The following is a 72,089-nucleotide window of genomic DNA, read 5'->3' as shown; positions in this document are numbered from 1 at the left end:
GTCTACATTTGATAAATTCTGGCATTTATGGGGCACTCAGAAATAAAAATTGTTTCAATATAGAGTAACATGTGATAAAATAGGATGATAGGCACAAATACTGACTGTTAGAAGGATCACAGAAAATTTCACAAGAGCAACAGCACTTGAGTTAAATAGATAAGCAAAAATCGGGTTAGTGGATACAAAAATTCTTGTGTACATGGTTTTGTGTATTTGAGGATATACAATGAGTTCCATGAAACCAGCCTTAAGATTCTCAGTAAGGGAAAATTGTGTGCCCGTGGACATTTGCCAGTGCCTGGGAACATTATTAATTCTTATGACTTATGGGAAAGTGGTTTTGAAATCTAGTGAGTAGGGGCCAGGCAAGCTGCTAAACACTGTGTAATACACAGAGAAGTTTCCCATCAAACGTTAAAAATTATTCAGCCTAAATGTCAGTAGTGATTTAAAGGAAGTCGGTGAAGAACTGATAGAAAAAAGAGATCAGAAATGAAGGCAATGATTTAAATATGGCATTTTTATGTTTTATTATGGGTAATGAGGGGAAATACAATTTTCATAGGATAATTACATTTTTATATTTATTTTAAAAGAAAACTATACAAGTCAAAGTGTGGAAGATAAATTTGTTGGCAATGAAATTGAATGCTGTGATATCAGTAGTTAGAACCACAGTAATTCATGTGTTAATTCTGGTAAGTAATTATAAGAGTATGAAATAAGACCACAGAAATAGAGCAAGTTACAGAATAGTAAATGGAAAGAAAGCACATATAAAAGCACTTAGTTGGAAGGAGGTGGGGGGCCGGGGAGTCCAAGAGAGCTCACTAGTTCACTCCATGCAACCTGTATGAGAAGATTTATATTTGAAGCAAGATGTAAAGAAATATGTGTGCTTAGAGGAGTAACAGTAACTCAGCTTGAATTCCTCTATCTGGTATTTTCTGTCCTTCTTATTCTTTTAAAATAGTATATATTTTGAAAACTTTAAATCCTTGGCAATTTGTTGAACCATATCATCACTGATAGTACTAGAATTTAATAATATTTGTTCACATTACTGACTATGAACTAGGCTTTTAGTATAATGTTATTAAAGAAATTGTCACACAAATCAATGCCTACTGTTCAGAATGTAATATATTCAAGCAGACACTTAAATCTTACAGAGACAAAAATATGTGTATCGGCTTGTCCTGTCAATTTTTAGTATTTTGTGTTTTTAAAAATTGCTTTTGGTATGAAAATTTTGAAACCCTCCCTGACTCTTTCATGTGCTTAAGCAAAGCAAGTGTCTATGATTCCTTTGGAAGATGCTTTACAGATGGACAGGGCCTCTGTTTTTTGCATTAAATAGAACCAAATGCCGTGCTACATTTGTACAGCAATGAACATTTATGCAAATCCAAAGAGTAGGCAGGTGCAAGAGCAAATTTCTTAATGCCATTTGCTCTGAAAATTATATAAAGCTTCTAAATCTATGCTTTTTATAGTAGCTAAAGGAATTTTGTTTGGTATTTTTAAACAATAACACCTGCTCTGGGCAGAAAAGTAAGTTCCCATACAGCAGGAAGTGGGCTGCTCTTGGTGGGGAGAGGACTTCCAGAGTTTGTCTCCAATAAGTAATGAGACAATAAAATAAAATGTATTTTGAAAAGGCTGGGGTGGGCGTTGGAAGAAGAAGTGTGTGTGTGTGTGGGGGGGAGATTGTGCCTTTTGCACTGACAGATGCAGACAAATGGCAGAAATTTAGCCCAGCCAAGGAGATGGCAGAAGTCCATAGGACTCCATCTGGGGCCCGTTTCTTTGGCCTCTGAAACCTGGCAGGTCTAAATTTCCCTTTCTCTTTCCACAGTAGCTTAAAATGAGAAGACCTTTGTGTTAAATTCTCTGATTGACTATCATAGGCTAGTGGCTGCCATTTCTCTTTTGCTTGATGAATGTGCCTCCATTATTTCCAACCCAATGCCACAGAATCAATATTGATTAATTAAGGTCAATGATTTGTTCATTCAAATCCCTTTTACCCTGATGATATATTTTGATAACATCCTTATTTCCAAAAAGATGCAGACTATCTGTTTTTCTTCTTTTAACATAATTTCAATACATAATTTGTTAATTTATTTGTCTGCTTTCAAGGGTGCTAGTAATTCACTGATATGTTCATCATTCCTTTAAAGAGGTCTTATCTTGTGTTGGCAAGAAATAGTGGTGCTAAAACTGAGGAAACTCCTATTTCATCCTAGCTGTGCCATTAACTTCCTTCACTCACTCAGTCACTTAATATAGTTTCATTGATTTTCCTGGGTATAATGACATTATGGCTATGACAGCATCAGCCCATTCATGTCAAGATTTGTCAGCTCTTGCAACCTTCTGGACTGATGTCCCATTCTTGTTAACACTTCCCTGTACATCCCCCAGGAAACTACAATGCCTAATCTTTAGAAGGAGGTAGGTTAGTTACTCTTTAGTAAAGGATAAGCAAGGGATAAAGAGGTTATCAAACAAAGGATAAGCAAGGAATAAGAAACTTGCTCCATGCCCAACATCACAGTAGGTGTCAGAAATTCTGAAGAGTTAACACTTAACCTGAAATCTTAAGAAGCTGAAATCTTTCTCAGATATGAATATGGGAATATATCACAATAATAAAATAGAACATACCTATTTATTATATCAAATGAAGGAATGAGCATTCTTGGTGGTGATTCTGTAATAGCAGCATAATTTACTAACTCCGTGGCCTTAAGCAAGGTACCTACACCCCTAGGCATTATCATTTCTTCCATTTGCCTGTCCAGATCCACCCATGCCTTAATCTCAGCCTTGATATATTTGCTTTTTCAGATCCTTCTATGCAGGGTACATTTAAACCAACTGTTTCCCTCAACTAACAGTCCCAACCATTTTGAAGTATCAAAGGAAAAGGGGGAGATATTAAAAAGTGTTTTATCATAAAAAGTCCAGCTAGTAGAAATAACTGATTATAATTAGTAGTAAGGTATTTACCCTATCAGGGACTCATTTGACCATAAAACCCAATATCTGGCAACATATCTGAGATTTTTTTAGAATTTTAACTTTTTTCATTGTATCTAGTTTTTAGTCTCATGTATGTCAACATGAAAATAAGAATTACAAGATCAAGTATGTGCATATCCACTGGTATGCTTAAATAAGCCCTATATTAACCTCCCTGTTCTAAAGAAAACAAGAGGTAAATGGCTTTTACTAAATTCCTACCCAGGCCAGTCACCGTGGTATTTCCCAGCCTGCTTACATATGTTGTGCTTTTATATTGGAGTCTTTTGTATTATCATTACACATGTGTATTTGGCTCTGCTGTCAAGATAAAACTATTGATTTTTAGGGGGCACCTGGGTGGCTCAGTGGTTAAATCCTCTGCCTTCGGCCAGGTCATGATCCCCGGGTCCTGGGGGCTTTCTGCTCAGCAGGGAGCTTGCTTCCTCCTCTCTCTCTCTGCCTACCTCTCTGCCTACTTGTGATCTCTGTCTGTCAAATAAATAAATAAAATCTTAAAAAAAAAACTATTGATTTTTTTTTAGAAAGATTGACATGGGTTAAGATTCCTATTCTACTACTTAGTTGTTATGGGACCTCTGACTGATTCATTAAGTTAACCTCAGTTTCCTTATATGCAAAATAAATTCTCTCAAATTCTATAATGTATATAAATGCCCTGCAGAGTGCATGAAAGATAAAAAGTACTCAATATTGTATGTTACCTCTCCCCTCTCTTGACGCATATTTTCATCTTTCAGTTACTTTTATGCTTCCCTCTTCTCTGGTTTTCTCCTTTTTTCTCTGGTGTGCTTCTTGAGAACAGAATATATGCATAGCACATCTTATTTTTACAGTGGTTAAAATAATGTATTATGTTTAACAGTGTTTCTCTAACTGCAATCTTTGGGCCACCAATAACAGAGTCACCAGTGTTCCAAGCTCAAACAACCTGATTCAGAATACTAGAGGTTATACCTATGGGTTTTATCAGCATTCCTAAGTTAGTTTTATATACCTATCTTCTAAAAACTATAAAAAACTAATGAGAGAAATTGAAAAAATTCCATGTTCATGTAATGGAAGAACAAATACTGTTACAATGTCTATACTTCCCAAAGTATTCTACACATTTAATCCAATCCCTATCAAATACCAATAGCATTTTTTATTTAGAACAAGCAAGCCTAAAAAATCGATCCCAAAATTTGTATGGAACCACAAAAGACCTCTAATAAACAAGGCAACATTGAAAAAGAAATCAAAGCTAGAAGTATCACAATTCTGAACATCAAGTTACATTACAAAATTGTGGTGATCAAACATATGGTACTGGCATGAAAATAGACACAGAGATCAAAAGACCAGAAGACAAACCCCAGAAAAGAGCCCACCATTATATGGTCAATTAATCTTTGACAAAGCAGGAGAGAATATCCAATGGGGAAAAGACTGTCTCTTCAACATTGTTGGCAAAATCAGACAGCAATATGCAAAAACTAGACCGCCATACACAAAATAAATTCAAAATGGTTGAGAAACTTTAATGTGAGACAGGAAACCATTAAAATTCTAAAAGAAAACAGAGGCAGTTATCTCTTTGACTTCGGCCACACTAACTTCCTACTAGACATATCTCAGGAGGCAAGGGAAACAAAAGCAAACATGAACTATTGGGACTTCAAGATTAAAAGCTTCTGTACATCAAAGAAAGCAATCAACAAAACTAAAAGGCAACTTACAGAAGGGGAGAAGATATTTGCAAATGATGTATCAGATGAAGTGTTAGTATCCAACATCTATAAAGAACTTATCAACTTCAACACCCCAAAAACAAATAACCTAGTTAAGAAGTGGACAGAAGATATGAAAGACATTTTTTCAAAGAAGACATCCAGATGGTTCACAGACATGTGACATGATGCTCAATGCCACCCATCATTAGGGAAATACAAATAAAAACTACAATGAGGTATTACCTCACACCTGTCATAAATGGCTAAAATTATCAACATAGGAAGAAACACAGGTTGGCAAGGATGTAGAGAAAGGGAGACCCTCTTACACTGTTGGTGGAAATGCAAACTGGAACAGCCACTCTAGAAAACAGTATGGAAGTTCCTATGACCCAGCAATTTCACTACTGGTATTTATCCAAAAGATGCAAAAATACTGTTTTGAAAGGATACATGCATACTAATGTGTATTGTAGCATTATCAACGATAGCCAAAATATGGGAAGAGCCCAATGTCCATGGACTGATGAATGGATAAAGAACATGTGGTATAGTTATGTAATGAATAAATCACAGGAATAAAAGGCACAACATAGAAATTACAGTCTTAATATTTTAATAGCATTGTATGGGGACACATGGTAGCTACACTTGTGGGGAGTATAGCATAACATATAGAGACGTTGAGACACTTTGTTGTAAACCTGAAACTAATGGAACATTGTGTATCAACTATACTCAAATAAAATTTAAAAAAAAGGGAATGTGGTATATATATGCAATGGAATATTAATCATAAAAAAGAATGGGATCTTGCCATTTGTTAGGACATGGATGGAGTTAGACAGTACTATGCTAAGTGAAATAAGTCAGAGAAATGAAAATACTATAAGAGGGGCACCTGGGTGGCTCAGTGGGTTAAAGCCTCTGCCTTCGGCTCAGGTCATGATCCCAGTGTCCTGGGATCGAGCCCCGCATCGGGCTCTCTGCTCCGCGGGGAGCCTGCTTCCTCCTCTCTCTCTCTCTGCCTGCCTCTCTGCCTACTTGTGATCTTTGTCTGTCAAATAAATAAATAAAATCTTTTTAAAAAAAAAGAAAAGAAAATACTATAAGATTTCACTCGTAAGTGTAATTTAAGAAAGAAATGAGCAAAGAGAAAGGGAAAGAGGGAGGCAAACCAAGAAACAGACTCTTAAAAATAGAGAACAAACTGATGGTTACCAGAGGAAAACTGGGAGGAGGGTGGGCTGAATAGGTGATGGGGATTAAGGAGTACAATTGTGTGGAGCACCAGTTATTGTATGGAAATGTTGAATAACTATATTGTACACCTGAAACTAATATTACACTCCCTGTTCACTAGTAGGAATTTAAACAAAACTTTAAAAAAAGACAAAGTTACTATTATATATGTGAAAACTTGAGGAATGCCATCCCAGGTATTCATGATAAATATTTGCATAAATATGTGTGCTATGGTATCAAAGTTCTTCTCTAAGGAAATGTTGGTAGTTAGTAATAAAAAGAAAGATAAACTTGACTCTTTTAATATGCTGGCCCTTTCGTATAAGTGCTATGAAAATGAAATGATGAGTAGGGATGTTCATGCTAGATTTGGTTAACTATGTCCTATGATATTTATTTATTTATTTATTTAAAGATTTTATTTTTTTATTTAACAGAGAGAGATTACAAGTAGGCAGAGAGGCAGGCAGAGAGAGAGAGGAGGAAGCAGGCTCCCTGCTGAGCAGAGAGCTCGATGAGAGGCTCGATGCCAGGACCCTGAGATCATGACCTGAGCTGAAGGCAGAGGCTTTAACCCACTGAGCCACCCAGGTGCCCCGTGTCCTATGATATTTAAACCAGAAGGATGCTGGATCAAATTAGAATGCCCACACAACACCTTATCCAGATAATTTGATCCACTGAACTCTTCTCAAAATTTTCTTATTTAAGAAATGAGAACTAAAACTTCCTAGTGTTTTTGGTACTATCCTAGATCATTTAAGTTCTTCTGCTATAAAGAGACACAACATAAATGAGACTCAAAGGTTATAAACTGGAGGCTTAAAGACACCCATATTATTAAAGAGTTTTGTTAATAGAGATTTCTGTCATCCCACTTAATCATTTCTCTGCTTTGAGGGTTGAGTGGCTACTGCATAATGCTTTTAAAATCTTGATCAATTTCCCTTCTCTTTTTTCTGTTTTTCATTTTCTGGTTTTTTGTTTGTTTGTTTGTTTTTTGTTTTTGTTTTTGTTTTCTGCTTTGGATTTAAAGGAGTTCCAAAGAGTATGATAGATATAATTCCTTGTGTACGCCTGTTGATTTTACTCTAAATTTTGATGTTATATGCACTGGTTTATCTTTAATCAAGAACCCCTTTTTTTACTCTCTTCACATGAAATGAGTCTGGTTCTTCAATGCCATATTGCATATTATTTCTAGGATTATGATAATGCCATTTTTGGGAACAGGTTGTTATTTTCCAGCTAAACATGATTTAACTTTCATAAAAATAATTAACTATCTTTATTTCCAGTATTCTGAGGGATATTTGAAACCAGGAGGTCCTAGAAATTGGTGTTGGGACCAGAATCTGCTGCACAATGGAAATAAACCCGACTCTTACTCAGTAATGTGTATAAAAATCAAATGGGGGTGGGAGGTTGGGGGAACAGGTGGTGGGTAATAGGGAGGGCACGTTTTGCATGGAGCACTGGGTGTTGTGCAAAAACAATGAATACTGTTACGCTGAAAAAATAAATAAATAAATTTAAAAAATATATATATTTATATACATTAAAAAAATCAAATGAAAATGAAAGTTCTGTTGTCAGAATCAGGAATCATCAACATTACAAACTGAGTTAATGACTAATACTCATTTCCAGTTTCTAATATAATGCTGGTCATGTACGACAGTATAATAAACCTATACATGTGTTCCTAATTAAACATTGTCTACCCAAATTTATCCCTAATCAGCCTTATTTTTACTTAATAAGTACTGTTTTGTCAATGGTCCCCAAACAGTATGTTTTATATGATGGGTGTTTATTTGAATCTTTTCTGGTATGTAACTTTTTCTTTTTTATTTGTTGATCTAACCCCCATGATTCCCTCCATTCCACAGCCTCAATCCTATAGAATGCAACCCACACCACGGCCAGTCAATTAGTATTCAGCTAGAAATGCACCAGCACTTCAAATAAGAAGGACTTTAATACCCATGACCAAATGATATTCCTATTCATCTTTCAATGTATGAACTACATAGTTAAAGGAGTTTATATATTATCTATTTTCTCATGCTGAGTCCTATTTAAATGCAGAGTACAAAACCAAAACATGTCTTTGAATTTTGTGGTCTAATTGCATCCTCACACTTCACAATGGACTATGTCAAAATCTACCCAGATAGTTCAGCATATGGATCATTAAGGCAAGAGACGAGGTTGACCCTGGCATTCTGGACAACTGTTAAGTGGTCCAAATAATTTAAGCAACAAAGTTCATATGACAGGAAGTCATTACAGTATACTTGAAAAATATCATTCTAGTAAATTATGTTTTCTACAGTGTTAGTTTGAGTCAAGGGAGTTGAAGAAGTTGTATATGGTTTATAAAACAGACTTCAACTGCACTGAGGAAAAAAAAAAAACTAAACTGCTAGAAACAATCCATGATAGTATCTTCTTAACACCTTTTTCTCTTGTTCTTATTTTATTTCTTTAAACCACCTTTATAAAAAAATTATGTTATAAACCAACAGACCTAGATATTTAAAACAAACTGTTTGAAAGGAGAATCAAAGCACAAATTTTACTTAGAAAACCCCCAGAAATATAAGCAAATGATCATAAAAATATATGTTACAGAAATATATATACTATACAGTATAGTATACATACAATGCATGCATATAATTGCAGCACCAAAGCTGTAGTATGTACTCTAGTTGGTAATCAGACTCACAAAATAAAAATAAGCTTTTTATCAAACACTATGTTTACTTAGCTTTATAAAAGTATACCAGGCAATAGATACAACAGGTATAGCATTGTTACCTCACTGAGAGACCGGAGAGTTTCTGGAGTGAGTACACATTTCTTTTGCCTCCTTACCTGTGCAAGCCATATATGGCTTCCGTGAATAAGATCCAAGGTGTCTGTGCGTCAATTTGATACAGAGAAGCCATCCCCTCAGTTCTCCACTAAACTTTTATAACATTTGAGAGATATAGCTCCAAGACTTGCTTGACTACCCAGCTTTACAAAACCAGGTCTATTCCCAAAGAGCAAGTGAGGCAGAAAAACTTTGTATTTTATCTTAACTCTAAAGTTTCTAAGAAAACATTACTGAGTGATGAGGAACACTAATGTCAAGGTTGCTCTCAGCCAGACCTGCAGAGACTAGGGCTGATATCAACTTGTTAGTCACAATTATAAAACAACAAAGCAATATGGTAAATGCTAACATACAGGCATGTAAAATTCTATCAGAGGAAAAAAAAAGAAAAAGAAAGGCATCATACAAAAGGTAGCATTTGAGGGTTTTTTTGAGAGAATAAAGACAATTTTTAGTAGTTGGACAAGGCAACTCAATTGCTCAGGCAATTGAGACACAAGACAAAATAGGCAGGAAACTAGAGAGATCTGCAGATATTTGGGAGAAAAGATTTGGGATTTCAAGACGTTAGAAATATTTTAAGTACAGCATTCAAAGGAAATGAAACTAGAAGGGCTGGGCCCAACTGATTTAACTTTGTGGAATTGAAAACATCAATATCTTTTTTTGTAATTAATTTACATGTTTAAATCTGCCTTGATTTATGTTTACATTATTAAAAAAATCAACCTGTGTCACTATCATAATATTATTTATAATTATAGACAAGAAAAATAATCTTAATGAACAAAAAAGAAAATATTAAGTATATTTTACCATCTCAACCTTAAGGATCATGTATATTCATTGACAAAAATGCATGTGATGGATGTATGTAATGAAAGCTGGTCCTATACATAGTTTATCAGGCCTTTCTGAAATAAGCAGGAGTTGAAAGAACCAGAAGAAGAAGCCCAGAAGTACCACAATTTCCAAATTGGGAGTTAAGCTCCCTGATGCTTTATTATCATAAAGAATTCTTTTGTGTCTTATTATTTACTGATGTAACTTGTCTTGGGCACAATTAGAGGTTTTGTATAAACTAGATATCTGTTCAGCCCCAAAATATTTAAAAAATATTTTTCCTTACTCTTAACTGAACATTAACATCAAGCCAAATTCCTATGGTTTCTCTGACAGTATTGAAATAAGACTATGTCAAAGGGACAAAAAAGCCTGAGTTCAGTCCCAGAGAATTAAGGTGATTTTGTTCTGAAATCTCCTGCATTGTTATCTTAGTACTATGTCTGTGAAAATTTTATACTGAACTGATGTGATTTTTTATGAAAATGATTCAGTTCTAAGAGATAATACTAAGATCAGTGCATTAATTAAGTATGATTTAGAAGTAATTAGGGTGATACCTGTTATAGTCTTCTAATCCAAGCTTCTACAACTAAAATAAGGTCTTTATCTAAAAAAAAAAAAAAAGTAGTAATTTGGGGGTTTTCTCTTCATTCTTTAAAATTCCAGAGTCAGACAAGTTTAGATATATTACTAAAATAAATCCATTCCCTCAAATACATTTAAAAGAAAAATACTTATATAAAGAAATAATCTCCTTTTTCACTAATTGCTACATTTTAGAAATTAGAAAAATGTGTACTTTTCTGGCAATTACTTGTATACTTTTTATTGACAGTTTGGGAGTTCAAAAAGTTTGAGGTAGCACATAATGCTATCCATACCCTACACCTTAGATGCATTCACATCAATACTTACATGTTTAGTTCTTTAAATTTTATATTTTAAAATGAATATCTTAACTTTTTTCTCACCTAACATGAAGATATATCTTTCACTGAAGTAATACTATTCTTTTACATAAAAACACTTTTGGTACCTACATAATATTACAGTGGTTGAATGTACCATGCTTTATATTGTGATTTTCAAATTTTTTTTAAAAGATTTTATTCATTTATTTGACAGAGAGAGAGAGAGAGATCACAAGTAGGCAGAGAGGCAGGCAGAGAGAGAGGAGGAAGCAGGCTCCCTGCGAAGCAGAGAGCCCGATGCGGGGCTCGATCCCAGGACCCCGAGATCATGACCTGAGCCGAAGGCAGCAGCTTAATCCACTGAGCCACCCAGGCGCCCCGATTTTCAATTTTTTTGATTCATAGGTAATTTTCAGTACTGAACAAGTTGTAGTAAACATATTTGAGAATACAGATATTCTTTTCCTGCTTTATTTTTTCCTTAATATTCATTTTTAAGGTAGCCAAAGTATTTATTTTAGAAGTTAGCAAAAAAATTATTTTTAAGTTAGTTAGATATATATATGTATATATATATATATATATATATATATATATATATGTATGTATTCCTTACTCTTAACTGAACATTAACATCAAGCCAAATTCCTATGGTTCTCTGACAGTATTGAAATAAGACTATGTCAAAGGGACAAAAAAGCCTGAGTTCAGCCCCAGAGAATTAAGGTGATTTTGTTCTGAAATCTCCTGCATTGTTATCTTAGTACTATGTCTGTGAAAATTTTATACTGAACTGATGTGATTTTTTATGAAAATGATATATATATACATATATATATATGTATATATATCTAACTATATATATGCCATTTGTCATTATGGGTGAATCCTTTGGTTGAGGTTTCCTAACTTTAAAGTGACTTTTATCAACCCATTGTTTCACTTGATTTACTCAAAGCTGAATACACACGATTTCTTTACAAATAAAATTACAGCGATTTCATATTGAATACAGCTCAATTTGCTTTGCAGTTCTGCATGATGAAGAAAAGTGATTCTGGAAAAAAAATGAGCGAAAATGTAATTTTTCAAATAAAAATACATTTTTAAATTCCCAGTTAAATTTCTTTAGGTTAGTCAAGGTCCTAGCAAGAGGAGGAGAGAGATGGATCATTCAAGCTGGCTAATTTGTAACAAACTCAATTAAGTCACTATTTATCAAGATACGGGGCACCTGGATGGCTCAGTAGGTTAAGTGTCTGCCTTTGGCTCAGGTCATGATCCGGGGGTCCTGGGCTCAAGCCCCACATCAGGCTCCCTGCTCAGCGGGGAGCCTGCTTCTCCTTCTCTCTCTTCCATTCCCCTCACTTGTGCTCTTTGGCTCTCTCTGTCAAATAAATAAAATATTTTTTTAAAAAAGATATGATCAGAATACAAGGAAAAAAAAAAAAAAACCAAGAGCAAAATACTCTAGATCTTACAAGAGCAGAAAAATATAATACCAGGGCTGAGGAAACAAGAGGAGATGGTGATAATTGGAACATGGTGTGAGTTGTGTGGACTAAGGGATCTATTATTAGCCCATGTTAAGGGACATTGTGGCCCACTGTCAACTGGCGTAGAAGGATTTGTGGTAAATAAACGCTGAGTCTCCTCCCATCCCCTGACCTCATATGGTGTCTCTCTTTGACCAAACTGATATGGCCAGCAAAGAATATAGGAGATGCCAATATAAACCAGTTTCTGGGGGCAGAACAAGGTAAAGAAGAGTCAAGAATGCATCTGGATTGAAGAGGCACCATTTATTGAATGGTGCTGGGAAAATTGGACAGCCACATGCAGAAAAATGAAATTGGACCACTTTCTTACACCACACACAAAAATAGACTCCAAATGGATGAAGGACCTCAATGTGAGAAAGAAATCCATCAAAATCCTTGAGGAGAATGCAGGCAGCAACCTCTTCGACCTCAGCCGTAGCAACATCTTCCTAGGAACAACGGCAAAGGCAAGGGAAGCAAGGGCAAAAATGAACTATTGGGATTTCATCAAGATCAAAAGCTTTTGCACAGCAAAGGAAACAGTTAACAAAACCAAAAGACAACTGACAGAATGGGAGAAGATATTTGCAAACGACATATCAGATAAAGGGCTAGTATCCAAAATCTATAAGGAACTTAGCAAACTCAACACCCAAAGAACAAACAATCCAATCAAGAAATGGGCAGAGGACATGAACAGACATTTCTGCAAAGAAGACATCCAGATGGCCAACAGACACATGAAAAAGTGCTCCACGTCACTCGGCATCAGGGAAATACAAATCAAAACCACAATGAGATATCACCTCACACCAGTCAGAATGGCTAAAATTAACAATTCAGGAAATGACAGATGCTGGCGAGGATGTGGAGAAAGGGGAACCCTCCTCCACTGTTGGTGGGAATGCAAGCTGGTGCAACCACTCTGGAAAACAGCATGGAGGTTCCTCAAAATGTTGAAAATAGAACTACCCTATGACCCAGCAATTGCACTACTGGGTATTTACCCTAAAGATACAAACATAGTGATCCGAAGGGGCACGTGTACCCGAATGTTTATAGCAGCAATGTCTACAATAGCCAGACTATGGAAAGAACCTAGATGTCCATCAACAGATGAATGGATAAAGAAGAAGTGGTATATATACACAATGGAATACTATGCAGCCATCAAAAGAAATGAAATCTTGCCATTTGCGACGACGTGGATGGAACTAGAGCGTATCATGCTTAGTGAAATAAGTCAATCGGAGAAAGACAACTATCATATGATCTCCCTGATATGAGGACATGGAGAAGCAACATGGGGGGGTAGGGGGATAGGAGAAGAATAAATGAAACAAGATGGGATTGGGAGGGAGACAAACCATAAATGACTCTTAATCTCACAAAACAAACTGGGGGTTGCTGGGGGGAGGTGGGATTGGGAGAGGGGGAGCGGGCTATGGACATTGGGGAGGCGAGGCGAACCATAAGAGACTATGGACTCTGAAAAACAACCTGAGGGTTTTGAAGGGTCAGGGGTGGGAGGTTGGGGCAACCTGAGGGTTTTGAAGGGTCAGGGGTGGGAGGTTGGGGGAACAGGTGGTGGGTAATGGGGAGGGCACGTTTTGCATGGAGCACTGGGTGTTGTGCAAAAAGAATGTATACTGTTACGCTGAAAAAATAAATAAAATGGAAAAAAAAGAATGCATCTGGATTGGCAAATAAAATCTACCTTCATTTTAAAAGATTTCTATTATGCATCCTTTGGAGGAGGAGATTATTGCTTTGTGAACAAATAATTACTGTGTGTATTCTTTGCTTTGCAAATCTGAGCAGAACTCTGTATTATAAAGCAAAATGGAAAAAAATATTTGAAAGATGCATTGGTGAACTTCAGCTCTGAGAGTAATTAAGATGTCAACAATTATAGCTTTTGCAGATGATTTATTTATTTATTTAGTGCTTGCTATGTACCAGACACAGTGCCATGTGCCAGGCATGTACTCTTTTATTTGCACCCACAGAAGTCTTGGAGAGTTTAAGTGTGTTGTTCACAGACACGCAAGACAGCAGAGGCAAAGCCAAAATTATAAGCATATGTGGTATCTAGCACTAGCACAGCTGAATAAATTGCTCTACGTGCATTTGACACTATCCCTCCCTTGGGAAAGACAACTTCACTGTTTTATCACCATCTTTCCTTCGTTCATCAATCTCCCTTTCCCCAAAGAAGACAGTGATCATATTCTGTTTTTGTTTCTGTTGTTGTTAACTCTCCATCTTTTCCCATTTCAACCAACCCTTCCTTCCAGGCATTTGTTTCTGGTATTTCTCCTTGGAAAGCAGATTTTGAGATGCCTTAACTATGCAGGATTTTTAGAAGAGAGTATTCCTACGGTTAACATCTGAGAGAAGAGAGCATTTATTTGATGGAGAGCTGGATGTCTGTTCAGATATGAGGGCTGAGCCTTTTACCCTTGTAGTGCTCATTTGCAGTATGGTGGATGCCACAGAAAAGAGGCCTGACACTGGATATTGCCATTTTCTTTAGCTGAGAGAGTCATGAGAAGAACTGACAACTGAGGGCCAAGGGTCAACTTGGCAGCACTTCCATCAGGTGAAAAAATGAGCCTTTCACTCCTAAAAGGAGACTGTGCAGTGCATGATAGCATCCACTATAGTAAATATGAACCTCATCTTTAATTTACACGTGAAATAATATAAATTATGCACACATGTTTATACACATGTATTCTACTATATGCATAAATGTATTGTTATAAATAACAAATAAGGAGATTACAGAATAGTCGTTTAGACAATTACAATAACACCTAATAAAATATTTAAGCTACATACTTACAAACACAAAAGTGTATATGTGAATTTCTAGCTAAACCTGTACTATTCCTAGATAGAAAGGACTCATTGAAAAGATTATCAATTGTTCAACCACAGAAAGCAGTGTGTTTATACACTAAATTTGTTTTAGCTTCTTGAATTAGGGCAATTAATTGTTATACATTATAGGCACAATTTCTGAATTCCAGCATCCAAATGATTAATGATTTTGTAGATTCTACATGTTTATCATTACTTAAGAAAAGAAAGCCTCTGTGCGTAGTCCTGATATTCTGCCCATAGCTGGATAAATTGTTCATTTTTTTATATTCAAGGTTGCAAACTGTCATGCATGAGTTTGACTCTTCTGTAACTATGGATCTCAAATAGTTTCCTCTGTAGCCAAGGAAAGTGATATAGAGAAGTCAAGCTGTTCGTTTAAGATGAGTTCTGGGAGGCAAAACCAGACCAGAGTAAAGCTTAAAGAGCAGATATTACAAAGAAGAGAAAAGGAAACAGATGTACACTGTATATTTTATTCGTTTTAGTCTTCACAATATACCCTAATCAAGAGGTATCTTCAAGTGAAAATCTGAGTTAAAGATTTTCTTATTTGCTCATGGTCACACATGAAATATTTTTACAGAGAATTTAACTTCCTTCTATTAGCCAAAAGTACAAGTTGTAATCCATTATTCTGGTTCACCTTCTAGAAAACTCTTTCTAAGGTATGTCTGTATTTGGGATAGCTAACTGGAAGGACATATATTATGAGAGCACTAACATAATACCAGTTTGCTTTCTCTTCCCCCTTTCTCATCTCCAATTCTTGATGTGGATTTGTGACTATTCCTCTTTAGAAGAGGATGGGTATAGGTGTATGAAAAACATGAACTCTTAAAAATGTTAAAATCTAGAGCAAATGAACCATTAAAGCATTCAGATAAAAGTCAAATGAAGCTCCTTGTGATTCACTTGGAGATTTGGTTTAAGATTTTTCAATTTCTGGACAAGCCTGCACCTGTCCACAGATTCTGCTTTTCCTCCTTTAATAATTCAGCTGCTGACAGTTGGAGCTTTGCTTCTGCTTCATTAATCTGCTCCTGGGAAGTAGTATTTTCTCAAAATTTTGGTGACATTTTCATTTCTCATCTTAAAGGATCCCTCTCCACCTCTTCCAGAGGTCGCACATTTCCACCAACTCAGACAGATGGACTGGCTCATTCTTATTCAACCTGGCATTGTTCAAAATCAAGTGCTCATTTTTTCCCCTTTGATTTACCACTGCTCATTTACATCTTTGCCCATTAGATAGAAGTGCCAGTCTCATTCCTATTCCTTTTGTCCCTAAATCAGAATTCACTGAGTTTGCATCCTCAGAGATATTGTGGGTTTTTCTAAGGATATAAGGGGTTCTTTTCATTATCTATGAAACGTTAATCAAGTGAAAGTAATATTACTATAACATACTGACTCCTCAAACAAATTGTAATGCAAAAAGATCATGGCATATTTTAAATGTATATCAGTTTATTTTTCAGTTTCAAAAGACAGTGTATTTAAAACCTGATTTTTTTCCCCCTCTACTTTAGGAGGTTTAATTCTGGGCTCTTGTTTGGACACCAATGTGTTCAATAAGTAACCTTTTATGTTTATTTTCCAAACTCCTAAATATACTAATGTCACTCATACTGATTCTTATTTATAAAGTCAAATATTATAATACATGCTGATTTTTCTTTTATGAGTAAGAATATTTGAAACTATTAAGCTCCACAAAATAAAGGATGAATTTGGAGAAAAGATTGAGAGCAAGGCTCTGGTGCTTGCTGACTATGTGACATTGAATCAGTAACTTAATCTTTCTAAGACTCGTTTTTTCCCTTGGCTCCAAAATAGTACAATTGTCAATGACTATCTCATGGCACCACTGTGAGTACCAAATGAATCACTGCATGTAAATTCTTTTTTTTTTTAAAGATTTTATTTATTTATTTGATAGACAGAGATCACAAGTAGGCAGAGAGGCAGGCAGAGAGAGAGCGGAAGCAGGTTCCTTGCTGAGCAGAGAGCCCGATGTGGGGCTCGATCCCAGGACTCTGGGATCATGACCCGAGCCGAAGGCAGAGGCTTTAACCCACTGAGCCACCCAGGCGCCCCTGCATGTAAATTCTTAACACAGAACATGAAACACGGTTTCTTAAAAATGCTATTACAGTTGATATGAAGAGTTTTAGAGCACAAGACACATTGCTCTCCAATGATAACTTGGTTATCCACTTTGAGTTTCAGAGTTTCCATCTTTGACTTGAGAAAAAGTAAACTAATGTTATTGGCTGGATTGTGTCCCTCCTCCCCATTCATATACTGAAGTCTTGAACCCCCACTACCCCAGAATGTAACCACATTTAGAGATACAGTCTTTCTTATTCTTTTTTAAATTTGTTTGAGGGAGAGAGAGAAATAGTGAGTGAGAGAGAGAGAGAGCCTCAGAGAGAAAGCACGAGCATGGGGCAAGGAGGGACAGAAGCAGAAGCAGACTCTCCACTGAGCAGGGAGCCCAATGCAGAGATTGATCCCAGGATGCTGGGATCATGACCTGAGCCAAAGGCAGACACTTAACCAACTGAGCCACTCAGGCACCCCCAGAAATATAATCTTAAAGAGGTGATTAAATTCAAATGAGTTCTGTAGGGTGAGCTCAAAACCAATATGATAGAGATTAATATAAGAGTAAATATGGGGACAGACATACAGAAATCAAGAAGCCATGTAAGGACAGGGTGAGAAGGTGGCCATCTGCAAGCCCAAAAAGAGGTCTCAAGTGAAACCAAAACTGTCAACACTTTAATCTTAGATTTTAACCTCCAAAACTATGAGAAAGTAAAGATCTATTGCTTAAATGACAAGACTGTGCTGTTTTTTATGGCAGTTTTATGAAATCAATATTATAATTATGAAGTATACCATATTTCCCATACATAGGAGGCACTTAATATTTATTTCATTTCCCCCAATTATAAGATTTATGGCTTTCTTTACTTTATAACTATTTGTGTAAAGTTTTTTTCTCTTAAGAATGTAATCTCTTGATGTCAATAATCATATAACCCCTACTTAACACTCTTCCTTCCACAGCAAGTCAGTGACTTGCAACTAGTGCATTGATGATTATTAAGTAAATAAATGGACATATGAATGATAGTGAGGCTGAATTGTCTATAGGAAAACTAAAAGTTCTGTTTGGACCTCATGTGGTTAAATTTAACACAACTTTATCTCCAGCATTCTGAAATTGCCAGATGGTTGTAGCCATTTTAACATAATACTAATTGGCAGCCTAGAAACAACACATTACAGGGATATTTTCCCATGTAACTCTCCCTACTTGCAACAGTGTGAAAATGTTTACCTCTCGTTTACATTAAAGCCACACAAATATGGACTATTTAATATTTTATCTATATCTTTTCCTTTGTTATTTGGGGTGAAATTATTAATGTAGGATAGTTTAGTTAAATATTCTTGCCAGCCCCAAAACAAATGCAAACATGCATAGATTGGTAATGCCTTACTTGAAGTGTTCTATCAATACTTTGTAGAGAGAATGAAGGGGTTTGTGCAACCAGTCTGAGTTGACTGGAGACAATCAAAGAATATCAAGACAGCTGATACCATGCCTGTACATGTACAGTCAATGAAAGGTTATGAACACCAATACACAGAATACCACCTAGAACACTGGGAATTCACAATCTTTTTTTGTGAAATCCCAGTTGGGGAATCACAATCTTTTCAAACTGATTCAGCAGGCCTATCTGAACATTGTAAAAGGTTAAAAATGACAATACACAGAATACTATCTAGAACCCTGGGAATTCACAATCTTTTTTGTGAAATTCCCAATTGGGAAATCACAATCTTTTTCAAATTTATTCAGCAGGCCTATCTGAACATTGTGAAAGAGGTATTTGATTTTATAAGATCATAGTTTTTTTTGCCCATTTGCAGGTAAATCAGCTGTCAATAAGTTCATTTTGAATCTGGCTACATGAAAAATTTTATAATGTAGGCACCCACACAGCATTTTCTGATGTGTGTCCCATAGAATACCAATTTCTCCACTTATCAGTTAGTAAAACTAACTTCTAGTCAGTTCTATTTGGGAGATTATGACTCAGTATTCAACTGAATTCTGACTTCACAAATTTGCAGAAAATTTAATGTATGAATATATGTTAAGATTATCCAGACATGTCATTTTCAAAATGTACTTGACCATGAAACCCTAAATTTAGGTGACTTACAGGCTCATCATACTGTGCAATGCATAAAGAAACTGCTAAACGTAATAGTAAACATTGCCAGCTAGGACATTAAAAATATAACTTTCTTGAGAATCCCAAATCCTCTTGGGTTTGGGACAAGACTGGTTTTCTTTTGGGAAAAGACTGTTTGGTTCTTTGTTTTGCTTTGTTTTGGTTTCTGTTTTGTTGCTTAGATGTGACCTTACTTATGATTCCATCTTATTGAAGGACATATGAGGCCAAATAAGTGTTACTTGGTTAAATCATCCAAAATGGAAACTAAAGCATAATCCAAAGTCAACTAATAGGGAGGTAAAGGACTGTGGAATAGTTTCCTGTTAACAAAATAAGGTCTCCTCCAGTGGTTGAATCATTACTCAGTGTGACATAACAGTGATAAGTACTGGAGGTATCTATTCTAAACTTGTTCTTAAATGAATATGTTATCCCAACTGGCTAGCACACTGTACGTGTGTGTGTGTGCGTGTGTGTGTGTGTCTTTACTGAAGTATAATTTTAGAATAATTTTATCATCCATAAAAGAAATTCTGTACTTTTTAATTGTCACCCTCCACTCTCCCTCTCTGACCTGGGTCTAGGCAACTACCAATCTACTTTCTCTGTATATTGATTTTCCTATTTGGAATATGTCATATAAATAAAATTATATAATATGTAGTCATGATTGTCTCCTTTCCCTTAGCATAATGTTTTCAAATTTGTCCATTTTCTAACATATATAAGTACTTCAGTTTATGGCTAAATAATATCCTAAGGGTTTTAAAGATTTAGCTCTTACATTTAAGTCAATGATCTACTTCTAGTTAATTTTTGTGTTTGGTGTGAGGTACGAGTCACCTTCATTCTTCTGCATGAGGATATATGGTTGAATTATTTGTTGAAAACTGTTCCTTCCCAATTGAATGGTCTTGGCATTTTGTTGAAAGTCAGTTGACCTGGGATGTCTGCGTGGCTCAGTGGTTAAAGTGGTTAAAGCATCTGCCTTCTGCTCAGGTCATAATACCAGGGTCCTGGGACTGAGCACTGCATTGGGCTTCCTGCTCAGCGGGAAGCCTGCTTCACCCTCTCCCACTCCACCTTCTTGTGTTCCCTCTCTCACCGTGCCTCCCGCTGTTGAATAAATACAATAAAATCTTAAAAAAAAAAGTCAGTTGACCATAAATATATTTTATATTTCTATCAATTCTATGTTATTCATGTATATGTTTACCTTTATGCTAGTATTATACTATCCTATTATTGTAATCAAACTACTATTTGTAGTAAGTTTTTAAATCAGGAAGAATAAGTCTTCAATTTTTTTTTTTCCAGATTGTTTTGGTTGTTCTGGGTTCCTTGAGTTTCCATGTGAAATACGCTAGCTGGTGTTGTGATATGGATTGCACTGAATATGGAGATCAATTTGACAAGCATTTCCTTCTTTACATTATCAAGCCTTCTAATTTATGAACACAAAATGTCTCTTTCTTTATTAGCTTTTTGGTTTCTTAAAAAAATAATAATTTTTATAGTATGGGTTTTGCATTTCTTTTGTTAAGTTCATTCTCAGGTAGCATAGACATTTTTCCATTTTTTTGTGTCTTCCTCAATTTCTTTCATGAGTACTTTATAATTTTCTGTGTATAGATTCTTAGGTATTGTATTCTTTTAGATGGTGAAAATTGATAGTTTTTTTTAAATTTTAACTTTTGGATTGTTTATTGCAAATATATGAAAATATAATTGATTCTTATAATTTGATCTTGTATCCTGCAAACTTCCTAAACTTGTTTAATAATTTTAATAGATTTTTAATAGATTCCTTAAGAATGTCTATGTAAAGATCACATTATCTTTGAATAGAGTATTGCTTTTTCATTTCTAATATAAATAATTTTTATTTTATTTTCTTGACTGATGTTGCTACAACTTCTAGTATAATGTTAAAGAGAAGGGTGAGAGCAGACATCCTTGTGATATTTGTTGTGAGTATTGCATAGATAGATGCTCCTTATCAAGTTAAGTCCCTTTTACACATAGATTTTCAGTGTTTTTATTCAGGAAGAGTGTTGGATTTTCATAAATGCTTTTTCTGTATCTATGGATATGATCATGCTTTGTTTCTTTTGTTTTTTGTTTTGTTCCTTTTTTATTATATTAATATGCCATATCACATCATTGATTTATAAATGTTAAACCAACATTGCATTTCTGGGAAAATTCCATTTTTTTTTTTTAAGATTTTACTTATTTATTTGCAGGTGAAAGAGAGAGAGAAAGAGAGAGAGAGCAAGCACAGCAGAGGGAGGGGCAGAGGGAGCCCAATATAGGGTTTATTCCCAGGACATTGGGATCATGACCTGAGCCAAAGACACAGGCTTAACTGGCTGAACCACACAGGTAACCACCCCTCACTTGGTCATGTTATATAAAACTTACATATGTTGCTGGATTTTATTGCTAGTGTTTTGTAGAGAATGTTTGTGTCTTTTGAGGGTAGTTTAAACATTATTAATTCAATCTCTTTACTTGTTATAGGTCCATTCAGATTTCCTCTTTTTTCTTGAATCAGTTTTGGTAGTTTATGTCTTTCTAGGAAATACTCCATTTCATCTAAATGCCTATTTTATTGGCATACTATTGTTCATAGTACTCCTTTATAGTCCTTTTATTACTCTAAGGTAGTATTACCTACTTTTTTTATTCTGATTTTTTAATATGTTGAATCTTGTATTATTTTTTCCTGATCAATCTACAAAAAATTTGTCAGTTTTATTGATTTTTCAAATTAAAAAACAACTTTGGTTTCATTGACTTTTCTCTATCGTTTTTTTTTTCTCTTTCATTAATTCTCACTGTAATTTTATTATTCCCTTCCCTTTGTTGGCTTTGGATTTATTTTGTTATATTTTTCCAGTCTTCTAGGGAGGAAGGTTTGGTTTTTGATGTTTAGATTTTTCTTTTTTTTTTTAATTTTAATATGAGTATTTGCAGCTATAAAGTTCTCTTTAAGAATTGTGTTCCCTGCTTCCTAGAATGTTATGTTTCATCTTATTTCTCTCAAAATATTTTCTGTCTTGTCTTGCTATTTCCTCTTTGACCCATGCTTAAAAGTATATTGTTTAATTTTTACATATTTGTGAGTTTCTTAAATTTCCACATATTACTGACTTTTAGTTTTAGTCCATTGTAGTTGTGGACCATATTTTGCTTTTTTTTTTTTTAATGGATTGACACTTTTATTGTCATTACTGATGCAACTAGATATAATTTTACTTTTATTTTTGTTTCTATGTGTATTATGTTTTTGTTGTGTTTTACTCTTCTTTGGTGCCCTTTTTTAAAAGTGGTATTTATTTATTTATTTATTGTTATGTTAGCCACCATACAGTACATTGTTAGTTGTTTTTTTTTTTCAGCATAACAGTACTCATTGTTTTTGCACCACACCCAGTGCTCCATGCAGTACATGCCCTCTCTATTACCCTCCACCTGGTTCCTCAACCTCCCACCCCCCCCCGCCCCTTCAAAACCCTCAGGTTGTTTTTCAGAGTCCATAGTCTCTCATGGTTCATCTCCCCTTCCAGTTTCCCTCAACTCCCTTCTCCTCTCCATCTCCCCATGTCCTCCATGTTCTTTGTTATGCTCCACAAATAAGTGAGACCATATGATACTTGACTCTCTCTGCTTGACTTATTTCGCTCAGCATAATCTCTTCCAGTCCTGTCCGTGTGGCTACAAAAGTTGGGTATTCATCCTTTCTGATGGAGGCATAATACTCCATCGTGTATATGGACCACATCTTCCTTATCCATTGGTCCGTTGAAGGGCATCTTGGTTCTTTCCACAGTTTGGCGACCATGGTCATTGCTGCTATAAACATTGGGGTACAGATGGTTCTTCTTTTCACTACATCTGTATCTTTGGGGTAAACACCAAGCAGTGCAATTGCAGGGACATAGAGAAGCTCTATTTTTAATTTCTTGAGGAATCTCCACACTGTTCTCGAGAATGGCTGCACCAACTTGCATTGTTAGTTTTTGATGTAGTACTCAGTGATTCATTATTTGTGTATAACACCCAGTGCTCATTACAACACATTCCCCCACAATACCCATCACTGGACTACCCCCATCCCCATTCTCCATTCCATCCCCCACCCCTCCTCTCCTTTCAGATTATTTCCTGGAGTCCACAGTGTTTCATGGTTTGTCACCTCCTCTCATCTCCCCTCCTTCAGTTTTCCCTTCCTTCCCCTAATGGTTTCCATGCTATTACTTATGTTCCACATATGAGTGAAGCCACATGACAATTGACTTTCTCTGCTTGAATTATTTCACTTAGCCTAATCCCCTCCAGTTCCACCCATGTTGATGCAAATGGTGGTAATTCATCCTTTCTGATTGCTGAGTAATATTCCATTGTATGTATGGACCGCATCTTTATCCATTCATCTGTTGAAGGGCATCTCGGCTCCTTCCACAGTTTGGCTATTATGGGCAGTGCTGCTATGAACATCGGGGTGTGTGTGCCCCTTCTTTTCACTACATCTATATCTTTGAGGTAAATACCCAGTAGTGCAATTGCTGGATTATGGGGGTAGCTCTATTTTTAACTTTTTTTTTTTTTAAGATTTTATTTATTTATCTGACAGAGAGAAATCACAGGAGAGGCAGGCAGAGAGAGAGGAAGGGAAGCAGGCTCTCCGCTGAGCAGAGAGCCCGATGTGGGACTCGATCCCAGGACCCTGAGATCATGACCTGAGCTGAAGGCAGTGGCTTAACCCACTGAGCCACCCAGGCGCCCTATTTTTAACTTTTGAGGAACCTCCACACTGTTTTCCAAAGTGGCTGTATCAGCTTGCATTTCTGCCAACAGTGTAAGAGGGCTCCCCTTTCTCCTCATCCTAGCCAACATTTGTTATTTCCTGCCTTGTTACACTGAACGCTTATAAAAGAAATTGAGGAAGACACAAAAAGATGGAAAAACATTCTGTTCCCATGGATTGGAAGAATAAACTTTGTTAAAATGTCTATGCTGCCCAGACAATCTACATTTTCAATGCCATACCTAGAAAAATACCACTGGCATTTTTCAAAGAACTGGAAAAAATAATCCTAAAATTTGTGTGGAACCAGAAAAGACCCTGAATTGCCAAGGGAATGTTGAAAAAGAAAAACAAAGGTGGGGCATCACATTGCCTGATTTCATACTATATCACAAAGCTGTGATCACCAAGACAGCATGGTATTGGTAAACAAACAGACACATAGATCAATGGAACAGAATAGAATCTCCATAAATGGACCCTCAACTCTATGGTCAACTAATCTTCCAGAAATCAGGAAAAAATACTCAATGGAAAAAAGACAGTCTCTTCAATAAATGGTGCTGGGAAAATTGGGCAGCTATACACAGAAGAATGAAACTGGGCCATTCTCTTACACCACACACAAAGATAAACTCTAAATGGATGAAAGACGTCAATGTGAGACAGGAATCCATCAAAATCCTAGAGAAGAACATAGGAAGTAAGCCCTTTGACATCAGCCAAAGCAACTTCTTTTATGACACATCTCTAAAGGCAAGTGAAACAAAGGCAAAAATAAACTTTTGGCATTTCATCAAGATCAAAAGCTTCTGCACAGCAAAGGAAACAGTCAACAAAACTAAGAGCCAACCCACGGAATTGGAGGAGATATTTGCAAATGACATTACAGATGAAGGGCTGGTACCCAAGATGTATAAAGAACCTCTCAAACTCAATATCCAAAAAACAAATAATCAAGTCAAAAAATGGGCAGAAGACGTGAACACTTTTCCAAAAAGACATACAAATGGCTAACAGACACATGAAAACATTTTCAACATCATTAGCCATCAGGGTAATCAAAACTATATTGAGATATCACCTTATACCAGTAAGTGATAAATCATTGATTGATTAATTGATTGATTTTCTTTTTTTTACAGAAGTCTTTCAGTGTGAGGGCAACTCTTGCAACAATTTCACTGGTATGGCTGGAAGCAAACAACTATATATTTTTCCTGAAGCTAAAAGAAATACCTATTTTCACCCACAGATTTCTTGGGATTTATGGAAATATTTAGCGAGTGGCTCCCCAAGAAAAGATTAGGTTTTATGCCACTATGTGTTGGTGGGTACTCAAAATTATTGTAATTTGATTAAAGAAATAATATATCCTAATTATGTATTCTAAAATTGCAGATCAAGACATTTTACATTACACTAACTTGAATAATTTTATGCATGGGGTTTCCATTTATTGAGGTAAGTGCTGCTGCTAAGTCTGGTTTAGGGGAAAGGATCTTGTGTTCAAGTTAAGGGATGTAGAATTTACAGTATTCTTGGTATATAAAAAAATATATGCCTTTTAGTCATTAGAATGCTATAGTAAGGCATTAAGGTAACTAAGAAGAGGACATCTGTGGCCACTCAAACAGGTACTATAATCTCAACTGGGCATGGGATAAAATTTATGTCTGCAAGATCGTTCCTAATCCTCACTGGAAAAAATGATTAAATGTATAGTTCTCAGCATTATCCTGGTCAGGTTTGTCTAAAAATCCTGGAAAGAGATAATTTTGAGGAGTCACAGGACAGTGACATTGGATGAGGTAAGGCATTACAGGACAGGGACTGATGTTTCCAATGAGTTTATATTTATTTGGTCTAGATAAGAAAGTGTTTGATGGGGAGTTTTGTGCTGTGGCTGAGTACAAAATGTTGTTATCACTGCATTTAGGGTCTCCCGTGAAAGTCAATATGTATCAACAATGCACTTCAAGTTCTATTTGTTGGAGGAACAAAATAACTGTAGATTCTTCTTCTTCTTTTTTTTTTTTCCTCTCCTGAGGGCAGATGTTTCTGATGAACAGGCATTAGTGTTTCTTCCATTAGGAACTTTAGAAAATATAAATTAATGTCTTGGTATTGTGGCTTCTGTAACAGTCTCTTGTGTTTTAGAAGAGCATGAATCAATTCACCAAGGCTACAGCCCTCTCACATTGTAAACCAGTGAAATTAAGTTTGTGAATCTGAAAAGCTGAAAAATTACTCCTGGGACCAAGGAAAATGTGAGAATAAGACTGAGAAGCTATGATTCCCTATCCATCTTCCTACACACTTACATAGCCTCTGTCATCTGGGAAAGAATGAAAGGTTTTTACCATGCCAGTTAAAAACTGTGAATGTGACCTAGATAATTCTTGAAGAATTTAGGTTGAAACACTGCTTTTAATGTCTACTGGAAGGAAAACTAAACTTCCTTTCTTAGAATGAATTGTGATGAAACACGTGTATCAAAAGGACTAAGTTGAGATTAAAAAAAAAGATTATACTTTCAGGTAAGCTGTCTGAATATATTTGCCATTCTTTATAAAATAGATTTATCATATTTAAAACATGTGAAATACTGTGTGTGTGTGTATGTGCGTGTGCGTGTGTGTTGGTAGTTTAAATAACAACCAAACATTATTCTCAGCCATAGGAATAAACAACCTCTCCACAAGAATAAGAAAAACTTCACATTCAAGAAATATCTAATCTGGAATTATAATGCTATAAATAATGTATCACTAAAAATATGATACTTTATTTCTTACTAAAGTTCTCCTTCACTACTTATCTCAAAAAATTATGTAATAAATTTTAATATTCTTAGGTTGCTATTTTTTTTTTTTTTTTGCTATTTTAATTAGAAGAGGGACAGAGGATTAGCAGGATGATTGTCTGGCTTGATGCTTAGCTCTTTTACAGATTTCCAATAAATTTTTTGTGAATGATTCACAGTTGGTATTGAAACATGAGAGGAATGAAAGTTGAAGAAACTTGAGCTGTCCAGCACATAAACATAAAATCTCCATGTTGGCATTCCCAATATCTACAATTTAATGGGAAAGAGATATTGGACATGATTTGCCCTACTTCTAAGGAAAGCAAATTTAAAAGAAGGAGGGATTTGGTTCATTATAAAGAAAAACAATAAAAATTGCACCACAGTAGTTTAACTTTTTGGCCTTTACCCAGTAGTGTGGCTCACTGACTAAAAAAAATGAAATGCAATTTTTTTCTTCAGAGATCTGGACTGGGTGACCTAAAATGTTCCCTCTATTATCAAACCTATAAAAATTCAAATATCTCATGCTTTCAAATAATTTGTTCATTCACAGATTAATTCACTCACATTTAATTTGGAATGTCTACCCCCTCCCCTGCCATATGTGTTAGTTACCAATGATCAGAATATTGGAAGATATGCATTGCTCCCGCCCCCTCATGGCTTCAAGAACAGTAGGGCAAACAAGAACTAAACTGACAGTGTCATATCATGTGATAAGAGCTGTAACTAAGAAAGGGGAAGTTACGGAAGCAGAGAAAGGGAACGTTTCAGCCCTAATACTCTTCACAAAGATGTGGAGGATTCAAGTGCCACCAAGGAAATTTCACACTGCTCCAGATACTTGTATCAAATACCCTGGGACCAAAGTAAAGTATGGACTATCAAAGAATCAAGAAGCTAGGGTCATGGTTAGATAGACTGAAGAGGCAGAAGAGATAACTCATTTCACTGAGACCCCTATCATTCAATTAATTCCTCTAGAGGTTATCCTAATATAGTAATGTATTTTCTTTATAAAAGGTGTACGATCCATTGTTATACTCATTACTGAATTCCTATGAAGTAAGTTGATCTTAGATAATGAAGAGATGGAAGTTTGAAGTTTAGCTGTGCAAGGGTCTTCTGAGATTTAATTGACTTGACATCTGAGATTCACCCAGTCCACATTATACACTTTTGCACCACCCGAAGGTTTGATAACATCAATTTTGAAGACTCCCTATCAAAGGATGGAGAAAGCTCCATTTAAAACAAAGCAAAACAAAACAAACAAACAAAAAACAACATTCATTTAGCCTTTCTGTAAATACTTTCCAAAAAAAATGTTTCCAATATAATAAAATAGTTTTTTCCAGGTGGTGGTATGCAATATGTCAAGATAAAAAATTTTACCCCAAGTAGCTACAAGAAGTAGCAAAGTAGAATGACTATAGACATAGATATCCTTGTTCTGTGCACACCCCTTGTATACTTCTATTCTTATTCATGCCCATGGTCTTTCATAAATGAGCTATACCATGCATTTTTTATAAAATACAGTCACAGAAGTCTATATGAACACACTATAAATAATAGCACATGATGGACTTCTACCTTTCTTTCTTTATTTTTTTTTGAAGATTTTATTTATTTATTTGACAGAGATCACAGAGAGGCAGGCAGAGAGAGAGTGGGGGAGGCAGGCTCCCTGCTGAGCAGAGAGCCTGCTTCAGGGCTTGATCTCAGGACCCTGGGATCATGACCTGAGTTGAAGGCAGAGGCTTAACCCACCAAGCCACCCAGTTGCCCCTACCTTCCTTTTTTTTTTTTTTTAAAGAAAAGATTTATTTAGTTATTTAATTATTAGATAGAGAGAAAGCAAGCACAAGATGGGAGGGATAGAAGGAGAAGAAGACTCCCTGCTGAACAGGTAGCCTGATGTGGGGCTGGATCCCAGGACTCCAGGATCATGACCTGAGACTAAGGCACCCATTTAACTGACTGAGCCACCCAGGCACCCTGATTTCTACCTTCCTAATTTCAAAAGTTACATGTATATGAAATTAGGTTGATGGCTTAGAAAATTTACTTTACAAATGTTGAGTAGATAGTTGGGGTGGGGAAAATTACACACACACACACACACACACACACACACACACACACACACCCATATTAAGTTTGGACAAAATTTACAATTCATTAGCCAAAGATATTAAAAACAGATGACAGTCACAGGAGATTACACCATTTTTTTTTTAAAGATTTTATTTATTTATTTGACAGAGAGAGATCACAAGTAGGCAGAGAGGCAGGCAGAGAGAGTGAGAGGGAAGCAGGCTCCCTGCCGAGCAGAGAGCCCGATGCGGGACTCGATCCCAGGACCCTGAGATCATGACCTGAGCCGAAGGCAGCGGCTTAAACCACTGAGCCACCCAGGCACCCGAGATTACACTATATTTATACACTTTTACTTGGCCTCAGAATTTTGAGGGAGACATCAGTCACATATGCTATCCACACAGAGGAGAGCCAATGAGAGGTTAAATATATAATATATATTGCCTTTTCATGCCCTTTTATGTTTGTAGCTTAACAAATCATGTACACTACTTGAATCATTATTTGAAAATATTTACAAATATCTAAGGTTTTCTTCTTTCTTTCTTTTCCTTCCACTTCAGTTTTATTGAAATATATTTCACATAAGATAAACTGACCCAATTTAAATACACAAAACACAGCCATATCCATAGCCAATTTAAAAATATTTCTATTACCTGCAAAAAATAAATTTAAAAAATATTAGGGATTATCTTACTATCCTCTCACCCCCAGTCTTAGAAAAATACAAATCTATTTCTTGTCTGTATGGATCTGCCTGTTCTCAACATAATAACATAATATGTGGTTGTTTTCTTTCATTTAACAAAATAGTTTCAAGGTTTATCTGTCTTGTAATATATATCAGTATTTCATTCCAATTTATGGCTGAATAATATTCCATTGTGTGAAAACACCACATGTTATTTATTCATTTTTCAGTTGGTAGGTATTTGTTTTTATCTCTTGGATAATACTTTTTGGAACCTTTGTGTACACTTTTTTTTTTTTGGTAGACATACATTTTTGTTCACTTATACCTAGAAGTGGATCTGCTGTGTTATACAGTATCTTTATAATTAACATTTTGTGGCAAAATCTGTTCCAAATTGGCATCATTTTACATGCTCACCAGCAATGCTTATGGGTTCAAAATTCTTATCATAGTCAATATCTGTTTAGTCTATCTGTTTTCATTTTAGTGATCTTAGTGAGTATGGAATGATAGCTCATTAAGGTTTTGATTTGTGTTCCTTAATGACAAATAATATTGAACACTTTTCCATGTGCTTATTAGACATTATATATCTTCTTTGGAGAAATGTCTGTCTAAATCCTTTGCCTATTTTTTACTTGCTTATGTATCTATTTTTGAGTTGTAACACATATTTCTATATATTATATGCAAGAGCCTCATCAGATATATGATTTGAAAATATGTTCTTCCATTCTTTAAGCAACCTTTCCACATTCTTGATGGTATCATTTACAGCATGAAAGTATTTATTTATTTATTTTTTAAGATTTTTTTATTTTATTTATTTGACAGAGAGAGATCACAAGTAGACAGAGAGGCAGGCAGAGGGGGGGGGAGCAGGCTCCCTGCTGAGCAGAGAACCCGATGTGGGACTCGATCCCAGGACCTGAGATCATGACCTGAGCCGAAGGCAGCGGCCCAACCCACTGAGCCACCCAGGTGCCCCGAAAGTATTTATTTTTGATATGGTATCATTTCCCTGTTTTCTTTTGCCAGTTGTGCTTTTGGCGTCATATCTAAGAACCAATGCCTAATTGGAGACCACAAAGATTTGCACCAATATTTTCTTCTAATAGTTACTTAGTTTTAGCTCTTATACTTAAATTACTGCTTGTTTAATTTTTTGCCTATGACATTCCATAGAGGCAATCTTCATTATTTTACATATAAATAACCAGTGGTCACTATACCATTTGTTGAAAGATGAATCTTGCCTTCATTGAAATGTCTAAACACTCTTCTCAAAAAATTATTGACTAGAAATTTAGGTGTTTTTTTGGACTGTTGATTTTATTTTATTAATATAGATATCCATTTTTAAACCAGAATTATCCTGTATTGATTACTGTAGCTTCATTGTAAATTTTAAAATAGGAAGTGTGAGACCTTCAAGTTTATATTCTTTTTCAAAATGAATGACTCTTCTAGATCACTTATATTTCCACATGAATTTTGGGATAAGCTTGTCACATTATGCCAAAAAGCCAGATGGAGTTTGATACAGATTGCATTGAATCTGTAGATCAATTTTAGGTATGTCCCCATTTTAACAATATTAAGATTTCCAATCTGCGAAAAATGGGATATATTCCCATTTATTTAAATCTTCTTCAATTTCTCAGCAGTATTTTGTAATTTTCAGCCCTTAATTATTAGTTTTATTCCTAAGTATTGTATTTTATTTTTTTAGATGCCATTGTAAATGGAATTATCTTCTTCATTTGATCCTCACACTGATCATTGCTTATATATAGAAATACAACTGATTTTTTACATTGATTTTGTATCCTGTATCTTAGCTTACTCATCAGTTCTAATTGTGTATGTGTGTGTAAGTGAACTTTTTATTCTACATAAGAGATCATGTGATCCACAAATAGAGATGATTTATTCTTTCCAATCTGGATGTCATTTATGTTTCTTTCTTAATTGTCTTAGAATATCCTGTACAATGTAAAAAGAAAAGTGGTGAAATCACATATTCTTGTCTTGTTCCTGGTCTTAGGAAATGATATTCATTCACTTATTTTGAATAAGATTTTAACTATGGTGTGTTTTTCCTTAAAGTCTTTAACCAGGTTGAAATGTTTCCCTATTTTTACCAGTTTTTTGAGTATAAGTATCATGAATGGATGTTGGATTGAGATGAGCATTTAGTGTGTTTTATGTTTTTATTGTTTTAATATTATATATTGCATTCATTGATTTCTAGATGTTAATTGGTTTTTAGATATTAATTGGAGATATTAAATCAGCCACAGAATCCAGGGATAAATCCCTCCTGGTCATGGTGTAAAATAATTTTATACAGCGTATTCATTTCTTAATTACTTTGCTGAAATGTTTTATATCTATTTTCACACAGGGCATTGGTTTGTTGTTTTGTTTTCTTGTGCTATTTTAGTCTGTTTTGGATATGAGGTTAGTCTGTCCTCAAAGAGTAAATTCAGAAATGATCTTATTTAGTAGTTTGATAGAATTCTCCAAGGAAGCCATCTGGTATTGGACTTTACTTTGTGGAAAGTTTTAAATTACTAATTTAACATATTTCTTTTATATGTGTATTTAGAGTGCATTCTTCTTGAGTCATTTTAGTTAGTTTTCATTCTCCTAGGAATTTTCCCATTTCATATAATTTATCTAATTTGTAGGCATGAAATTCATTTATGTGACCTTATATATCCTTTTATATTTCTAAGATTAGTAGTTATGTCCTTTTTTTTTTGTAGGATTTTTGTAATTCTAATCATCTATATTTTTTCTCCATCAGTTCAAGTAAAGTTCCATCCTTTTTATTACTCTTTTCCAAAAAACACTTTTTTTCCTGATATTCTCCAATGATTTTCTAAATCCTTTTAAATTGGGATGCCTGTGTGGCTCAGTCGGTTAAGCATCTGCCTTTGGCTCAGGTCATGAACTCAGGGTCGTGGGACTGAGTACCACACTGGGCTCCCAATTCAGTTGGGAGTCTGCTTCTCCCTCTTTGTCCTCCTCCTGTTCTCTCTCTCTCTATCTCAAATTAAAAAACAAAAAAAGGGGTGCCTGGGTGGCTCAGTGGTTTAAAGCCTCTGCCTTCTGCTCGGGTCGTGATCCCAGGGTTCTGGAATCGAGCCCCGAATCAGGCTCTCTGCTCAGCAGGGATATAGTCTTATGTCCCTCTAAAAAGTTGAGCAAAGAATAAGAAGCAAGCATGTATTTATAGAAATTGTTGTATTAATATTTTAATTTACAATTTCTGATTTCCTTCATTTTTTTAAATGTGAATGTGAGTTTTCATTTCCTTATGAATACATCTTTTTTATTTTTTTCCCACTCACCTCAATGTGCTTTTACTCTTCCATAAGTTTAGATATACCACACATTATTTACTGTAATTATTATCTAAATCATTTGAGAATAAGTAAAAATAAATATAGAATAATTGTGCTGTCTTTTATAGTAATTTATATAATTACCTTTCTAGGGATTTTTTTTTCTTTCTTTTTTTTTTTTTTAATATTTATTAGATTGAGAGAGACCGAGGGGGAGTGAGCACAAGCCGGGGAAGAGCAGGCAGAGGAAGAAGACTTTCTGCTGAGCAGGAAGTCTTTGGGACTCGATCCCAAGACCCTAGGATCATGACCTAAGTCGAAGGCAGACTGGTAACCAACTGAGCCACCCAGGTGTCCCAGTAGGGCTTTTTTTTTTGATATTGATTCAAACTGCTGTCTGATATCACTTTTTTTTTTTTTCCTTTTCAGGCTTAAAGAAATTTCTTTGGTATTTCCTTTAAATCAGATCTTCCAGTTACTAATTCTCTATGTTTCATTTATATAAGAATGTGTTATTTTGATTTCCCTTTTTGAAAAACAAGTTTACTGGATATAGGAATCTTAGTTGGCATGTTCTTTTTAATACTTTGAAAACTATGTTATTGTGCTTTCTAAGTAAGACAATAGATTTCCTAAATACCTCAAGCAAAAGAAGATGGAGAGAGGGAGAGGAAGAAAAAGGTCAGGGGAGGGGGGAAAGAGAAGGAAAAGAAAGAGGAAGGGAGGGGAGAGAAGGGAAGGGAGGAGTAGAGAGGGAAGGTGAGGAGAGAAGTGAGAGGAGAGGAAAGGAAAGGAAATAACTCCATTATTTGCAAATTCATTTTGTGTTGAGGTGTTCTTCCAATGCCTAGCAGGCCTTTAACACCTCAGCCTTAGCCTTCATATACTGCTTGCACTGAGCCTGATAATCAGCTAGAGGTAAAGTCTAGGTTCTTCTCAGTTCTTTCAAAAACATACTTCCTGGGGTGCTTGGACAGCTCAGTCAGTTAAGCATCCAACTCATGATTTCAGCTCATGTCCTGATCTTATGGGTGGGGATCTCATGGGTCACAGGATTGAGCCTGAGTCAGGCTCAGCTCAGTGTGAAGTCTCCTTAAGACTCTCTCCCTCTTCCACTTTCTCTGCCCCTTCCCCCTCTTTAATGAGTCAATCAATCAAAAAACATTCTTCCTGCCACGGGCATGCATATAGATTTCTAGATACCAGATATAGATGGGAGTTTCTCAATACTTTTATTCTCCAAATTCTGTCATTCTCCAGTTTTACCTCCCAGGCTTTCAGCATGTCAACTGTTTGCCCCAGCTGCAATCTTTTGTTCAAGTGGCAGCAGCTCTTTCTTTGGTTTTCAGTGTTTTTCAGGAAGATCCTCCATGGAGCCATGTTTTACAATGAGAGAGTCCGACTTAAGTGAAACAAAGTCAAATCCTTTGCCATCAGTCCTTATGGGATTCCTGACACATATCAAAACACTATATTGAGAATAAAGTCAGCTCTGCTACCTCCAGATTCAGGAAACCGCACCAGAAATGGGGGCTGCTTGGAAGGCAACTTATTACCTTCCAGACAGCTATAGAGGCAGGGAGGGGGTGAGGTAGGAATAGGTTAAAATGCCCCAAAGTTCTCCTAGCATATTTCAGTCACCTTACACTTAACTTCATGTTTTCTTGGTTGTTGCAAATTTTGATGATTTCCCAGAGTTCTGCCAACAAACTGAGTTTTGGTCTGCTTTTCTTCCCTGTGGAGGAATGGACCATTGGAATCCCTTTTTGTGCCATTATCACTCAAGAGATTTTCCTTAAGCCGTATTGTGCCAGTGAGACTTTTGTCCTTCATTGATGGATTTGTGTATGACTTCGGCAGTGCTTCACATATTCCCATCCTACTCTGATTCTCCTGAGTGGGTACAGCCTAGTACATTCATACAGTCTCCTGACGCTCAAATTTTGTGTGATCCTATGAGGGCTCTTTATGACTATATCCCTTTTTCCATCCTTTATCATTCTGAATTCTCAGTTGTCTGTTATTTATTTATTTATTTATTTATTTATTTATTTATTTTGAAGGGGGGTTTTGAATACCATGAAGCTACCAGTCCCCTATTCATTGTACTCTACCAAGTACTTCATCGTTTTCAATAATTTTCTTTCACATGCAATTAATTCTCTGTAGTCTGCTTCAAATATAACCAGTTCCTTCAGTGAGATACATATATTTCAATCCTTGATGTTGCCCTTACCCCTTAATGCCCCATCATTGCACCAGAGCTATGGACAGAGATGTTAACATCTTTCCTCAAGAATGGAGCCTCTGCTCTATGAGCCAAAGTCCGCCCATGATGTTACTTCTCAATCTTGGCTTGCCTCTTTCCATCTGAAGCCTTTGTCCTATAAGCATTTGAGAGTGAGTGTGATCAGAGCTCCACGTTTCTTAGATTACCACATTTAATCTAGAGTTTAAACCCTAAGATAAAAGAACCATAGTCCTCTTGGCTATTCTCATCAAAATCACAGTTTCTACATCATGAGGCTGTGGCTGATGAGAAACCTCCAGCAGCCTACTGTACCCAGAGTGAAAATACAGGTCTGTGTTGTAAGCTGGAATGAAATGGAACCCTCACATTGGTCACATCCACCCACTACACATTTCCTGGTATAGAGCTCTCATTACCTGTGGCTTAGAGGGTTGGGAGGAGCATTCTCTGGCATATATGTCATAAACTTTCTGTCTTTACTAAGATTCATTAGGATTTTCTTGAATGAATGTTTTGATAGTTGCTGTTTGCCCTTGGGACAATTTCTAGAGAATATAAATGATTTTGATTTTGTTTGTGTGTTTGCTTTTTTTTTTTATACAGTTTTTTACTAAGGTGGATGTTTTACTGGAAAGAAGGTTCACTGAGCTATTCATTTTGTCTTTCTAAAAGTTGCCCCATTTCTAGCTCCCCACACACTTTTTAATGCAACTTTTTCAGCATAAAGATGAAGCATAAGGATGGAGATTTGGGGGTACAGGGACAAGGGCCTAAGAAAGTACATCTAGAGTACTGATAACAAGGCAAACTTGAGAGGTGATATCTCAAGGTGACCTTGAGTTCTCCAGTAACCCACAATGGCATTTTCCCACAGTGATCAAACATTGGCTATTTACTTCTATAAATATATATTTTGATATGATCTGCTATACATTTACTTGTAAAAAATAATAATTTAATTTCTTTCGGATATCCATTCATCCACCACTCTACATTCATGGATGTTCCATGATGTAGCGCTCTCCAGTAATAATAATAATAATAATAATAATAATAATAGCAGCAACAACAACAGCTATATACTTGTTCAAGACACTCTTGTGCCAGATGTACTAGGCAATATCTATGACTCAAACACATAATTTTGATATAACAACCTATGATTCAAGTATTATTATTATCTATTATTATCTACTCCCTATAAATGCAAATAGGAAACAAAAGGATTAAGTAATGTGTTCAAAGCAATACTGTTATCAAGGTCATCAAAATATCATAGGTTATCAAGATACCAAAGTTATCAAAGTTTAAGGGAGCCAGGTTGGAGTCAGGCAGCAGGATCCTAGATATTAAACCATGGCCTGCCCACCTACAATCTTACTTTCCCTTAGAATTTAGGAATAAGTTTATATTGAAATGAAACCAATGGGGCTAACAGATATTTGGCTTTCAGAAAAAACTCTTCCTGTATGGATATGAATCTCTGAGTATGTTAGGATCCTTCCCTCATCTACTATGTGGCTATAGAGACTAAGACTATGGAAAGGAAAACTGCTAAAAAGTTGGAACTTACTTGAGACTTGTTGCCACCATTTGAGCTTTGAATCTGGATGCTTTAATTCATGAGTAACTCAACAACCAAGAGTTATTTAAGATAATACACTTATACTAGTTCTTTCTGTTTCTTGAGTGTCTTAATTGAGGTTCACAGAATCCAACATTCAATGAGATGCCTTTAAAAACACGATCTTGGTAGCTTGCCCGATCAGTGAAAACACAATACTTAAACAATTGTATTATGACAACATTGTCACTTCCCTCTAAAGAAAAAAGAACATGTGTATATTTGTGTGTGTGTGTGCGCATGTTTACACAAATGTACAGTCATGATTCTTGTTTTTGTCAAGTTAATAAGAGAAAAGGATGCATATATGCAGCATATGTTTGTGTGTCTGTTTATAGACAAATATAAATTTTATTATGATTTTTTTAAAGATATATTTATTTATTTTGGAGAGAGAGAGAGAGCACAAACAAATGGGAGGGGAAAGGGAGAGGGAGAGAGAATTTCAAGCAGACTCTGCACTGAGTGCAGAGCCCAGTGTAGGGCTTGATCCCAGTACCCTGAGATCATGATGTGAGCTGAAACCAAGAGTCAGATGCTTAACCAACTGCCACCTAGGCACCCCAGTTACTATGATTCTTCTTTATTTGCTTTCATGTTGGCAAAAACCAGAAAATTCAGGTTCATGATATTGCTTGTGAACACCAACACTTTTCCCACACAACCAAGAAATACATCTTTTCTGAATGATTTACAAAATTAATGAGGCCCATTAATGAGATGAAAGACTGATATTCTCCATGTTATTATATATAAGAAAATGATTACATAAAATGTAGTTTGTAAGCATAGTTTGTTTGTTTTATCTCACACTGAAAAAATAGAACTAGCAAAGTTGTAAGGAATATGCCCTGGAGTTATTTGCTTATCCTGTCATGGAACATTTAATTTAAAGTTCTGTATAACTTGGAGAGATACTTCCATGTTTGTTCTGTTTGACTTCTGATATGTCTCTCCTAATCTTGACAACAAGAACAAGATTGTGGGAAGATCAAAATAAAATGTATGTCATTCATCATGTTACTTGCCAACCACAGAAAAAGGAACAATCAATTATGGTTTCTGATTCCCTATCTCTGATACCTTTCTCCCACTTTTCCTATATAGCCTAGTAAGAACACAAACATGTTTTCAACAGATGAACCCTTTGATGCAGATGTAAACAAAATATTAAGAATGTTTGCATACCCCACAATACCTCTCTCAGGGCTTTTCCTTTTCTCTTCCACTTCAGAGGAAGAACTGACTAAATGGTGGTTGATTAACATTTGTAAAATGCATTGTGTTTACAATTCCAGTAACAATCCACTACAATGATAAACCTGTTTCTATGTCCAAAGACTTCATATGGAGTGAGGTCTATCTGTCTGTCTGCCTATCATCTATCCCTATTTTTGTATCTATATATTTATTAACATCTACATATATCTTGACTTGAAAGTTTTTTTTCCCTTTAATTTGGAAAAATCTTATAAAGATAATGCTTTCCCTTCTTATCTTTTTATTTCAATCAAAATCTAATGGAATCATCACAACAACCATGACTACGTGCTTTTCCTCCAGCAGGTAAACTGTTTTATATATAAAAAGAATACCAGTTGATCTGTTACATTTATATTTCTATATTTTATCTCCTAATCACCAAAAATTTCTACCTAGGTCTTATATTTCTTCTGTTTTAAGGACAGTCTTATAATGTGACAGACACTGAATAACAATCCAAATGTTTTTCGTTGTGGTTTAGGTCATTCCCTTCTTGGACTCAAACAGAGGTAACACAAACCTTCAGATGCAAACACCTCCATCTTTACCACTATAATAACTAAAAGGAGTATTATTACCCACTGTGTATATGGCATGAGAGACCTTCTAGCTCCAAAGTTCCGAGTCAATTATATTTCTAAACTCAAAATCGAGAAGAAAGAATGTAATATCAGCTTCACACAAAAAAGAATCCTCACTTATTAGAATTATGCTTGATTCAATGTCAGGTCATCAAGACTCTAGTCTTGATGTTAGCATTAATTCACTAATGATCATGTACAAGTACCTATATCTCTTAAGAAAAGGACATTGGCAGTGGCCAATCTGCTGTTTGAATCCTCCATTCATTCATAGGAGGGGACAAATGACCTTGTAGGTCTCTACCTCATGTTTTGATATTCCAATTCCTAATAACTTCAGTTATTATGTCAACAATATTTTGTCTCATTGGCTGTACACAGACTCATTTCAAGATTCAAATAAGATGTTGAACATGAAATTACTTTAAGAATCATAAAAATAAGCTTTGTTTTTCAGATTATAACTTGACAACAAAGGTAATTGTTAAAAGAATGAATGAAGGTATGATTTCTTGTGTCTTTACAGTGTGTGACAAGCAAAGATTTCCAAGATAACACAAGAAAGTGTTAACTGTGCAACACTTATACATTATGCCAAGTCATTGAGTCAAGTGGAACCATGCCCAACTTTGCTTGTTTGTGCATTCAGGCTTGGACTGATGGCTGTAGAAATTTCCATCCATATGTTAGGCAATGGCCTGGAGTAAAACATGCTCAGGATCAGGGTTATTTGCCAGGTTAGGCTGCTGTAATACTTTGTAGAACAGCTGGATTATGTTTTCCAAGAGTACACAATAACACCTAAATAGCTGTCGTGCTGTGATTTAGAGATTTTAAATTCATTCCCATGTTTAATTCATCATACAACTTTCTTCTGATATTTTGATATGCAAATTTTTCCTTTTTTTTTCTCTTTTTGTTTTCTTTTTCTTTGTTTTTGTTTGTTTGTTTGTTTGTTTTTTGATGAAATCTATTTCTTGCAAGTTGCCTTTTCCATTTTGGTATATTCTTTGATGGACCTCAATAACAAAACCATCATTTGGATTACCTCTAGAGAAGAAAAAGGCACCAAAGTGACTAAAACAGACAGCAGGATTTGAAGACCCAGTGGTATAACACCAGCAATCCGGAGGTAAGGGAAAAGGTGAGTGTTCAAGGATACCAAATTAAAACAAAACAAAATAAAACCAGATTTGGCAAAACCAAATTTGAAATTCCAGCTGCTCTAAACTATTGGATGCTTGTATAAGATGAGATAGAAGTAACTGCATTCCAAAATAACTTTAGCTTCTTTTTCTTTTTCTTCTTCTTCTTCTTTTTTTTTTTTTTTGAGGTGGTGGGAGGGGCAGAGGGAAAGAGAGGCAGATAATCATAATCAGGTTCCATGCCCAGCACATGCCCCCACCAATGTGGGGCTCAATCTCATGATCTTGGGATCATGACTTAGGCAAAATCCAAGAGTGGGATGCTTAACCATCTGAACCACCCAGGTGTCCCAACTTCAACTTCATTTAATAGGAGTTCATTAGTATTTATAAAATTCAAAGTTGCAGAGAGGCAAGATGGCAGAGGAGTAGCAGACCAAAATGACATCAGATCCCAGGAGTTCAGCTAGATAGGTATCAAACCATTCCAAACACCTACAAACTCAACAGGAGATAGAAGAGAAGAAGAGCAGCAATTCTAGGAATAGAAAATCAACCACTTTCTGAGAGGTAGGATGTACGGAGAAGTGAATCCAAAGAGATGGGGAGATAGACTGCAGGGGGAGAGATGGCTTCTGGCAAGTGGCAGAGCAGTGGAGCAAAAAATCAGAATTTTGAAGTTTGCTCCACTGAGGGACATTGCTCCAGAGGCTAAGCGGGGGTGGAGCCCTCATGGTGACAGTATGGTCTCAGATTCCACAGGGTCACAGAATGATTGGGGGTGTCTGAGTGTGGCAGAGCTGCCAGGTATCAGAGTGGGGAAGCCGACTACAGAAACAGACCCAAAGAGTGAGCTTTCAGATCAGGGTTACATTAAACCCTGATCCAAGCCATAGTTGGACCACGGCTCTTTGAGCAGGGAACCCACGAGTGGAAGATCTCGGGAGACTCACCTTCCTACTCTGGGAGGAGCAGTGCAGCAGGAATCTGTTTGGTTTGGAGACTCCAAATGGGGCTGTGGCCAGAGATAGAAACTCTTGGTCACAGGATAGGTGAGCTCAGAGCGCAGCCAGACACCAGGAAGATGGGAGGGACTGATTGCTTATCTCTGAGGGTGCACTGAGGACTGGGGCCCCAAGCTCTTGGCTCCTCTGGACCAGAGATTGGGAGGTCGCCATTTTCATTCCCATCCTCCAAAGCAGTACGGAAAGTGACCAGGGAACAAAAGCTCTGAGAGCGAACCCCAGCAGATTACTTAGCCCAGTCCCTGGCAAGGGTGGTGCAATTCTGCCTCAGGCAAAGACATATGAGAAACATTGCAACAGGCCCCTCCCCAAGAAGATCAGCAAGAACATCCAGCGAAGACCAAGCTAACCAATCAAGGAGAACAGTGGAACTCCAGAGCTAGGGGAAAGCAACACATTGAATTTGTGGCTTTTTCCCCATGATCTTTTAATCTTGCAAAGTTAATTTTTTTTTATTTTATTTTTTCTTATTCTATTTTTTAAACTTTTCCACTTTCCCCTTTTAACGTTTTTCAACTAGTTTATCTTAACAATACTTTTCTTTAAAAAACTTTTTAAACCTTCATTATGTTATAGTCATATTTCATCCCTTCATTGTATTTAACCTTATTTTTTGTTTACACATAGGTTTTTTTTTTTCTAAAAAATTTTGGACTACAATTTCTTCTAATAGATCAAAATACACCCTAATCTAGCCCATGGCTTTGTTCTAGTTTCCAGCGTGAGCACATACCCTCTTCTTTTTTTCTTTTTTTCTTTTTCCAACCACTTTATCACTTCCTTTTTTAGATTTTTTAAAAAATTTTCATCTTTACAGTCATATTCCATCCCTTCACCGTGTTTACCCTTATTTTTGTATATATATATAAGTTTTTCTTTCTTTAAAATTTTGGGAGGTAGTTTCTTCTAAGAGACCAAATACACCAAAAATAAATGGGGTGGCTCTGTTCTATTCACCAGTCTAATATATATATATATAATTTTTTATTTTTAAATTTTTGTTTCTTTTTTCCTCCATTCTTCTCCCCCCAAGTTTTGGATCTCTTCTGATTTGGATAGCATACATCTCCCTGGGGTCTTTGTCACCCTTTTATTTTCTTGTTCATATATTCTTATCTAGTTAAAATAACAAGGCAGAAAAACTCACCACCAAAAAAAAAAAAAAAAGAACACGAGGCAGTACCAATGGCTAGGGACTTAATCAATACAGACATTGGTAATATGCAAGATCTAGAGTTCAGAATGACGATTCTCAAGATGCTAGCTGGGCTCAAAAAAGGCATGGAAGATATTAGAAAAACCCTTTCTGGAGAGATAAAATTCCTTTCTGGAGAAAGAAAAGAAATAAAATCTAACCAAGTTGAAATTTTAAAAAGCTATTAATGAGGTGCAATAAAAAGTGGAGGCTCTTACTGCTAGCATAAATGAGGGAGAAGAGAGAATTAGTGATATAGAAGACCAAATGATGGAGAATAAAGAAGCTTAGCAAAAGAGAGAAAAACAACTACTGGACCACGAAGGGAGAATTTGAGAGATAAGTGATATCATAAGATGAAACAGTATTAGAATAATTGGGATTCCAGAAGAAGAAAGAGAGGGGGGGCAGAAGGTATACTGGAGTGAATTATAGTAGAGAATTTCCCTAATAGGGCAAAGGGAACAAGCATCAAAATCCAGGAGGCACAGAGGACCCCCCACAAAAAAATAAATAAAAATAGGTCCATACCACACCATCTAATAGTGAAACTTACAAGTCTTAGTGACAAAGAGAAAATCCTGAAAGCAGCTCTGGACAAGAAATCTGTAACATACAATGGTAGAAATATTAGACCAGCAGCAGATTTATCCACAGAGACCTGGCAAGCCAGAAAGAACTGGCATGATATATTCAGAGCACTAAATGAGAAAAACATGCAGCCAAGAATACTATATCCAGCTAGGCTATCATTGAAAATACCAGGAGAGATAAAAAGCTTCCTGGAGAAACAAAAACTAAAAGAATTTGTAAACACCAAACCAGCCCTACAGGAAATATGGAAAGGGGTGCTCTAAGCAAAGAGAGAGCCTAAAAGCGGTAGGCCAGAAAGGAACAGAGACAATAAACAGTAACAGTCACCTTACAGACAATACAATGGCACTAAATTCATTTCTTTCAATAGTTACCATGAATGTAAATGGGCTATGTGCCCCAATCAAAAGACACAGAATATCAGAATGGACAAAAAACAAAACCCATAAATATGCTGTCTTACAAGAAACTCATTTTAGACCCAAAGACATCTCTAGATTTAAAGTGAGGGGGTGGAAAAAATTTACCATGCTAATGGACATAAAAAGAAAGCTGGAATGGCTATCCTTATATCAGATAAATTAGATTTTAAGCCAAAGACTATAATAAGAGATGAGGAAGGACACTATATCATATTCAAAGGGTCTGTCCAACAAGAAGATTAACAATTTTAACATCTATGCCCCTAACATGGGAGTAGCCAACTATATAAATCAATTAATAACAAAATCAAAGAAGCACACCAACAATAATACAATAATAGTAGGGGATTTTAACACCCCCCTAAATAAAATGGAGAGGTCACCCAAGCAAAAGATCAACAAGGAAATAAAGGCCTTAAATGACACACTGGACCAGATGGACATCACAGATATATTCAGAACATTCCATCCCAGAGCAACAGAATACACATTCTTCTCTAGGGCACATGGAACATTCTCCAGAATAGATCACATCCTGGGTCACAAATCAGGTCTTAACTGGTACCATAAGATTGGGATCATTCTCTGCATATTTTCAGACACAATGTTCTGAGGCTAGAACTCAATCACAAGAGGAAAGTTAGAAAGAACTCAAATACTTGGAGGCTAAAGACCATCCTACTAAAGAACAAATGGGCCAACCAGGAAATTAAAGAAAAATTGAAAAAAAAAATAATGGAGACAAATAAAAATGAAAATACAACTGTTCAAAATCTGTGGGACACAGCAAAGGCAGTCCTGAGAGGAAAATATAAAGCCATACAAGCCTTTCTCAAGAAAGAAGAAAGGTCTCAAGTACACAACCTAACACTGCACCTAAAGGAGATGGAGAAAGAACAGCAATGAAAGCCTAAATCCAGCAGGAGAAGAGAAGTAATAATGATCAGAGCAGAAATTAATGAAATAGAAACCAAAAAGCAGTAGAACAAATTAATGAAAGTAGGAGCTGGTTCTTTGAAAGAATTAATACAATTGATAAGCCCCTGGCCAAACTTATAAAAAGAAAAGAGGAAGGACCTAAATAAATAAAATCATGAATGAAAGAGGAGAGATCACAACCAACACCAAATAAATACAAACACTTATAAGAACATATTATGAGCAACTATACACCAGCAAATTTGACAATCTGGAAGAAATGGATGCATTCCTAGAGATGTATAAACTACCACAACTGAACCAGGAAGAAATAGAAAACCTGAACAGACTCATAACCAGTAACGAGATTGAAGCAGTCATCAAAAATCTCCCAACAAAAAAGAGCCCAGGGCCAGACGGCTTCCCAGGAGAATTCTACCAAACATTTAAAGAGGAATTAATATCTATTCTCCTGAAAGTTTTCCAAGAAATAGAAATGGAAGGAACACTTCAAAACTCATTTTATGAGGCCAGCATTTCCTTGATCCCAAAACCAAAGACCCCACCAAAAAGGAGAATTACAGACCAGCATCCTTGATGAATACAGACGTGAAAATTCTCACCAAAATACTAGCTGATAGGATCCAACAGTACATTAAAAAGATTATTCACCATGACAAAGTGGAATTTATTCCAGGGCTGCAAGGATGGTTTAGCATCCACAAATAAATCAGTGTGATACAATACATTAATAAAAGAAAGAACAAAAACAACATGATACTCTCAATAGATGCTGAAAAAGCATTTGACAATGTATAGCACCCTTTCATGATCAAAATTCTTCAAAGTGTAGCAATAGAGGGTACATACCTCAATATCAAGGCTCTAGATTAAAAATAAATGTCACGGGGCTCCTGAGTGGTTCAGTGGGTTAAGCCTCTGCCTTCAGCTCAGGTCATGATCCCAGGGTCCTGGGATTGAGCCCTGCATCAAGCTCTCTGCTCAGCAGAGAGCCTGCTTCCCCCTCTCTCTCTGCCTTCCTCTGCCTACTTGTGATCTCTCCCTCTGTCAAATAAATAAATAAAATATCTTTTTAAAATGTCACATATTTAATGGAGAAAATAATGTGAGTATAGGCTAAGAGGAATGACAAAATTTGGGAGTATGTTATTAAGGGGAAAATAGTATCTGTAAACCAAGGAAAAGAATTTTGATTTTATTCTAGTTTTGGGGGAAACCACTGAACAGATTTAAACAAGGAAGAATTATGTTTTACTTTTTAAAAAGCTTATTTGGCTTTTGTATGAAGAAAAGAATATAGTGATAAGAATGAATGAAAGAGACTACTTAGGAGGCTCCCATGATCCAAGTAAGAGACTGTAGAATCTTGGAATCAGGAAGTAGTAATAGAAGTGCAGTGGGACTTGTAGATATGTTGGAACAAGGTATGAGGGAAAGATAAGATGCAGAGAAAATTTCTTTATTAGCTTGGCAAAAGGCTAAGAAGTGTCTTTTCTTTGAGAGGACAGATCAGTGAAGGGAAGGTTCAGAATGAGTTAGAGGGATTAATAGTCATGAAGAGGGGGTTCCTGGGTGGCTCAGATGGTTAAGTGTCTGCCTTTGGCAAGTCTGGTCAGGATCTCAGGGTCCTGGGTTCTATCCCAGTATTTGCTGTGGGATTTTCATAGATGGCTTTGATAGGATCCAGCAGTATATAAAAAGGGTTATTCACAACAACCAAGTGGGATTTATTCCTGTGCTGCAAGGTTGGCTCAATATCCACAAATCAATCAATGTGATACAATACATTAATAATGAAAGAACAAAAATCATATGATACTCTCAATAGATGCTGAAAAAGCATTTGACAAATTACAGCACGTTTTTGATCAAAACTCTTCAAAGTGCAGGAATAGAGGGTACATACCTCAATATCATCAAAGCCATCTATGAAAAACTCACAGTGAATATCATTCTCAATGGAGAAACACTGAGAGTTTTTCCCCTAAGATCAGGAATATGGCAGGGATGCCCACTACCACTACTGCTATTCAACATAGTATAGAAGCTCTAGCCTCTGCAATCAGACAACAAGAAGAAATAAAAGTCATGTGAATTGGCAAAGAAGAAGTCAAACTTTCACTCTTTGCAGATGATATGATACTTTATGTGGAAAACCCAAAAGACTCCACTCCATAACTTTTAGAACTCATACAGGCATTCAGGAAAGTGTCAGGATATAAAAATCAATGCACAGAAATCAGTTGCATTTCTATACACCAACAACAAGACAGAAGAAAGAGAAATTAAGGAGTCAATCCCATTTACAACTGCACTCAAGACCATAAGATACCTAGGAATAAACCTAACCAAAGAGGCAAAGAATCTGTACTCCAAAAACTATAAAGTACTCATGAAAGAAATTGAGGAAGACACAAATAAATGGAAAAATGTTCCACGCTCATGGATTGGAAGAACAAATATTGTGAAAATATCTGCCACCTAAAGCAATCTACACATTTAATGTAATCCCTATCAAAATACCATCCATTTTTTTCAAATAAATGGAACAAATAATTCTAAAATTTATATGGAACCAAGAAGACCCCAAATAGCGAGAGGAATGTTGACAAAGAAAGCCAAAGTTGGTGGCATCACAATTCCGGACTTCAAACTCTATTACAAAGCTGTCATCATCAAGACAGCATGGCACAAAAACTGGCACAAAAACAGACACATAGATCAATGGAATAGAACAGAGAGCGCAGAAATAGACCCTCAATTCTATGGTCAACTAATCTTTGACAAAGCATTAAAGAATGTCCAATGGAAAAAAGACAGTCTCTTCAACAAATGCTGTCGGGAAAATTGGACAGCCACATGTAGAAAAATGAAACTGGACCATTTCCTTACACCACAGACAAAAAATAGACTCAAAATGGATGAAAGACCTCAATGTGAGAGAAGAATCCATCCAAATCCTTGAGGAGAACACAAGCAGCAACCTCTTCGACCTCAGCTGCAGCAACTTCTTCCTAGAAACATCATCAAAGTCAAGGGAAGCAAGGGCAAAAATGAACTATTGGGACTTCAAGATCAAAAGCTTTTGCATAGCAAACGAAACAGTCAACTAAATCAAAAGAGAACTGACAGAATAGGAGGATATATCCACAAATGACATATCAGATAAAGGGAAGATATCAAAAATCTATAAAGAATTAAACTCAACACCCAAAGAATAAATAATCCAATCAAGAAATGGGCAGAGGACATGAACAGACATTTCTGCAAAGAAGACATCCAGGTGGCCAACAGACACAAGAAAAAGTGCTCAACATCACTTGGCATCAGGGAAATGCAAATCAAAACCGCAATGAGATATCACCTCACACCAGTCAGAACAGCTAAAATTAACAAGTCAGGAAATGACAGATGTTGGATAGAATGCGGAGCAAGGGGAACCCTCCTACACTGTTGGTGGGAATGTAAGCTGGTGCGACCACTCTGGAAAACAGAGGTTCCTCAAAAAGTTGAAAATAGAGCTACCTACAACCCAGCAATCGCATTACTGGGTATTTACCCTAAAGATACAAATGTAGTGATCCGAAGGGAAATGTACACCCAAATGTTTATAGCAGCAATGTCCATAATAGCCAAACTATGGAAAGAATGTCAATGTCCATCAACAGATGAATGGATAAAGAAGATGTGATACACGCGCGCGCGCACACACACACACACACACACACACACACAATGGAATACTATGCAGCCATCAAAAGAAATGAAATCTTGCCATTTGCAAGGATGTGGGTGGAACTAGAGGGTATTATGCTGAGCGAAATAAATCAGTCAGAGAAAGACAATTATCATATTATCTTCTTTTTTTTTAATATTTTATTTGACAGAGAGAGAGGTCATAAGTAGGCAGAGAGGCAGGCAGAGAGAGAGGGAGAAACAGGCTCCCCACCGAGCAGAGAGCCCGATGCGGGGCTCGATCCCAGGACCCTGAGATCATGACCTGAGCCGAAGGCAGAGGCTTAAACCACTGAGCCACCCAGGCGCCCCCATATTATCTTCTTGATATGAGGAATTTGAGAGGCAGCATGGGAGCTTGGGGGTAGGGAAGGAAAAAATGAAACAAGATGGGATCGGGAGGGAGGCAAACCATAAGAGACTATTAATCTTACAAAATAAACTGAGGGTTGCTGGGGGGAGGAGGAGTGTGGAGAGGGTGGTTGGGTTATGGACATTGGAGAGGGTAAGTGTTATGGTGAGTGCTTTAAAGTGTGCAAGCCTGACAATTCACAAACCTGTACCCCTGGGGCAAATAATACATTATATGTTAATAAAAATAATTAATAAAAAACATTTAAAGTTTCAAGGAGACTATCCAGAGCTAGAACAAGTGTTGAATGGTATCATCCAAGATACTAACTCCTCTAATTATTCTGTTCTATCATCTTAGGAGTTATGGCTTTCCATCTTTTCTGATTTTCACCTCATAGTTCTATGACATTACTAAAGGTGGTTGTTGTATCTCTGAATATTTATAATTTCTATAACAAGAAGGAAGAAATATGGCAAAATGCACCACATTTATTCTAGGAAGGGGTTATATTTTCATATCAGAAGAGTTCACCCTACCTAATTTATTCTTATTTCATATTAGATAGAACTTGGTAAGATATGTGTCCTTAGACCAACTGGTCAAAGGAATACAATTTCTAAAATAACAGGTTAATGGTTCTTTCGGATGAGGACCAGAAGTCTGTATTTCAACCAAAGCTCCAAGTGATTCTGATGCTAGCTAAAGTTTGAAAAACACCCACATATGATTGAAGGTTGGGTAGGGTCTGTGATTCCTAAATCAAGAATACTTATGACCTAAATAGACCACAAACATGACAACAAACCAGAAAAAGGGCTGGAGAGGCATTGGCTAAAAGAAACCTAGATCTAAAATACTTTCATGAATGCATCTTAACTCTTTAGTTTTCAGGAGTTTCTTCCTATTTAATATGAGATTTGGGGCACCTGGGTGGCTTAGTCAGTTAAGCATCTACCTTGGGCTCAGGTCATGATCTCAGGGTCCTGGGATCAAGCTCCATGTCTGGTTCCCTGCTCAGTGGGGAGCCTGCTTCTCCCTTTTCCTCTGCCCCTCCTCCTTCTCATGCTCTCTCTCTCTCTCTCAAATAAATAAAATATTAAAAATATGAGATTAATTTCCCTCATATAACATTATAAGAGCAAAAGGAAATAATGAAATGGTAGTATACTCAATATTAACATTGAATGATGAAATGATAAACAGCAAGCAAACAGGGAAAGAAAGAAACCTGATGGTACTACAGTGGGGTTCTAACATGAGGGTGAGATCAGAGTAAGAAACATAAGAATATCTTAGGAATTGACATGGAGAAGCAACATGGGGGGGTAGGGGATAGGAGAAGAATAAATGAAACAAGATGGGATTGGGAGGGAGACAAACCATAAATGACTCTTAATCTCACAAAACAAACTGGGGGTTGCTGGGGGGAGGTGGGATTGGGAGAGGGGGAGCGGGCTATGGACATTGGGGAGGGGAGGCGAACCATAAGAGACTATGGATTCTGAAAAACAACCTGAGGGTTTTGAAGGGTCAGGGGTGGGAGGTTGGGGGAACAGGTGGTGGGTGATGGGGAGGGCACGTTTTGCATGGAGCACTGGGTGTTGTGCAAAAAGAATGAATACTGTTACGCTGAAAAAAATAAATAAATAAAAAGGGAAAAAAAAAGAAACATAAGAATAAATAGATGTTAAAAGATGATAGATAAGAAGGGTTATGGTATCCAAGAGTTTTTATCATTGTCCAACAAGAAATGCATCCTTTAGCCTGAACAACATTCAGAGTATGATTCTGCTTTCTATAGCATGACGCATATTGTGAATCAACCCACAATCAATAGAAAGCAATTAAGTTATAAAGGGAAGACTTTTCCTGAGTGAATAGTGAGAGCAGGGTATTTTGCTAAATTAATTGAAGAAGCAAATATCTACTTAAATCAGCTGATTAAATGCAACATTGGAAAGGAACATTTATAAATTATAGTTGAGATTAAGGATAAATTTCTAATAGGAATAAATGATTTTAAAATTGGCCAATAAAAACACAGTATGGGAAAAGAAGGTCATGGGGCACAAAAAGATGACAGAGGAACACGGGCAAAGGAATAGACACTACACTGTGCGTTTTGGGGCCATATTTTTCAAAAATTCCCAATAGTACTTCAGTAGAGGAAGAATTAAAACTTACTGTCATAACAACTTGGATAATGTTAAAATTTTAATTTTAATCTTATAATTATGCAATATTAAGTGCATCATGAACTCTGTCTCATTATCAATCTAAAGTGAAAGTTAAGTCATTCTCAATTTATAATTTTGTTATCTTTATAATGCTGGGAATTAAAGAATCTCTCCAAACAGTACAGGCAATAACAGTGAGAAGCACATATGAATACTAAGTATAAATCCAAGTGCTTAGAAGGAGTTAAAAAAGAGAAATAAAGCCCCTCCACCCCCAACAGAATATGATTTCAGTAGGATTGTTTCCAACTGGACTTTTTAAAAACACTTAGTGAATTTTAGAATAGTACATAAGGATAAATGGTTAATATTTTAAAATACCATGAAATGCTAGTGTAGACAGAAAAAGGGAACTATTTGTGGTCTTTCATGACTTACATAATGCGAAAAAACATTCCCATGGATAAATGCCTTTCTAATTATTTCAGTCAGAAAGATAGTTTACACCTGATCAGCTTAATAACCAGCAGGAAAAGAAATCCATAGACACTGTGATACTGGGTCTATTTTGTGCCTGACCAGGCTGATTTGTCAAGGACAATCAATTTGACCACTGAAGAGAAACAGGGCATGTCTAAGGAAAACTTGTAATATACTTGTACTTCAGAGCTTATACCTGTCAAATGGGATATATATATAATTTTTTATAGTCAACTCATTCTTGCTTTGATTTTAAATTCTTTCCACAGTGGAACAAAATTTTAGTAGCTTTGAAAATGACATTAAGTAATGCTATTTACTTATGCTTTACTCTCTATTATTATACTTGGAAACCAAAAAGAATCATGTGATATAAAAAAGAATGCATAATGTTTTCTGCAGAAAGAAATACACAAATGCAATCCAATCTGATGGACAGACATATGGGATTCTGAATTGTATAAATATGTGCAATGCACAGAAGCAAATTTCATGGGAAAAATATCAACCTCATAGAATTCCAAGGTCACAATTATCTTCTTACCTAGATCATTGTCCTACATCAGGATCTAGAAGAGGCTCCTTCTTTATTATTAAATGAAAGGACTGGACCCACATAATTTTTCTCTCAATTCCTCCAGATTTAAGTTTATGAATATTATATTTGGAAATACATTTGAATGTATGTGTGCTTTAAAATATAGTTATTTTCTTCCGATCCATGAGCATGGAATGGTCTTCCATCTTTTTGTGTCTTCTTCAATTTCTTTCATGAGTGTTCTGTAGTTCCTTGAGTACAGATCCTTTACCTCTTTGGTTAGGTTTATTCCCAGGTATCTTATGGTTCTTGGTGCTATAGTAAATGGAATCAATTCTCTAATTTCCCTTTCTGTATTTTCATTGTTAGTGTATAAGAAAGCCACTGATTTCTGTACATTGATTTTGTATCCTGCCACATTACTGAATTGCTGTATGAGTTCTAGTAGTTTGTGAATGGAGTCTTTTGGGTTTTCCATATAAAGTATCACATCATCTGCGAAGAGAGAAAGTTTGACTTCTTCATTGCCAATTTGAATATGTTTTATTTCTCTTTGTTGTCTGATTGCTGTTGCTAGGACTTCTAATACTATTTTGAACCAAAGTGGTGAGAGTGGGCATCCTTGTGGTCCTGATCTCAAAGGGAATGGAAGGCTGTCAGCTTTTTCCCACTGAGGATGATATTTGCTGTGGGTTTTTCATAGATAGGTTTTATGAAGTTGAGGAATGTTCCCTCTACCCTTATACTTTGAAGCTTTTTAATCAGGAAGATATGCTGTATTTTGTCAAATGTTTTTTCTGCATCAATTGAGAGGACCATGTGGTTCTTCTCTCTTCCCTTATTGATTTGTTCTATCACATTGATTGATTTACGAATGTTGAACCACACTTGCAGCCCAGGGATAAATCCCACCTGGTAATGGTGGATAATCTTTTTAAGGTACTGTTGATCCTGTTAGCTAGGATCTTCTTGAGAATCTTAGCATCCATATTCATCAGGGATATTGGTCTGAAATTCTCCTTTTCGGTGGGGTTATTGCCTGGTTTGGGGATCAGGATAATGCTGGCTTCATGAAAAGAGTTTGGAAGTTTTCCTTCTGCTTCAATTTTTACAAACAGCTTTAGGAGAATAGGTATTATTTCTTCTTTGAAAGTTTGGTAGAATTCCCCAGGTAATCCATCAGGTCCTGGGCTCTTGTTTTTTGGGAGGTTTTTGATCACTGCTTCAATCTCGTTACTATATATTGGTCTATTCAGGTTGTCAATTTCTTCCTGATTCAACTTTGGTAGTTTATAGTTTTCCAGGAATGCATCCACTTCACCTAGGTTGTTAAAATGTCTATACTGCCTAGGGTAATCTAAACTTTCAATGCCATTCCAATCAAAATTCCACCAGCAATTTTCAAAGAGCTGGAACAAATAATCCTAAAATTTGTATGGAATCAGAAGAGATCCTGATTTGCTAAGGAAATGTTGGAAAAGAAAAACAAAACTGGGGCATTATGTTGCTCAATTTCAAGTTTTACTACAAAGTTGTGATCACCAAGACAGCATGGTACTGGCACAAAAACAGACACATAGACCAATGGAACAGAGTAAAGAGCCCAGATATGGACTCTCAACTCTATGGTCAAATTATCTTTGACAAAGCAGGAAAAAATATATAGTGGAAAAAAGACAGTCTCATCAATAAATGGTGTTGGGAAAATTGGACAGCTATGGGTAGAAGAATGAAACTCAACCACTCTCTTACACCATACACAAAGATAAACTTGAAATGGATAAAAGACCTCAATGTGAGGCAGGGATCCATCAGAATCCTAGAAGAGAACATAGGCAGTAATGTCTTTGACATCGGCCACAGCAACTTCTTTCAAGACATGTCTCCAAAGGCAAAGGAAACAAAAGTAAAAATGAACTTTTCAGACTTCATCAAGATCAAAAGCCTCTGCACAGCAAAAAAGGAAACCGTCAACAAAACAAAGAGGCAACCCACGGAATGGGAGAAGATATTCGCAAATGACAATACAGACAAAGGGCTGATGTCCAGGATCTATAAAGAACTCCTCAAACTCAACACACACAAAACACACAATCATGTCAAAAAGTGGGCAGAAGACATGAATAAACATTTCTCCAATGAAGATATACAAATGGCTAATAGACACATGACAAAATGTTCCTCATCACTAGCCATCAGGGAGATTCAAATGAAAACCACATTGAGATATCACCTTACACCAGTTAGAATGGCCAAAATTAACAAGACAGGAAACAACGTGTGTTGGAGAGGTTGTGGAGAAAGGGGAACCCTCTTACACTGTTGGTGGGAATGCAAGTTGGTGCAGCCACTTTGGAAAACAATGCGGAGATTCCTTAAGAAATTAAAAATAGAGCTTCCCTATGACCTTGCAACTGTACTACTGGGTATTTACCCCAAAGATACAGATGTAGTGAAAAGAAGGGCCATCTGTACCCCAATGTTCATGGCACCAATGGCCACAGTCGCCAAACTGTGGAAAGATCCAAGATGCCCCTCAATGGACGAATGGATAAGGAAGATGTGGTCCATATATACTATGGAGTATTATGCCTCCATCAGAAAGGATGAATACTCAACTTTTGTAATCACATGGATGGGACTGGACAAGATTATGCTGAGTGAAATAAGTCAACCAGAGAGAGTCAATTATCATATGATTTCACTTATTTGTGGAGCATAAGAAATAACACAGACGGCATAGGGAGATGGAGAGAAGGGAGTTGGGGGAAATTAGAAGGGGAGACAAACCATGAGAGACTGTGGACTCTGAAAAACAATCTGAGGGTTTTGGAGGGGAAGGGCTGGGAGGTTGGGTAAGCCTCATGGTGGGTATTATGGAGGCCTGTATTGTATGGAGCGCTGGGTGTGGTGCATAAACAATGAATTCTGGAACACTGAAAAGAAATTTAAAAAATAAATAAAAAATTTAAAAAATAAAAAATAAAAACTGGAAAAAATAAAATAAAATATATTTTCTTATAAGAAATTTCTATAAGGTCGAAGAGGTTGCTGCCTGCATTCTCCTCAAGGATTTTGATGGATTCCTTTCTCACACTGAGGTCCTTCATCCATTTGGAGTCTATTTTCGTGTGTGGTGTAAGGAAGTGGTCCAATTTCATTTTTCTGCATGTGGCTGTCCAATTTTCCCAGCACCATTTATTGAAGAGGCTGTCTTTTTTCCACTGGACATTCTTTCCTGCTTTGTCGAAGATGAGTTGACCATAGAGTTGAGGGTCGATTTCTGGGCTCTCTATTCTGTTCCACTGATCTATGTGTCTGTTTTTGTGCCAGTACCATGCTGTCTTGATGATGACAGCTTTGTAATAGAGCTTGAAGTCCGGAATTGTGATGCCACCAACTTTGGCTTTGTTCTTCAATATTCCTTTGGCTATTCGAGGTCTTTTCTGGTTCCATATAAATTTTAGGATTATTTGTTCCATTTCTTTGAAAAAAATGGATGGTATTTTGATAGGGATTGCATTAAATGTGTAGATTGCTTTAGGTAGCATAGACATTTTCACAATATTTATTCTTCCAATCTAGGAGCATGGAACATTTTTCCATTTTTTTGTGTCTTCCTCAATTTCTTTCATGAGTACTTTATAATTTTCTGTGTATAGATTCTTAGTCTCTTTGGTTAGGTTTATTCCTAGGTATCTTATAGTTTTGGGTACAATTGTAAATGGGATTGACTCCTTAATTTCTCTTTCTTCAGTCTTGTTGTTGGTGTACAGAAATGCAACTGATTTCTGTGCATTGATTTTATATCCTGACACTTTACTGAATTCCTGTACAAGTTCTAGCAGTTTTGGAGTGGAGTCTTTTGGGTTTTCCACATATACATGAACAGACATTTCTGCAAAGAAGACATCCAGATGGCCAACAGACACATGAAAAAGTGCTCCACGTCACTCGGCATCAGGGAAATACAAATCAAAACCACAATGAGATATCACCTCACACCAGTCAGAATGGCTAAAATTAACAATTCAGGAAATGACAGATGCTGGCGAGGATGTGGAGAAAGGGGAACCCTCCTCCACTGTTGGTGGGAATGCAAGCTGGTGCAACCACTCTGGAAAACAGCATGGAGGTTCCTCAAAATGTTGAAAATAGAACTACCCTATGACCCAGCAATTGCACTACTGGGTATTTACCCTAAAGATACAAACATAGTGATCCAAAGGGGCACGTGTACCCGAATGTTTATAGCAGCAATGTCTACAATAGCCAGACTATGGAAAGAACCTAGATGTCCATCAACAGATGAATGGATAAAGAAGATGTGGTATATATACACAATGGAATACTATGCAGCCATCAAAAGAAATGAAATCATGACATTTGCGACGACGTGGATGGAACTAGAGCGTATCATGCTTAGTGAAATAAGTCAATCGGAGAAAGACAACTATCATATGATCTCCCTGATATGAGGACATGGAGAAGCAACATGGGGGGGTAGGGGGATAGGAGAAGAATAAATGAAACAAGATGGGATTGGGAGGGAGACAAACCATAAATGACTCTTAATCTCACAAAACAAACTGGGGGTTGCTGGGGGGAGGTGGGATTGGGAGAGGGGGAGCGGGCTATGGACATTGGGGAGGGGAGGCGAACCATAAGAGACTATGTACTCTGAAAAACAACCTGAGGGTTTTGAAGGGTCAGGGGTGGGAGGTTGGGGCAACCTGAGGGTTTTGAAGGGTCAGGGGTGGGAGGTTGGGGGAACAGGTGGTGGGTAATGGGGAGGGCACGTTTTGCATGGAGCACTGGGTGTTGTGCAAAAAGAATGAATACTGTTACACTGAAAAAATAAATAAAATGAAAAAAAAAGAAATTTCTATAAGGAATAAAGCAGGTGGTTCTTTAAATTATATATATTTATATATGCATTTTAGCAAGGAGCAGATGAAACACAGAAATTACAAGATTTTAAGAATTTATTACTAAAGACACTATTTAAACATACATAGAGAAGTTTAAGTTATATCACAAAGGATAGTACATTACTACAAGGTTTTAACCACCCCTAGGTATAAAAAGATAACTGAATAGAAGAGTTAAGGGACACAAAGAAGACAATGTCCTGTATTACAAGAAACTTTGAGAGGAGTTTTCATTTAATTCAGAAACAATCAGTCAGAGGAAATTCTTTAGCGAGGAAATAAATACTCTGATCACACTTTCTTCACTGTCCCTTCATCTTCTGTCATGGCTCCCAATTGGCCAAGGTCAATGGAAAGTCAGAGTGTAAAGGAGCTCCCCTGGTAAAGTCCATATCTGGAAGTCTTAGTGGGGGTAAAGTGAGTAGGGGGGAAAACAGAGTATATTGGAGAAAAGTGAGCAGTGGATCTGGAGAGGCATAAGAAGATTATCTTGCTTCGTTGGTTTTGTTAACATTTAAACTCAATTATTGGACTATTATCCAAAGGATTACTGAACTTGATTTTCTACAAATTGTTTTTGGGTATAAATTTGTGTGATACTAGCTTACTTTGATGAATATCAAAGTATATTCTTATTATCCCAAAACCATTTGTTTCCAAAAAAAAGTAAAAAATACTATGAATACATTAATATGATCATCCTTGGAGCCTTCCTTAGACCTAAAACTGTTCTTGGAAATGCACATGCAAACACACACACATGATATATGCAGATCACATACATACACTTAAAATAATTGCTTCAAATTCTGTGGCTTTAATAACAATAATGGGTACTTGTTATTACACATTTACTGTACAGCAATCTACAGAGCAAAATGCCTCAGAGTGTAGGCTTTGGATTCACATTACCTGGATCTCATCCTACTATTGCCAATAACTACCTGTGTGTTCTTGGTCAAGTTATTCAACATCTCCAAGCCACAGTTACTTTATATACAAATCAGGTATGTTAATAATCCCAATTATTTTGGATGGAAGTAACACAGGTAAAGATCCCAGCATAGTTCAATTTTAGGGATTCTAGATTAATTAATGAGCAGGGCTAGAAATAACAATTCTCTCTTTACTGTATTTGTCCTACTTGTATTACTGATATTACTACTGCTTTCTATGAGAAAAGTAGACAAAAGTATTGGATATATGTGCTGACTCTACCTCTATTATTATAAACACTTTAAAGTTAGGTAAGAATAATGCCTAGCTGGCTCAGTTTGTACAGCATCTGGCTTTTGATCTCTGAGTTGTGATCTCCAGCACTATGTCAGCTGTAGAGATTTCTCAAAAAAAAAAAATTTAAAAGTCAAGTAAGAATAAATGTCACTGTGTCTCGATGTGATTTTACTGAAATCTGGAATGCTGCTAAAATGGAGTAACATGAGAATTCCACATATTGGTCTCTAACTGAAAAGTAGCAACGTAGAATAGATTTTACTAACTAAAAGAATTTTTTTTTATATATTGTTACATGCCTTAAACACTGAAAAAAAAATAAAGTCTTTAGGGATCACACTGTACACTCATTTGAATGCTTTCTTGCAATTCCCAAAGTGATCCTACCACAGTATTGGGTGAAGATGAGTTCAACACCTTTTTAACTAGGGAACATTTTCTCTTAGGTTTTTGTTTGCTTCTTTGTATGTTGTTTGTTTGTTTTAGTAGGGGGTTGTTTTTGTTGCTGTTGTTATCTTAATTCTAGAAAGTTAGAGAAGATCAGAAATATTCATGAAGTACAAATTTGAGATCACTAATTTAGAAACAAGGCCAAATAAAACAAGTTCTATACCACCTAGTGTAACAGAAGTCATTGAACATCTAATTACAGAGCAGAGAGAACTCTGAGGCCTGGACTTCTGTTCCAACTTAATGAACTGGTAGGTCATGTTTAAATGGAAACTGAGGTCATATAGATTTATGGATATATTTGAAACATGGATATAGCCCAGTACAACACATCTTGACAAGATAAACCTAATTCAATTATGGAAAGAACTGTTTTTCTGCTTCCTACTTCCTCTGTAAATCTTATGAGGAAAAGGAACTATGTGTGTGTATGCAATATATATGTAAATATGTGTAAATACACACATACATATTATAGGTATTATATATAACATATATTGCACATATATCTATATTACATATCATTGTTCAAATGCAATGATAATTACTTTATATACAGAATTTTGCTTGAAAGGGTTTAAATGAGGGCCACCTGAGTTGCTCAGTCAGTTGATGTATTACATGTTGGCTAATTGAATTTAAATTAAAAAAAGTAAAGATGACTTGATACATTAAGCAATACCCAAAACATTACACTGAGCAAAAGAAGCAAGACAAAAGAGTAAATACTATAGGATTCCATTTTCATGGCATTCAAGAAGACCAAAAGTAAACTATGGGGATAGATATAAGAATACTGGTACTTTTAGCAAAGCAAAACTAATTGGAAGGGAAAAGAAGGAAAATTTCCGAGATTGACAGAAATATCTTATATTTTGTTTGAAATTATGATTACACAGGTGTATGTGAGCACACGTGCATATGTGTTTCATGTATATGTTTATCTATGAGTACTAAGATATGTACATTTCACTTTGTGTAAATTTTACTAGAAAAACAAATTAAATACATACTGGAGTAATAAATAACCCATGTACATTTCTATAATTAGACAACAACAAAAAATGAACAAAAAAGAAACAAGCAAATAGTAGTGGCTAAAATGCCACTGTTGTTTGTTGCTGTAAATTTGCAAATTCATTTTTTAAATGAATTTTTTTAAACTAACTCTTTAAGTTTACTATCTATATCACCATCTTCAACTTTTTTTTTTCATTTTATTTATTTTTTCAGTGTAACAGTATTCATTCTTTTTGCACAACACCCAGTGCTCCATGCAAAACGTGCCCTCCCCATTACCCACCACCTGTTCCCCCAACCTCCCACCCCTGACCCTTCAAAACCCTCAGGTTGCCCCAACCTCCCACCCCTGACCCTTCAAAACCTTCAGGTTGTTTTTCAGAGTACATAGTCTCTTATGGTTCGCCTCCCCTCCCCAATGTCCATAGCCCGCTCCCCCTCTCCCAATCCCACCTCCCCCCAGCATCTTCAACTTTTTTGAAAAGTTCTGAAATTTCTCCACCAAGGAGAAATCCTATTCTCCTTGGTGGAGAAATCCTCTTCTCCTTGGTGGAGAAATTTCAGAACTCTTCAAAAAATGTACATGAGATACAATGTTTTTCAATTTCATTGAAGTATATTTGACAAATAAAGTTGTAATATATTTTACACAGGTAACTTAAATATCATGGTTTTCATTCATATTTTAAAGCATGTTTTACACTTTGCCAAAATACTCACTTTTCAGATTTAATCCAGAATTGCCATCCATTAATTGATAATAATTTTTTTTAAAAAAGGTAATAAACTTTATGAGTGTTACTGGCTGTCTATACTTGAGGAAAAAAAAAAATCACTAGGTCATGTCAGCCATTTCCAGGATTGTTCTGAAACTTGAGCTAAGATTGAGATAGTCGTTTAGTTTTAATATAATTCAAAGTGGCTCAGCCCAATTTTGAACTTTTAAGCAAACTTAATACTTTCATTCTCAAATCTTTTTACTGCCTGAATCCTGAGTACTAAACCAAGGCAGATAACCTGAAGACATGAAATAGTATATGCTACCATTTTTGCATAATCAACTCTGAACATATTGTAATAGTGTCCTACAGTTTAATTTGTTGGTTTTGAATCATTTAGCAGAAACTTAGAGCAGATCTGGATATTTAAATATGTTTTTGTCAGTGACATACTGAAAAAAATATATTTTTATGAGATTCTAGTAAATTTCAAAATGTTGTTAACTATTCACTTTCAGTTTCCAGAGATTCTTAATTATTTTAACTGCTACTTACCAGCCATGGTAACACCATTTGCATGAGTGTTTTTTTTTTTTTTAATTCATTTTATAGATGTAATCTCTCACTGTATTCAGAAATTGAACTTGTAGCACAGAACTTATGTCCACTTAGAGAGCAAACACTGTATCTGGGAAGTGACAAAGTGATATGGGTAGAGGCAATGGTAAATGTGACTCAAAATTATATAATGCAATATTCACCTTTACTTCCTTATTTTCATTTCCTTCCTTCCCTCCCTTCTTTTTTTCCCTCCCTTTCTCCCTCTCCCCTTTCTTCCTTCCTCTCTCCCCTCCCTTCCTTCATGAGTTTCTTCTTTAGGACCAACCTCTCCTACACAGTATTCACACACATTTAAAGGAGAAAAAAAAGAAAAAAATAAAATAAAATTTTAACATTTCTGTAGTTGTTACATTTTTGCCTCCTTCTTTTCTTCTTTTTTCCTACTCTTTCCTTTAGTTCCTTCATTTTTTCTTTCATCCATCCAAACACTGCCCTTAACGATTTTGCTAAAACTTACTATGTTCTAAGCTCTGTGCTAAATGCTGGCAATATAAGGATTTGTTATGGTCTCTGAGCTTTAGATGTATATTCTTCTGTGGGCTTACAAGTGCATACAATGATACACACTGAAATAGATTTATGAGCAAGGCTTGTGAATCTAGAAATACTGAAAGGAACATTGAGGTTCATACAGACTCAGGTTCATGCATGTTGTCATACCAGAAGCAAGTTATTTCCCTTTTCAAATTTCACATCTCATGGGGATGTAAGGATCAATCACTGATAGTACATGCTGAGCTTAGGGTAACTAGTTACTCCACCTTCATTTAAGGAAGATATAGTGAACAGACAGACTTTCATACCTTCTGACCTTAATCCCAATTATGAATACTTTCTTCCTTGGTCCTGAAAATTACAGAAGTTGGTGTACTAAGAATAGTATATATTTTAATCTGGGTGGTGGTGCTGTACGTTTACTCATGTTAACTCATTCAGCTATACACTTAAGTTTAGTGTCTTATGTGATTTGTGTGCGTGTGTGTGTATGTGAATGTTAATTCAAAATAGATGAAGAGAGATACAGATAAAGGGGGAGAGAAAAGAAGGAGAAAGATGAGAAGAAGAAAAAAAAGAAGAAAAAATCTTGGTAAATATGAGTTCTGAAGCACATCGAATGACTTTGTTTTATTTTTAATTTTTTTTTTTTTAAGATTTTATTTGTTAGAGAGAGAGCAAGAAAGAGAGAGAGAGTGGCACAAACAGGGGGATGCATGACTCAATCCCAGGGTCCTGGGTACATGACCCAAGCCGAAGGCAGACGCTTAACTGAATGAGCCACCCAGGCGTCCCATAGCACAATTTTTAAAAGATACCAGATGTCATCAGAGTTGGTTTAATGGAGAGCTAATATGGATTTTGGTATAGTTAAAATATCGCAATATTTGTGAACTGTATTTATATTTAGATTTGTTGGTTTTTCAAGCCAAGCATGAAAAGGAGACTTAATTCATGGCACTGTCTCATTTGATTTAATCAATCTTCCCACCGGCCAGGTTACTGGAGAGATTAACAACTTTGTTTATGAGTACAGTGATGCTTGGGGAGATGATAAGAGAGGAAATGACAAGAGGTGACAATACCTGGACCGGGAAATCACAGTGTTGATGGAGAAAAGCAGGTAACGTGTCTCTACTATCACAGAATAAGGTGCACTCATTTTGATATTCTTCTTCCTTTGGGTCTACTCAAACATTCAGTCTTTGACGTTCTATTTTCTGGGTCTTAGTTCAAGGAAAAATCTAAAGCTACCTTCAGTTTTGTTTCTTTGTACATCACCTACTTACTTTAAAAAAATGCATGTGTATTTATAGTTTTTTCTCTTTATCCTGAAATCCATCATTTTTAATCAAGGCATGTCTTAAGTGGTTGATTTCATCAAGATGCCTTTGTTTTCTGGGAAGAATGCCAAGGTAGTTCACAGATTGAAAGGAAGAACTGCAGGCTCTTTCTTCTCACAGTTTGGAACTGGGTCATGAAGCGATAGGCCTCCTTCCGTCTTCTTTTTCTGCTTAGCTCTACCCAGTTTTACTCTGAAAACAAGCTTTCCACATATAGCAGTTGAAAAGGATGTCACAGCTCTATAGTCACACTCCTGAGCCTTAGAATTTGCCATGTAAAAATAGTTTCTTCATCAAGTTGCTGCTGAGAAGACTCTTCTGTTTGGTTTAGCCTTGGTGATGCAACGGTCTTTGAGTTAATACTTAACAATGAAAATCAAGCGGGGTTAGAGGGGGCTGCACTGGGTGGCTCAATTGTTTAAGCTTCTGCCTTTGGCTCAGGTAGTGATTCCAGGGTCCCGGAATGGAGGCCCAGACCAGGCTCCCTACTCAGAAGCCTGCTTCTCCCTCTCTTTCTGCCATTCCCCTTGCTTGTGCTTGGTCTTTCTTGTTCTCTCTCTCCAACAAATAAATAATCTTAAGAGAAGGAAGGAAGAGAAAGAAAGAAAGAAAGAAAGAAAGAAAGGAGAAAGAAAGAAAGAAAGAAAGAAAAGGAAAGGAGGGAGGAAGGAAGGAAGGAAAAAAGGACGGATTGATCACTGGGGGAATGGAGATAGTGTTTACCAGATGCTATGTTTTGGTCTATTTTCACAGAGCTAAATAGGTTGCTAAGATTGGCAGTTCAATTGGGACCACATGGAATGGGAGAAAGATAGTTTTCTGAAGGATGACATGTTGAAAAATTGGAATGAATATATATCTACTAAGGTTATCAAGTGATAACTTATCTACTAAGGTATCTAACATGTTCAGGTTAATCTGTTTACTAATAACATAAGATCTTGTTGAATTATTTATTTGTTGTTATCATTTTTAGCATAGAGGGTATGCTTGTATTATTTCTTTAAGTATTTTTGTCTTCCCATGTTTTCTGATCTTTCCTTTTGAAATAAAAACCATCAGTGCATTGGTTGTACTGGATACAGCCTCCATGTTTTCTTTTCTACTCCATCATTTTAATCACTGAATTTATTCTCATAGTCACTGCCCCTGTCCTAAACATAAGCATTTTACCTGGATTGGTGTAATTCATTCTCTCTCTTTACTTTTTTCTTCTTTAGTCTTAGGAAGAAAGTATCAGATGTCTAGTGCAAGTAATAGGAAATAACAAGCTTAGTGGGTTGGATAGATATTAATTCAATCCTGGCAATTTGCTCTTTGAATAACCTAGAGAAATGTACTTTATTGCTCATTTATAAAGTGGAAAAAATTTTTTAAGGAAATAAGTGAGGTAGAACACTTAGCTACTGCTTATAAATGTCTATATAGCTACATCTATAACATATATGTTTAACAAATTCTAATAGTTTTACTGAAGTGATCCATTTAAAACAAAAATGTTTGTTTCTTCACTAACTTTGACACTTTGGAAGTTCTCACTATAGACAGGACAAAGTCACAGCTTCTTTGTATGACTTATAAGGAACTCAATATAATGCCACCATATTTTATATTCAAGACACCAATCAATTGCTATCCATTGCTGTGTACCTCAATTTACTGTATTTGTTTTTCTTTTGAAAAGCTTTTGTTTTTTCCTGAAATGTTCTTGCCTTTTTCCCCAAATTCTTGTTCATTCTTCGCTAGATTGTGTGACACTTATTCCACAAAATGTTTCCTAATGTCCTAATTCGATTGCATGTGTTGGTGAAGAAATACTGCATAGATACTTATGCCATTTAACAATTTGAGTCATATTTATTCTAATATATGTGTATCTCTTCCTTAGATAGTATGCTTCATTTATTTTTATCAAGTGCCACTTACACTATATTACAGTTAAGAAAATGGGTTATGTATTGATAAATCTCTATCAGAGGGAGGAACTTAAAATAAAATTGTTCCTCAAAAGTATGTTGAACAGCTAACTAAATAGGTGAATGCATAGATGGATAAATACTTCCTTGATTAAAATAGCCTTAGGTATATGTATTAATTCAGTAAATATTTACTAAATTCATACTTCAAAGTAAGCCCTGTTTTTCTTTACTGATATAAGCATATCCTCATCAGTCTACCATAAGATATTAATCATTCTAATTATCTTAGAAGATGAGTCCTTTTACAAAATTTCATTATGAGATTTTCTTAGATTTTGAACTTGTCCACCAATTCCATCTGTCATTAATGTGCATTGCACATCATGGTACAGAGATATACAGGTTTTCTTTTCTCTGCCACTTTTGGAATAGTGAAGAGATGCCAATGTTCGGCCAATGGCCTCTTGATCCTCTTTATGCTATGCTCACAGTGCTGGCAAAGAAAAGAACCTGAGCTTCTTTCTGGACCCTTAGGGAATATTTTGAGGCTAGTTTGCCCTGAAAAGTCTTATCCAAACATGGCATGCATCTTATTACCTAAGAGGATATTACACACAGAGAATATATAACTTAGCAAAATAGGAAAAAATAATTTTAGCATATTTTTAGGAGTGACAACTTTTTTTATCAATTGATTAATATAAATCTATATAAACACATTACATATGGCATACATTTATAGGGAAGATTAATAAGTTATTAATAGAAATACAATAATTCTTAATTTCAAAGCAAAATTATTTATGGCCCTTTAAACAATAAGCCCATGGAGAGGAATACTAAAGAACCACGTATATTTTGTGAATCATCTGAATTTTGTTGGCCAATGAGGACTATCTGAAAAATGGAGGAGAATACACTTGATGATTAGAAGTTGTACCCTCAACTTTACAATTCTGCCATTGTAACAGCATGTGTATATCCTGAATTGAATCCGTACCCACCCTCAGGCATCTTTATAGTAATGTGGTTGCTGGTATATTCAAAACAATGGTTCATTTGTTCTTTTACTTACTATCTTAGGTAATTGATCTATAGTAGTTAGTAAAAATAAAGATCACCTCTGACCTTACAGAACACAATGTTTACTGAAGAAAAAATGCCAATGCATAAGTCAACCAATAATCATTCAGTCAGATTGTAAAAAAATGAATGCTCTGATGTTACTAAACAAAATGCTATTCTGAATAGAGATCAGTTAAAGAAACCTACTTGAATAAGTTTAGCTTGAAAGACGTGATAAGAGAGAAACAGCAATAAAAAAATCAATGGAAGACTTATAGAACAAGAGGGAAATGGAATTCCAAGATGAAGAGAGTATGCGTGAAATATCTGAAACAAGCAAACAAAAAAGTTATTTTAAAAATTGAAAGGAGGGGCGCCTGGGTGGCTCAGTGTGTTAAACCCTCTGCCTTCAGCTGAGGTCAGGATCCTGGGGTCCTGGGATCAAGCCCCACATCGGGCTCTCTGCTCAGCAGGGAGCCTGCTTCCCTTCCTCTCTCTCTGCCTGCCTCTCTGCCTACTTGTGATCTCTGTCTGTCAAATAAATAAAATCTTTTAAGAAAAAAAAATAAAAAATAAAAATAAAAATTGAAAGGAAAGTTGAAGAGCTAGATTACAGTGAAGGAAGGAGGAAATGGCTCAAATTTGTTAGAGAGTTTGAAGATTATATGAAAATTTGTTGCTGATAAGGAATTTGAATATAATCCTATGTTCTATAGAGATTGAGATTATTTTTATGTAAAGCCAAGGAAGGGCATGATCTAATTTATATTTTAAAATATGACTCTGATTCCTTCATAGAAAATGATTTAAAAAGAACAAAAAAAAAACAACAAAAAAAGCATAGAGACAAAAAAGTAGAAAGAGAAAGATTTGGGTCTTTCCCTACAGATTTCAAAATCAAGAAAAGGAACGCCGAGACAGTAATAGCCAATTCCTCTGAATTTTTGTCATTGGAAGGTAGCTTAGAAGGGACATTGACACCAGGATGAGAATTTAACAAAATACTACTAGTCTGGATCTTACATGTACTTTTTTTGCCACATTCCACTACCTGAAGCTGAAATCAAGACATTTCTCAACTGTATGTGGTCAAAGGAATCTATGTTTCTGCAGTCTCAAAGGGATCTAGATCTTTTAAGTTATTCTTGAAAATGTGTAAGGCAAAAGTCTTGGATGGAAGAAACCAACACTGGAATAAACCATTATCTTGGGAAATATTCATTTGTATTTCCAAATACATTGGAAGTTCTAAGACATTTTGTGAAAGACAAATGACACCCTATCTTGTTAGATTTCTATTACCTAATATCAAGTATAAATAGCTTTATTTTGAGCCTATTTGGAAATATAAATGTTATTAGCTAGCTATGTTTTCTTTAGTAAAACTCTTAAAACTCATTATTAATTTGTTTTTCTGCCCAAAGAATTGTTGATGTTGACAACATACAAAAAAATTACTGAGATTTAATTTTTGATTGATTTTTTTTTTAGACTAGAAAAGGACTTGTCCCTCTTCTGCTTTACAGCTTGGAAATATTTCCACTTATAAATTTCCTTATGTGAAAAATCTTGATTTATGGGATTGCTGAGAAAAACCAAATGTGTGGAATGAGAACATATTCTATATTTTCCAAGGTTCTAAAGAATGCCAGATTCCTTACTCAATTTAACCTAGATTTATAACTCTCTACTGTATGTCAACTTTTGAGTGCATAGAGCACCAAAATACAGCATCAATTCTGAAGGTGTTCATGGTCTAGTAGGAATAACTGATGAGTAAATGATAATGACAGTCCAGAGTGATAAGGGGAATCATTGAGCTATTAATAAAATCATGATTCTATGAGATTGCATGCATAGATTTTATTTTCTTTGAGTTTCCAAATAAATATGATTCTTCTGGAGGCTATACTAGACGAATTTCTTTCTTAGCAATTTTTCCACCATCTCTAATGACAGCTCCTATGTAAAAAAAAAAACAAAGCACTGATAGGATAACTATCTCTAGCCACACAGAGTTGAAAGTAGTTTCGAGGTCATTTTCTGCAAGCTGATCAATACGAATTGCACACTACATGTCTACCCTGAATTTATTCCTGTAATTTATCTTAGCATTGAGTGTAGCCATGGTTAATTGCTAATCCATATTCATTGAACATCACAAATGAGGGCACAGTCAGGAGATACTTCATGTACCATCTCATCTACTATAGGAAAAAGTTATGGGCTCAAATTTCCATCTTCTTTTACAGTTGCTTGGTCTCTCTACACTTCTTAAAATTAAAAAAAAAGGAATTACTGCTGGAGATCACATAATTTGCATGGTGATGCTTAGCAGGTAATGAATTCATTAAAAATAGGAATATAATTTAAATTGCCACTATATAGCAATTGAATTGATTTAATTGGACTGAGTTAAAGATATATTTTTTTACTTGTAAAATTATTTGTACTTCCAAAGGCATCAACTCTAACACTGAACATGTAATTATTTGGATTATTTCATGAACTCTACTTGAAATGATCTCTAAATTAATGTGTGGCATAATGGGCATAATGATATTAAATATATTATTTTAAAAAGTCTCCCCCGAAATCTCTAATCTTTGCTTGAAGATATTTAATTGAATATTGGAAAGTGATGCAAAGAGAGAGAGGGGAGGAAGAGTGAAAACTGATAATATATAATTTAGACTTTTGCTTAACATTTACCATAAAAATTTCATATTAATATATTTTAATAATCATCAATTTAATATTTACATATGGCCTATAAACCTCTTGGAATTCCCTCTATTTATGAAAACTTAATTTTTAACAGTAATAATAGTAGCCATTACATGTGAGCATCTAGTTCCGTACAGAACATCTATATTAACAAACTTATTTATCTCCAGGATTTGAGACCAAGGCCCTATTTCTGATGAGGAAACTAGAGCTTAGAGAGATTAATTAATATGTCCACAGTCACTGAGGAATTAACTGGCAAAGTCCAGATTCAATCTCAGTTTTGTCTGAATATTTTTATAGATCATGTTCTTTTTTTTTTTTTAATTAATTTATTTATTTTTATTTGCTTATTTACAGCATAACAGTGTTCATTGTTCTGGCATCACACCCAGTGCTCCATGCAGTACGTGCCCTCCCTATTACCCACCACCTGGTTCCTCAACCTCCCACCCCACCCCACCCCCTCCCGCCGCCACTTCATAACCCTCTGGTTGTTTTTCAGAGTCCATAGTCTCTCATGGTTCATCTCCCCTTCCAGTTTCCCTCAACTCCCTCTCCTCTCCATCTCCCCATGTCCTCCATGTTATTTGTTATGCTCCACAAATAAGTGAGACCATATGATACTTGACTCTCTCTGCTTGACTTATTTCACTCAGCATAATTTCTTCCAGTCCTGTCCATGTTGCTACAAAAGTTGGGTATTCGTCCTTTCTGATGGAGGCATAATACTCCATTGTGTATATGGACCACATCTTCCTTATCCATTCATCCGTTGAAGGGCATCTTGGTTCTTTCCACAGTTTGGCGACCGTAGCCATTGCTGCAATAAACATTGGGGTACAAATGGCCCTTCTTTTCACTACATCTGTATCTTTGGGGTAAATACCCAGCAGTGCAATTGCAGGATCATAGGGAAGCTCTATTTTTAATTTCTTCAGGAATCTCCACACTGTTCTCCAAAGTGGCTGCACTAACTTGCATTCCCACCAACAGTGTAAGAGGGTTCCCCTTTCTCCACATCCTCTCCAGCACACGTTGTTTCCTGTCTTGCTAATTTTGGCCATTATAGATCATGTTCTTAACCACTTCACTATATTACTATTATTTCAACTCTTTTACAGGTATCACTAATGTAGCATCTCCTTTCTTTTTTAAAACGAATTTAGATTCAACATATCCCCTACACTGTGCATTTGTTATTTTATGTGAAAAGCATTATAGAGATGACCCTTGAACAACAGGGGTTTGAACTGTTCGACTTTTGAACAGGTTCACTTGTAAATGGATATTTTTCTGTAAATACAGTATGACACTGTAAATGTATTTTCTCTTCTTTATGATTTTCTTAATAATATTTTCTTTTCTCAAGCTTACTTTAAGAATGTAATATATAATACATATAATATGAAAATATGCGTTAACTGACTATATTATCAGTAAGATTTCTGGTCAACAATAGGCTTTAGTAGGTACGTTTCTGGGAAGTCAAAAGTTATAAATTCATTTCAACTGTGTATGGGGAGAAGCTTAACACACCTAACCCCATGTGATTTAACCATCAACTACATTCTCAATCTTGATTTATATTCTACTTTCCAGAGAAAAGTAAAGTATTTATAAAATCACTACCAGAATCCACATTTTTTTAGTCTCTCCACAACTTCAAATGAAGTTTCCCTAGATAGCTGTATTTATATCTCATTTAGATATTCTCTCATCAAGTATATTTATTATTATTTTAATTTCAACCATTAGGATCATAAGGTGTTCCCCAGATCAACTGAATATGTTGCAGATTGCTGGTTCTTGCCATATGAATTGTAATCCCTTAAAAGTCTTCACAATTATCTTGCATGTTACTGATTCACCAACAATTCTCAATTCTATAAACTAGGCTTCCTGAAGCCTTGATTAGTAAAAGTCCTACACCCATCTCTGCTTTCAACCATGTTTCCATTTTCCTGATAGGCTGGCCCATCAATGTAAAGAAAGCAAATAGAAAAAGAGACAGAGAGAGAGAGAAATTAATGAAAGCCATTCACCCAACATTGCATAAGCAACATTAACCCTTTGATCTTCTCTTATCACCCTTATAAAATTGTCCTGTCTAAAATTTAAGACCAAAAACAAGCAAACAAAAAATCTCAGTCTTCTGGCTTTCAGTGTAATACACATAAATCTCTCGGGCCCAAAAATATGAATATAATTTTTTTGACATCATAAACCAGACAAGGTATCCCTTTGCTTATAAAAGTAGCTTCTCTTTGCCTTGTGGACAAAGTCAAAACTTTTTTCAGGATTTCCAGGTCCTGTGATATTACAGATGAGAAGATTGAGCTTTAAAGAGACCAGTATAAACTGCTCACAGTATTAAGCTGTACACTGAACATCTTAACTTGAGTTTATTTAACTACAAAGCTAACATTCTTCATTGTTGTAATCTACAGACTATAGAGGACATATCTTTAAAAAAAATTCTCTCATCTGGAATCTGAAAGGAAATCATGGCACACACAGAATGATTTAACTAAAGAGAATGTAACTGAGAAATTATTTATAGAGTTGTAAACAAGGCTATGGAAACCAAGAAGAGATGATGAGTTACACGAAGACTTATGATAGCTGGAATCTGTTATCACTGCTAGAATGGGTAATGCAAGAGAAATGACTGAGATATCTAGAACTAGTATGAAAGAGAGTTTCAGAAAGAGGCCACCCAACTACATTTATGAGAAAATTAAGCCATTTCCAGAGCCAAAGTAAAGCACAAAGGAAGGCAGAGGCATAATCCTTATACTCTCTCTTCTTGTGTCCTTTTTATGTCCTGTTGATGCCTCCCATTGGTTAAACCCAACAGAAGTTAGAGAATATGGGAATTCAGTAGATACCATCTTGAGACAGCATAGAGCAAGACAAAACAGAGGAGGGTGGAAAATGGATCTGGGGAACAAATAAAGAATAACTAGTCCAGAAGACTTTCCTTTTACTCCCCAGTGGTGTTAGGTGTCCCTGCAAGGAGCTTTCTTTGCATCTTGCCTTTCTTCATATAAATTCTTATCACATTCTATAAAAATGTACTCTAAGATTTTATTATTTATTTATATATTTATTTGATAGAAAGAGAAAGAGAGAGCATGCAAACACAGGGAGGAGCAGATGGGGAGGGTGAAAGAATTTCAAACAGAAATTCTTCAAACAGAAATTCAGCACTGAATGTGGAGCCTGATGGAGGCTCAACATCAAAACCCCAAGAACATGACCTGAGTTGAAACCAAGAGTTGGTCTCTTAACCTACTGAGTCACCCAGGTGTCCCTAAAAATGTACTTTGTAATTATCCTAGCCCATCCGTCCCCCAACAGGTGAGATCATTAAGAAAGTAGATGGATTTTGACTTTATTTTATTTTGATAATTGCCTCTCTTGTGACTACAATAATACATGGGATGTGTTTATTATTCAAGCAATGTTGATTTAAAAAGTGAATGAGAATGAACACATGTAAATAACAAAGAACCTTTCCAAACTTTCCAATGTACAAACAAATCTTGTCTTGATCAGTGTTAATAGTTCATTAGGTTTAGAGACTCTAACATGTCTATATAAGAGGGCCTCAGAGTTGTCAATTTGTTTATTACTGATTTTTCCTGGAGGCTACATTTGGATAGTAAACTCTATTATTACTTGGATTATTTGTTTATCTTGCATGGATTGGGGGATCAGCAGTGACAAAATTACAAGAGGAGCTGCTACATTACACTGCATAACTCCAGGAGGGACCATTCATATTATAATATGCCTTAGTGGTACTCTCTTAACAGTAATGTTGGAGTCCTAATAAAGTAGCTAAAGCTCTCCCAAACTACCCTTTGGCCACTATCCCTAGTACCACTATTTTCAAGGAAGTGCTGACAGTGTTTCTATGTATTTGTTAAATGAATAAATGAACTAGTACTTTGATGCAGATAAATCCATACATTTAATTTAAATAACTTGGTACCTGGTACATTCCCCACTAACTTGTTACTTACATATCATCTTAGGTAGCCCCTTGACCAAATCCCAGTTTTTCTCATGTTAAAAATAGAGGAAAAAACCTAAGAAAAAAGTTAAGCCA

The sequence above is a fragment of the Meles meles genome, chromosome 19 (genome assembly GCF_922984935.1).
Source record: "Meles meles chromosome 19, mMelMel3.1 paternal haplotype, whole genome shotgun sequence".
Lineage (NCBI taxonomy): Eukaryota > Metazoa > Chordata > Mammalia > Carnivora > Mustelidae > Meles > Meles meles.
This window is presented reverse-complemented; position numbering follows the sequence as displayed.